This window comes from Prosopis cineraria, unplaced genomic scaffold (assembly GCF_029017545.1).
Source record: "Prosopis cineraria cultivar Desert tree isolate PC_DT_omini unplaced genomic scaffold, ASM2901754v1 PC12, whole genome shotgun sequence".
NCBI lineage: Eukaryota > Viridiplantae > Streptophyta > Magnoliopsida > Fabales > Fabaceae > Prosopis > Prosopis cineraria.
In genome coordinates, this window is record NW_026555343.1 from 1,133,973 (window position 1) to 1,190,069 (window position 56,097).

The 56,097-nt window shown below is 30.6% G+C and overlaps 5 protein-coding genes and 1 pseudogene across 9 annotated transcripts; 1 reads left to right on the forward strand and 5 right to left on the reverse strand.

The window, feature by feature from the left end:
- Positions 1-675, reverse strand: part of LOC129288251 (chlorophyll synthase, chloroplastic-like) — a 6,448-nt pseudogene extending 5,773 nt beyond the window's left edge.
- Positions 626-5,656, reverse strand: LOC129288172 (ERBB-3 BINDING PROTEIN 1-like). Of its 4 annotated transcripts, XR_008587942.1 has the most exons (11): positions 5,465-5,655; positions 5,228-5,348; positions 4,989-5,073; positions 4,703-4,852; positions 4,449-4,602; positions 2,127-2,342; positions 1,916-2,052; positions 1,738-1,829; positions 1,471-1,653; positions 801-929; positions 626-699 (listed from the first exon to the last, which is right to left on the reverse strand). XR_008587942.1 is itself a non-coding variant. In XM_054924597.1 (10 exons), the coding sequence occupies exons 2-10, from the start codon at positions 5,316-5,318 to the stop codon at positions 856-858; spliced, it is 1,182 nt and encodes a 393-aa protein (XP_054780572.1). In that variant the 5' UTR covers positions 5,319-5,348; positions 5,470-5,656; the 3' UTR covers positions 626-855. The 4 variants fall into 4 exon arrangements, 3 of the variants coding, with proteins under 3 accessions (XP_054780572.1, XP_054780571.1, XP_054780573.1); XM_054924597.1 differs by having other exon boundaries at positions 626-929; positions 5,470-5,656; XM_054924596.1 differs by having other exon boundaries at positions 626-929.
- Positions 5,657-13,125: 7,469 nt separating this feature from the next.
- LOC129288174 (uncharacterized) lies at positions 13,126-14,265 on the reverse strand. Its single transcript, XM_054924603.1, has 2 exons — positions 14,159-14,265; positions 13,126-13,744 (listed from the first exon to the last, which is right to left on the reverse strand). Exons 1-2 carry the CDS (start codon positions 14,161-14,163, stop codon positions 13,435-13,437), a joined length of 315 nt encoding a protein of 104 aa, XP_054780578.1. The 5' UTR covers positions 14,164-14,265; the 3' UTR covers positions 13,126-13,434.
- Positions 14,266-17,402: 3,137 nt separating this feature from the next.
- On the forward strand, positions 17,403-18,172 carry LOC129288175 (em-like protein GEA6). The gene is made up of 2 exons (XM_054924604.1): positions 17,403-17,581; positions 17,694-18,172. Exons 1-2 carry the CDS (start codon positions 17,467-17,469, stop codon positions 17,867-17,869), a joined length of 291 nt encoding a protein of 96 aa, XP_054780579.1. The 5' UTR covers positions 17,403-17,466; the 3' UTR covers positions 17,870-18,172.
- Positions 18,173-32,842: 14,670 nt separating this feature from the next.
- On the reverse strand, positions 32,843-33,762 carry LOC129287908 (uncharacterized). The gene is made up of 2 exons (XM_054924191.1): positions 33,119-33,762; positions 32,843-33,001 (listed from the first exon to the last, which is right to left on the reverse strand). The coding sequence occupies exons 1-2, from the start codon at positions 33,645-33,647 to the stop codon at positions 32,907-32,909; spliced, it is 624 nt and encodes a 207-aa protein (XP_054780166.1). The 5' UTR covers positions 33,648-33,762; the 3' UTR covers positions 32,843-32,906.
- A 3,097-nt stretch (positions 33,763-36,859) lies between these two features.
- Positions 36,860-45,210, reverse strand: LOC129289005 (chlorophyll synthase, chloroplastic-like). 2 transcript variants are annotated; one of them, XM_054925840.1, is made up of 15 exons: positions 45,003-45,210; positions 44,743-44,787; positions 44,559-44,650; positions 42,634-42,721; positions 41,023-41,108; positions 40,849-40,935; positions 40,696-40,761; positions 40,529-40,612; positions 40,312-40,373; positions 39,843-39,918; positions 39,676-39,738; positions 39,458-39,539; positions 38,833-38,909; positions 38,468-38,515; positions 36,860-37,311 (listed from the first exon to the last, which is right to left on the reverse strand). In XM_054925840.1, the coding sequence occupies exons 1-15, from the start codon at positions 45,112-45,114 to the stop codon at positions 37,249-37,251; spliced, it is 1,131 nt and encodes a 376-aa protein (XP_054781815.1). In that variant the 5' UTR covers positions 45,115-45,210; the 3' UTR covers positions 36,860-37,248. The 2 variants fall into 2 exon arrangements, with proteins under 2 accessions (XP_054781815.1, XP_054781816.1); XM_054925841.1 differs by having other exon boundaries at positions 44,559-44,647; positions 45,003-45,209.
- Positions 45,211-56,097: the final 10,887 nt, after the last annotated feature.

Sequence of the window (56,097 nt, forward strand, 5' to 3'; positions counted from 1 at the left end):
TCAATATTTTTTTACAAACGAAATATTAGATTAAGAGTATTTTTGAACATTATATTTGTTAAAAAAAATACAAAATTATGAAATATATTTAATAAACTTCATTGAAATACATAATTTTGTTTAAAAATATTTTATAATTTGAAACTATAATTTTGTTATCTATTATTAAAATTGCTAGTTCCTAATTAAGCATATGTATATAAAAAAAAAACTTATATAATTAACCTCACATACTTAACGCATTTGTTTTTTAATTGTTTTTAATTAAATAAGACATAAATATGTTATATAAATTATTATTCTATAATAAATTTTTGTCATTAATTTTATTTACAGGTTAACTTGTCATAATTTGATTGAATATAATCATATCAAGTGCATAAAACTTAAGTACATAAATCTTACCATAAACATATAATATATATATATATACATATATATTTGAGGCCGAAAGTAAATTCAGGACGACTTAAGTTACAAATACTAATAACCATCATGATTTTCTTTTGCTAAACAAACACTGAATACTATGTGAAGCTTTAGGTTAAAATCCTCCAAGTATAAGATCCCATCGATGAGCCCATCCTCAAGTGTCAGCGCATTCACATAGGAGAACTTTTTCAGCTTCAGAAACAAACTTTCAGAGTATTTTTCAATAAGCATGCTCAAGCTCATGGCATTTGGGTCAAGGAATGAAAACTGAATTGTGCAAATAGAAATTAACATCAGAATCGATGTCTGAACTCTGAACACTATCACTAAACTCGTATCCAAACAATACAATTTGGTGAGCAATGTACCAAAATTGAGAAATGGGAAAAGGGTCGTGTGGGAGAGGAAAGGAAAGGAAGAGACTCAATCTTGAGAATCTGCACCATTTGTTGCCTCCATGGACTCACTTGCTGGCTCATCTGGCTTGTCACCCTTTTTTACCTGTAAACAATTAACCATTAGTTTAACCCCCCAACAAAGCTTGTCCATAAGCACAGCAACTCATGAGTAAAACTAGGCAAAGATGTCTAGGCGAGCCTGATATGCTTAATGATGCCCTTTTATCTAGACTCCATTCATGAGTGATTAGATATAATCATTAAACATCTAAAATTTCTCCAAGATGAGACAGGCAAAAAATGCGCATGCAGCATGAGACAAAAATTGGGAACTAAGACGATCAACTGCACGCCACAGATGGATCTTGCCAAAAAAATTGTTTGAAATACTTAACAAATAGATTGAGCATGCCTTAAAAAAAGTTCTCAAACATAAGACACAGGCAAATGTAGCAGCATATACAAACACAAGTCAGTAGGCAAATAATGTAGCACGAATGCACAATTAAGTATAATGAATCCTCAACTAGGTTAATCTCTGCCTTCTTTGTTTATTTCATTTTCACGCTTTACGCTTGCCTGTATGATTCCCCAAAAAATAAATAAATAAATCTCAGCAGGAAGATTCAGGCTTCCAGCCTACCTTTCTTTTTCTTTCCACCACCTTTCTTCTTTGTTTTTGTGCCCAAGGCTAGCCATGCCTTGATTTCAGGATCATCTACCGTCTTTGCGGGTTGCAATTCCTGGAGAGGATGAGATGTGATACGGTCTGATCCGTTGGGCATTAGCAAGACTGTGAATTTGATGTGTGCAACAAAATCACCTGAAAATAGCGCAATATTGTTGAAACATTAGCAAGGAACACAGAATTCCAATCGGAATCTAGTCAGTCCACTGGCAATGTTACCAGGCTTTTCATGAAGAACGGGATATGGCTGCAAGAGCTCATGGTTCACACATTCCACCAATCCCAATCGAGCTCTTTTCTCTTCCAAAGCCCTGGTATATGAGAAATGATGTTGAGGAGTGAGAAGAAAATACATTTAAAATGCAACAATTTGAACATAGTATTGAAACATTATTACCTAGCGGTGAACGGCATAATTGGAAATTTTTGGCTTATTTCACTGAAAATGAACCTAGATGCTTTCATCTTCAAGTGATAATTCTTGTCAACAGCTCTTTTATAGATAGTTGTCTGCTTCTCATCCAACAGCTTAGGCTGCAAGTGATGTGAAGCTATTCATGAGCAGCTGCAGCATTATGCTGATAAATGAATTAGAAAAAATATCATACCTTGCCTTCTCCAGTGCTTGCTACTATATCGATAGCATAAACTTCGTTCTCTTCAAACTCTGCATCGTCAACCCTTGTTTCTGGATTAGATACACTCAGCACAACCTTATTCCCGTCTATCACGAACTGCTTCATTTGGTGGCTAAGAACACCTTCAACAATTTTACAATCATAAGCAGCAGCAACCTTCTGAATTGCCTCAGTCACCTCCTTGTTCTGTCAGGAAAGAGACATTGATCAACAATTCCATGACCAACTGCTATAGGGTTACACCAAGCATAATAATTGCTATTAGAAGTTTTTCACAAAAGAATATTGGTTATACAAGTACAGAAAGTGCCATAGTAATGGCATACTACAAGCACAAGTTATTTGGTCATTAGATTGAATATTCACATGGCACGTTGGCTACCACAGACAAATGCACTGACAATACATGTGTCAGCACAACCCTAACGTCTTTTAGCCAGTTTCAATACAGGCAACAGGGAAAGGAGGAAGCTAAAGTGGTATCACTTATCAGTCAATTTGCCATTATCAAAGCCAACACATTATATCTATGTTAAATTACATTCAACAATTACCCAATGTAATTCAAAGTTCAAACTCTTCCCTTCATACAGTTTAAAAGTATTAGTTTGATTGTTATAACATATTGGCTGCAATAAGCAAATGTACTGACAAAGTGACAATTGACAAATCAGCACAACCATAAATCTGATTTAATAGCCAATTTGATCTAGGCAACAGGGAAAGGAGGAAATCAATATTGAATTGAAAGCCTCGGCAAAGTTGCCATTTGAACTTTGCAATAAAATGCTACATCTATGTTGATTATACACCAGTGAAACGACACGAGCTGCAATTTAGTTCTAAATTAACACAAATCAAATTCCACAAGCAAATCTCTTAGTATTGATTGTATATTGTAAGGTGTTGGCTGTAATGAGCAATGATACTGATAATAGCCAAATCAGCAGAACCATGAAACAAAGTTTGTCCAGCCAATTATAATTTAGGCAACAGGGAAAGGAGGAAACCAATATGGTATTGATAACCTCGGCAAAGTTGCCATCACTAGAACATATTTATTCACATAAAAGTTCCCTATTTAAAACCACAAGAGTTGCTACTAATTCTAAAATTAAAACATCTCAAATAAATTTCCCAGTCATTTTATATAGAACTGTATATTATAAGATGTTGGCTGTAACAAGCAGTTACACTGATGAGACAAAGCAGCAGAACCATGAAGCTATTTTTTTTAGCCAATTGTAGTTTAGGCGGCTGGGAAAGGAGGAAACCAATCTAGTATCGATAGCCTTGGCAAAGTTGCCATCAATGAACATATTTTTACCCAATTAAAGGTACACCATTTTAAACTGCAAAAGCTGTAAACTTATTTTAGAATTAATGATATTGACAGACAAACAGATAAACGTAAATGATATCTCCAACAAATTCTTTCATTTTTGCATTAAGAAAAAGACACTGAATTTCTATTGTTTTAACAATCTAAGAAACATAAATATGGAGAAGCGCATTAATTAAAAAGCCAACAATTAAGCATCTTAACAAGGGATTGCATCTGGCATATCAGATACCCTACCAGATTAACTATGACATAAGCCTCACTTGGACAACGTCCATAGCTTTTAGGAGATGTTCATCATATAGGGTCAAAAAATCACATCTAGAAGCTTCTCGCTCTGGGCGCTGATATTCATAAACAACGAGCTTATCTCCATAGGCCATGAAACTTATAGATAAAGACAGGCAAGGAGCACAGAGAAACTAAAGGTGCAATAAAGTGCAATGGAAGAAGTATATCCCATGGCGAAACTTGTAAAGTTGAATTGCAAGGCAATTCAAAATACTATTGAACATAAAAACTGATGTTCTGGAGCACAGAGAACAATTGATAGATGAAAAAAAGAAAATCAAGAAATATCTAAAAATGGAATATATTAATTTCTCCCCACAGCCTGCTAAATGCAAGCAATATTAAAGTATATGATTCATGAATGTGAAGAATCCATTATAAAGGAATCCAAAGTGCAAGAGGAAAAACAAACATGACCTCTATCAGTGTAACTATGACAATGAAGCTTCATAGGAATTTATCCATAGCTCAAAGTAGTTTTTCATCATTTAGAGATCAAACAACATTAAAAAAAAATAAGAAGGGCAATTCTATCCATACAATACATATGGAATACAAAGTGCTAATATTTACAGACAGGTTAGATGGCAGAACGGAGAGGAAAGCATCATGATATTTACAGATACAGATGCGAGATAAAAGCTCGGATACATAATTACCTTTTTCCCTGGCCTTACAAGCCTCAAGGCCACTTCAGCAGCGGTGTTAGCCGCCGCGATGACGTCCGCTGCCCTTCCTGCAACTGGCCCTTCCTGAAGAACAAAAGTATGTCCCACAACAGCAATAAACCCATCTATATGGCAGCCCATATCACTGCATTCAAACAAAGAAACCATCAAAATAGATATAACCAAAGCTTCGCCCATTCCTTCAGCTATGATAATATAAATATAAATATGCATTGAAATCTTACATTTTCAACATATCACCTTCTTCCAACACTGTGTCATCGCTGGCGAGGGGTGAGAAATGACACACTGTGTTGTTCACAGATATGCAAGTTGGGAAGGCAACGCCTTTCTCAATCTTCCTCTTCACGTTCTTGTACATGTTACCAGTTTGCCTTTATAAAAAAAGGGGCACATCCCATAAGCTAAAAATCATAGAAAACAAATATAGAGATTATACATTCATAAACAAATCCAATATACATATACTGCAAATTGTAATATCCAATGGAACGAGCAATATAAGCTTACTCTCTAATGTACGCGTCCCCTTTCTCGCATAGGTCTACAATCTTGGCCTTCGGTTTACATTCGGAAACAACTAGTTGCAAAGCCTCTGCAAAGAATACCCGTTCATTTATCAGTATCCAATTTCCAGAAAACAAAATACACAGACACGACAAGGAAACTGCATTTTTGCTAAAACAGATAAACAACACTTAAACTAGCGACTGTAGATAGACAAATGGAAACAGAGAAGATGAACACACTGTTGACGATCTCAGCTGCGCTCTTGTATTTGGTGACGACTTCAGAAGAGGAGAGATCCAGCTCCTTCTCCTCCCTTTCATCGTCCGACATGGTATCTCAGATATTGAATCCCTGCGACTTCTGAAAACGCGGAAAAAGGCTAAAAAAATCTTTTATCTCCTTGGAATCGGAATCAAGCTGTACTAAAAACAAAGAACAATGGAAGAGGGTGAAATGGCGTCTGCAGCATGAGTCACCTTACAGAGTTAGATTGACGGCGATATTTAGCGTACTTAAACGGTGAGGAAGGAAGGCTCTAGGTCGAGTTGAAAAAGAGGCAAAGCCGAAAAACTGGGGTGGCTCGCTACAACTAGGGTTACAATACAAGTGATGACAACAACATAGCCAACACTGGCTTATATAGAATTCATCAAGAGCTATCTTAAATTCTTAAACTCCTTTTAAAAAAAAAATACTTTAATCAGAGTGAGAGCAAGCTCGAACCTCAGACCAGCACATAAAATGAAACACTTTAATTCTTCAAGGCTCCCACGCTACGCTCCGTAGTCCACAGAACACACAGCACAAGAATCAGGTCGAATGAGGAGACAGCTTGGACGCTTCTGCCCTTCGCCGTTTTGAGAAACTCTTGCTCCATAGTCCATACTGTGGCAGGATCTTTGGTGGTTGGTTTTGTTATAACCCCCGCTGTTATATTTATAAATTATTTATAACATGTTTTATCATAATCATCAAATTTTATTAATTTTATTTTAAAATTTAATAAATTTTTATCTTTTTCTTTAATAAAAATTTAATAATTTTTAAATATTTAATAAGGGCAAACAAGTAAATATAAACTTAAAAAATAATACCTTATAAATAAAATCAAAATTAATTTATCTTTCTCCTATAAATAAAAATGTAGGAGTATTTATAATTATGATTTATGATGCTATTGATTAATTCTTTTTATAGTAAGGGTCCTAAGTGGCTTGGAATTTCAGGATTTTCTATATATGTGTGTATTATATATATAGAAAGAAAAGATATGCAGAATACGGATCCTAAGTGGCATGGACTCTCTCTCTCTCTCTCTCTCTCTCTCTCTCTCTCTCTCTCTCTCTCTCTCTCTCTCTCTCTCTCTCTCTTCTCTCTCTCCTCTCTCTCTCTCTGTGTGTGTTCTGTCTGTGTCTGTGTCTGTGTGTGAGAGGGTTTTATGTTGTATGCTTATTTCGATGTTTGATAAAAATAAGAAAAATTATCACTCTTAAATATGTGGAATAGATAAGTACAAGATTTAAGAGAAGAGGGTTTTATGTTTTATGCTTATTTCGATGTTTGATAAAAATAAGAAAATTATCACTCTTAAATATGTGGAATAGATAAGTACAAGATTTAAGAGAAGTAGTTATAGTTATAGTTATCCTTCTTAAATGTGTCACAAATTGAAATTTTTTCTACAAGTATCCTGAATTTAATGTTTAAATTTTTTTTATGCTATGCTTGGCGTGAAAGAAAGGAGAGGAAAGTGAGAGAAAAAAAATGAGGGCAAAGTAGTGTTTCTTTTGCTATAGAGAGAAAATGAGAGAAAAATAATATATAAAACTAACATATTTTTACCTCTAATTTTTCTCTTCAAATATGAAAAGATTTTTTTAGAGAAAATTTCATTTTTTTAAATTTACCCATCAATTTTCGTATTTTGTCTTTGCAATTTAGTTACATTTTGATTATGGACTTTTATTGCTAAACAAGCAATATATTTAATTCTTAGATTAATTAGACAAATGCTAATTCTAAATTTTTAGTTAAGTTCCTCGTATCTGGTTGTAGTTTCAAAATTTTTACAATTATTATATATTTAATAATTTAATAAATAAAATTATAAATTGGATAAAATAATTTTTGGTGAGTATTGGATAAAATAATTTGTAATTATGTTTTATTCAATCAATAATATATGACAAAAATTATTATACATATATATATTTTCTCTGTTCAAAAATATAAGGTATTTGTTAAGGAGTTGGATGTTAAAAAATGTAAAGTATTTTTAATCTTTTGAGGTGTAATTATTGCCTTTTTTTTCAAAAGTGTTTCTATTGATAATGATTTTATATTTATTGTAGGCTGTTTAATAGAAGTAAATATAAAAAAATAGGGTTAATTAAAAAGTAAGTAACTACTTTATTGAGAAACAAGATTCAATTTTTGAATGGAGGGAGTATATGATATGTTAAAATATTAAATTTTATTATAGATAAATATTTTTTATAAATAATAAAGTTACTATTATCTATATAAAATCAACAACTTTTCTCGCATTATTTTCTCTTACTTGATCAAGTATAATGGGATAAAATTGCATCGCTCCACTTTTTGTCCTTCCATTTTCTGTCCTTCCTATTTTCCCTTGTGAGCTAAGCATAATATTAACTTATACTACTACTTTTAGCTTTATTTATTAATCACCTCTAATGTATTTTATTGGAACTAAAAAAATATAAAAATTTATTAATTTTATTTAAAATTTAATAATTTCTCAACTTTTTTTATATTAGATATGTATGCTTTAATAACATATCTTCTACCAAGTGAGTGTGACATATATGATAGTGGTCTAAGCCTTTTAAGTATCATTCTATAAGTCAATTCTTGAACATGTTATAGAAAAATATCTTTCGAGAGAAGACAACTTCTTAAATGATGCTCCTCAAGAAATTAGCCCCACAACTGTCAACTATGAATTTACCCTGGGTTAACATAAAAACATATTTTCTCTTATCAAGATTTAATGAAAGACAAGATGAAAAATTTATTATAAAAATTTAATAATGTGATTTATAAATAGATCCAAATAATTTTTTTCTATCTTATTAATAGAACCAGAAGGAGTATCAATGATTCTCAATTGTGTACTTTAAATTTAGTGAAGAATATAATTAGATTAATGTAATCAACTTATCAGATGTAAGTTCTTTATTTTTTATAATTTGGACCTAAAAGTGTCTCTCAAAAAATATTCAAAACTAGAGATAGTATATCTTTGGGCACTCATAAAAATATGTAATTAGAGACATAATACTAGTGATAAATAAGAATCCCAAAAATTAAAATTTAGATTTACACATCCAAAATAATTTATTATTGATTATTTTTAAAATGCTTAGTTATATCTTGAAAAAATATAATTTCATCTTTTCCATAATAACATGACGTTTTAAAGTAGTCATTACTACTTCAAAAAGTTCCTACAACATTTGAAATGAATTATATTATATAGGGAATAGAACAGCAAGTTTATGATGTACGTGTGATTTATGATACTGATTTTTATTGTTTTTTTAAAAAGAAAATTATATTTGAAGTCTCTAGTTATCATAAAGTAAATTATGAGCCACTCTTTTTTTTTTTTTTTGAAGAAACAGAACTACTCATCACAAGGTTCCTTCATGTAGAAAAAACTCATGCACACCGCAAACATAAAGAGGCATAGTCATCCAGTAGAACTTGCATTCTCCTTCTTTTAGAGGAGTGCATAATGCTACCACGGCACTATGCTTATGAGCCTGACTGTCACTGTTGAATCTATCTTTTTAGAAAAATTAAAGGGAATAAGCTAAGATAATCCCCCCCCCTATCCTACCCTAACCTTTCATCATAAGAAAGGGAGATGCACTTGTAACACTCATATGCCTGGCACACAACATGCAACACCTACATTTATCAATCCCCGCGCGCGCATACCAAATGCTTTTTTAAATCCCTCCTATTTGGGCCACTTAGGTATGGAACTCAGAACCCCTTGCCTCAAGGATCAGAGTTCATGCCAGATGGTTCTTGAAGTTTGGGTGCAGAGTACTTCACATGTGATTCTTAGAACATGTTTGATTCTTAAGAGACTTGAGACAATTATTTGCAGACTCAAATGTGCTTTAATACTTGTTTGGATGACTCTCGCCCTCCGTTTATAAAACTGAAACTTCCCCTCGAACCAACATTACCAAATGAAGCCTTGAGCAGCTTTTTCAAGAGAAGATTAATAGATGAAGAATAAGGATCTGGTATTGCTATAAATAGCTCTTTTATTTTCATTTTAGATGTGATATTTGTTACCTGCAATTCCAAAAGAGAGCTTATTCTAAAAACTATTTTATTGGAATAAGAGAGTTTCTTGAACCTATAAACATCAATTCTTTTTTTTTAATAAAGTTTTTTAATATGAAACTCATAATAATGTCATTTTGTTGGAAAGTAGATGTCCTTAGCTGAGGATGTTTTGCTTGTAACTGCCCCAGTGAGTCCATTTTCATCCTTATCATGCTGATATGAGTTTGTTTTAGCTTGGAAAAAAAAAGATGGGATTTTACATATGGGACATGGGATTTTATTTCGAATATATTATTATTTTTTGTTTTATTGTATTAATACTTAATGCTTTATGTGTTTAGTTAAAGTCAAAATATATACATTACTACAAAAAAAAAGGTATATATGACATTATTTTTACTAATAAATGATGGTTAACAACTTTTATTTATAGGTCTATCATTTAAATTCTTCCTCTCTATATGACGGTTATATCTCCATCATATATACTTGATTTTATAAGATGGTTAAATATTCCCATCATATAAGGATTATCTCATTATAATCATTTTGAACGAATAAAAAATATATGATGATTATTGTAAAAAACCATCATATATGGGCATAATATATGACGGTTATTTATTTTAAAAAAATTATAATTATTTAAATAACTGTCATTTTTTTACTTTTTTTTTGTATATAGGGGGCTGTTTTTATAGTAGCCCCTGTAACAGTCATGCAAAATCTATATTCAAACAACAATAATAATATTTTCAAACAATAACAATACTAATTGAACATAGATTGAAATCAATTCAAAATGAAACAAAAAATATAACTCGTTAAAATTAGGAAAAAGATTATAATAACTACTAAGAAGTTTCACGAAATGTAAAAATAAGTTTGAAATTAAATTTATTAAATTATTGCTTAGTTGTAAAGTACTCGTTCACATTCTATATGCAAAAAATCAAAGAAAACTAACTTAATTAAATAATAAATATCTTATTAATTACGAATAAATTCATCAGTTCTAATTATTCATCCAAGAAAATGATAATTGAACAGCACTTGTTGATATTTGGTAGCTTGGGAGATGAGAACACGAGATAAATCTTGAAGAAAAGAGGCAACCAAATTAAAGTTGCCTTCTTTTTTTTATGGTCCTTGACTCATAAAAATTGTGAAGATTATATAGCCAGTAAGTATTATTAAATCCTTGTACTTCACCTCCTGAATGTATGACAAGTTTCGTTTTAGATCTAAGCAAATGGATGACAAGCTTCATTCTAAATCTAAATGAACAGACAATGAAAATGACAGATTAGCCAGAGCTTCAAATGGAATGGGCAGATCTAGATAAACAACAACAAAATCATGCTAAAATATGGGCGAACAAACTAAGTAAGGTAATGGAAAAAAAGAGAGAAAACTATTGGAGCGGGTTGAAAAAGAAAAAGAAAGAAGAAATAGAGCATTAAAAAAATCATAAATAATAGGCTTTTAAATCCCTATCATATATAGTTATAAGGAAATAAATGATAGGTGTTTAAATGCTTATAATTTATTTTCAAATAAATGACAGGTGTTTTAAACACCCATCATTTATTGTGAAGACTTTAAACTACAATTGTTTGATATTTATTTTTTTAATTTTTTAAAAAACTAGATTTAAAATTTTATATGATGGGTTTTAAAACACCCATAATTTATTTTAAAATAATAAATGACGGATATTTCAAATATTTTTTATTTATTTTCTAATTATCACCCGGCTCATCTTTATATGATATTTTTTTAACCATCATTTATTTGGCATCTTATATCCAAATTTTTGTAGTAGTGATATATTTTTTTTATTTATACAGAAAATTAATCATTTAGTTATTATTGCTTTGACTCATTTATAATTTAATCTTTAAATTTTAACTCATTACAATTCAAATCTTATGCTTTTGATTTGATTGTAACTTAGTTTTTGAATTTTAATTCTGTACAACCCCAATCCTTGTAGTTTTAGTTATTTAAAAATTTGGACCCTATATTTTAGAAAATAAAATTATAAATATTTAAATTATTTTAAAATTTATAGATTATTAATATTTTAAATTATTAAAAATTTTAATCTTTCTCTTCTAAAATGCACGAACCAATATTTTTTATTATTAAAAGTATGGGAACTGAGTTACACTAATTGTGTTAAAGTTTAAAGATTAAGTTACAATTGAGTTAAAATTATAAAAATCAAATAATTAACAAAAATAGTTTTTTTTAAAAACAAAAAATAAAAAAATTGTTTAGATGAGCTTTTTGAATTTAATTGTTTTCAACAAAAACCAAATAATTAACAAAAATAGTTTTTGTTTTTTTAAAACAAAAAATATAAAATTTTGAAGCTGTTTTCATTTCATTTTTTTTTGTTTTTAAAACACAATATATATGATTATTGAAAGCTACAGTTATATTGACAAACAATTATCATAAGTTTCTGCCACCATTAACCACTAGTAACCATCATTATTGATTGATTTTTTAATTATAAAATTGTTTTTGAATTATTATAACCAAATATATTTTTTTGTTTTGTTTTGAAAAATAATTTTAAAAACTGTATTGCAAAATAATTTTTTAAAAACAAAAAATTTAAACAGAAACCAAAGAGGCAAAATTTTCCCTTGTTCATTTTATTTTCTTTTTACATAACCGCTGCCTACTTACTTAAGTTGCGTAATTCAATGATTTATTAATGTTATAGTACATATAGCTTAGGTGTCATTTTGTGGTTGTGGTGTACTTGATTTCAAGTCTTGACTAATTATTATGATTGTATTTTTTACTTTAAATTGTAGTTGTTTTAATTCAATAATTAAATTAATGTATGCATGTTATTTTTATTTTCAACTTAACAAATTATATAATTTAATAAATTTTGTTATCTAGATATGATTTTCATGTTTTGCTTGCTTTACCAAACATCTCAATCTAGTTCCATTCCACTTCTAATTAGTTGGGATAAAATATAAAATAAAAATTCAATTTTGTTCATTTTTTGGAATGGGACATAGCACAAACCTTAAGCCTTCTATAAATGGCTCTCTTTATGACATCAGTCTTTTAATAAAAAAAATGGTTAAAATGCAAAAATATTTAGAATCTTTTTTTGTGAGAGGCATCTGACATTTTAATTTTTTTTTTGGAGCAGAGTCATTCCAGAATTTTCAAAAAAGATACAAAAATGCCTTGCCATCAGTGTTAACCATTAGTTAATTGTTATTTTACCTTGCCATTAACCATTAGTTGATTGTTATTTTAACTTTCATTGCCAGCTCATTGCCACTTGGCAATTTTTTAAAGGATAAAAAAAAATCCACGTGGCCAGAATGGCAACTCTGGACTTATTTAAAGTGTTGCGATGTTTACTGATTACTAAACACGCACTTTGAGCATGCTTTTCATAACTCAAATTAAAACTGATAATTTAGCACCTCAAAAATTTTACAGTCAAATATAGGAGTTTAGAAAATTTTATTTATTCTGAACTTATTTAACCGCTTGAAAAAAATTCTGACCAAGCCTAAATTGAAATATATTTAGCCCGAAACCCAAAATTTTTATTAATAAAAAAATACACCAATTTCCAAAATTCACGCCCCTTTAAAAGCGAGTTAAAATCGGTAACCTGCTAAGCTGAACCTCATTACGGACTCTAGCATCTATCCAATCATGCCTCACAAATGGCCGGGCAAATCGATGTAACCGAAACTGGAGAAAGTTAACAATGTTGGGAAATAAAAATTCCACATTTAAAACTAAAAAGAGACATAAAATGTATATAAGCCAGTGATAATTCCCACCAATCAAGTAATACTAGTTCAGGGACAAGGAAAAGCTCAAGCAAACACGACGCAGAGTTAATGAACAACAACAACAACAATTATAATAACTTGGATGAGCCTGCTAGCCGAAGAACATGCTCCTCCGAGCTGACTCAACCCAATTCTCGACCTTTTCAATTAATGCAAAGTAAATCAAAGGAAACATCTCTTGGTGATAACAACTAACTTGACGCCATCAATGCGAATATCATCATAAAAAGCCACAAGCCCACGGTGATGAAGGAAATGGGGGGATTTTAAATGACAGCCAAACCTAAAACTGAAGCCGAACTTACGAGCAGAACTGCGATGGAGGTCAGGATGGGAAGAAGGCGAGTGCTGTGAGGAGGTGGCCGAACAAGAATTGTTCCGATCACCAGCATTAGATAGTAAAGAACAATGATCAAGACCAGACATATCTTGAGTTTATCGTGCTGGCTTTTGAACGAAGGGTTCGCTTTCGCTCCTGTGTCAGTTGTGTTCCAGGCCGCAAGTAAAGCCATTAACAGCGTTGAGAATTTGTCCAAGATCTCTCGCAATTCCTTGAAGAGTTTGACCACTTGCTGCCTGAGCATATTTGTTGAGAAGAAATTTTAGAAAGAAAGGATCTAACACTCCACGTTCGGTTCAACACAAGTAAAAATAGAGCAATTTCATTTTATGCCTATCGGTGAGAGAAGAGAGCATTAAAAGCAGAGCACGAAGAAATCAACCGGGGAAAATGTTGGGCATGATCACTTATCATTGCAAGCCAAGTTATTGTCATGAATAAAAACACAATTTTAGCCTCTTAGGTGCAATCTCCAAAAGGTTAACAGGAAGGAAGAACAGAGAAAAATTAGTGTGAAAAGAAGTGGTAAAAAGCAGAGGAACATGAAACAAGTATACACGAGGTTTATTCAATTCCCTTGTTCAAGACAAGAAAAACAACAAGATCAAACTTGTGCCATGGTTTTGTAAATGCAGAACAGAGAACACTACCTCATTGACAAGGTCTGGCTTTGTCTCTCCTAGGTGCTTCTTGAAGGGTACGTTGAAGAGCTCTGCTTCTTATAAAGGAGGAGGGGGAAGAGAGAGAAGAAGTCGAAGATTGGCATTGTTAAAAGTAAAATGAAATGAAGTGCTTTGCGTTTTGGTTAGGGCTTATTGCTAGAGAGAAGTTGGGACCTGGGAGACGTATTAAACGTTTTATACCCATCCCGGGATTCCCACAAGTTTATTACGCCAATATGAAACGCTCACGCCTTCCTTCATCCCACTCTTTAGAGCATCACGTGCTAGTAATTTACAGGAATAGCCATAGTATCCCACCTGCACGTGACACGTAAACTAGTTGGCCAGGAAATCAAAATTTAATTTATACTTTATAATTTATTTAAACTTATTCTGTTAATTTTTAGAAAATAAATTTGGTCTTTATAACATCATAACTCCGTGTCTTTTATAGCAACTCATAAATGAATTGTGTTATTCATGAATAAGCTAATTTATAAGAGTTTTTGTATAATACAATATATTATTTGTTATTAATTATAAAAAAATTTTAAATGATACACACACATATATATAACACATCTTCAAAAAGGCCCTTAAATTTTTTTTTTTTTGGCTTGAAAAAAGTCCTTAACTTTTTATAGTGGTTTTTCCATTCATTCTCCCTGATGAGATGTGGAAATCAAAAGGTCGACAAGTTAAAATTTGTAATTACTTGCCGTGCACGAGCATGTAAGAGGAATAGGTTCTCAAACATATGATGTGTCTGCCTTTTAAATCAAATAACGAATTCCCAAAATCTTTTATCACAATTTTTCTGAATGCAAGTGGTTGAAAATAGAAGAAATGAAGAAATAAAAAAGAAGAAAAATGAGAGAATTGCATAACAAGAGTAGACATGATATTAAAAATAATATAAAAGAAATATAAGACGAAAACTAAAAGGAAAGCACTGGAGTGATATGGCTACTATTCTCTTAGAAGCTAGTGCTCTATTAAATGCTAGAAATTTATTGCAATCTACTGGATATGTGTTGCTCTAAGAGGACAATGTTGAATTTGCTAAATGAGGAAGTGCTTGGTTTTGTCAAGTAATGAGGTTTCATAAGTATGACTTGCCTTTTCTTTCATACACAAAGTGATAGTTTTTTTCCCCCATGGATCCATGCTCCACATTTCTTTCATACCTTTAGTTTTTCCTAGATTTCTCCAGTTTCTCCTATTCCCAAAGACGTACATTCCTTGACCAAGTCCTTTTATGACCAGAGTTGATAATTTAAGTTGCGGGACTTATTCAAGTTAATATTAAAAATATTCAAACATATAAAAAATTTATATAACCAAGTTAGGTCCTAACACCTTAGCCCTTTGGGGCTTGTCCGAATACTTGAATTGTTAAAAATTATTTTATTTTATTTTTCAATTTTATGTCAAAAATTAATATTTTTAATTTTTATCCTATTTTAATTTTATTTTACTAATAATAAAAAAAATTGGGTTAAGCTCATTCAGGCTTGCTCACAGTAAAGAAACTTTTATAAATCCCTACATTTGATCTTAAAATTTTTTGAGCCTATTCATAAATTTTTAATATTATTTACAATCACTTCATTTCTAGAAGACTCAGGTGGTCTTGGACTAAAATTACTATTTTAGCCAAAATAATTGGGCTTGAGCTTGGGTCAAATTTAGATTTTAGTACATTTAATTAACTTAAACATATTTTTTAATTCACCCAAGAAAACTTAAACTAATTTTATTTTAAATTTTAAGAAACTAGTTTTGCCGAAGGCAATTGACAATTCACTGTGGGGTCGTATAGCAAAACATAATACCCTGCATCCTTATTAGGCTTTATTCCACCATTTGTCAGACATGCTTGTTTGAGGCATGCGTGTTGCAAAGTAATAGTCCCTCATCTACTTAGCTTTTTAGAGTTTTTAATATAAATAATTTGACAAGCCGCGTTACATTTTGGCCCAGTCTCATTAAAAAATTGGGCCAAATCTTGTCCGACTAGTCCTGCCCTTCACGCATCATGTAAATTTAAAAGTTTTGTGAAAAACAGACACCAAGTAACCAGGCAAAAAAAAAAAAAAACAAAGGATCGGAGTAAAAGGGGAATTCGTCAACTGTTTTATTTGACCAAAAGGGGAATTCAATAACTTAACAAATCAAAGTACGGAGGATCAATAAACTGTGCAAGCAAGCAGGAAAGATATTACATTGGCAATTTACAAGTAGAAAAGGTCCTAACAGTAAGATCAACTAAAGCTCTAGCTTGATTAAGGATGCGATCAGGGGTGGCCGTCTCGTTAGCAAAGATACGCAGATTTCTAGCTTCCCATAATTTCCAGCACAAAATGCACGAACCAATTTTTCAAGAAGTATCAATAAGGTGATTATTCATGATATCTGTTAACCAAGCATTAATACTTTTGTCATAGAACTCAGTACACATATCAAGCGACAATACTTTCTTCCAAACTACGGCAGCTAATTAGTTACAGCTCCTAAAAACATGGTCAATGGTTTCTTATGGCACGTTACAAAGTGAGCAAGTTTGGTCAGGTGTCATATTTCTTTTGTGTCGTTCAGCATTGGCAAGAAGCTTGCCCTTAAATAGTAGCCACATGAACGTCTTGACTCTTTGTGCAGCTGGTAGTTTCCGTCCATTCCTCCAGAGAACATCCACTCCATTCCAATTAAGGGATTGAGTTGCTGTGTACGTTGACTTGATGCTGAATTTTCCAATTGAACTAAATGCCACCGTGACCGATTCAAGTTACCACATTGGACTTATTAAAAAAAAAAAAAACCACATTGGACGTGTCCTTTTGAACGTCGCTGGAACCTGCGTGTCTCTATTCTGCTTTAGCCGCGTCCACATTAGACGTGTCATTGCATCGTCGCTTCTACTGTTTTCTAATAACCTGCTGTCACTCGCAGGCTAATCCTTCCTCTGTTTACCTCACACTCTGAAAGGCTTTATAATTAAACTAAATGGCGAAAGGTGAGTCCACATAACACAACAGGAATTAATATGTGCTTTGATGTCTTACGTGTCATTCTCTGCGGTTTCAAGCGACGAAAGCCATTTGCGTGGCGTTCCTCCACTGCCTCCGTGTGGTTTCCACCACGTGGCATCACATCATAAGCACTTGCGCATGCCACTATCATCTCCACTATAAATGCCGCACCCTTCCTTAAGGTGCGTCATCGTCTCAGAACATCGAATATCGTCAATTACATTAGTAGTCATTTCTCGCGTTCAAAACAGCAAGAAAAAGAAAGGAATGTCGTCACGGCAAGAGCGAGCTGAGCTTGACCAGAGGGCCAAGCAAGGAGAGACCGTCGTCCCGGGCGGCACCGGCGGCAAGAGCCTGGAGGCTCAGGAACACCTAGCTGAAGGCATATATATCTCTCCAATGTTTCTTTTTAACAGTAGTTTTACTTATAAATGAATATTATGTGTTATATATGCTGTAATATTAACTGAGTAGGGTTTGACATTGAATTGAAGGGAGGCACCGCGGAGGGCAGACGAGGAAGGAGCAGCTGGGGACAGAAGGGTTCCAGGAGATGGGACGCAAAGGAGGACTGAGCACCATGGACAGGTCGGGAGGAGAGCGAGCTGAAGAAGAAGGCATCTCCATTGACGAGTCCAAGTTCAGAACCAGAAACCAGCAAAACGAGTAGAGAGAGATCTGCATGTTTGTGACGTTCCTGCCTTAGTAATATAAGTAGTAACTCTAGGGTAGCTGCACGAAGTAATAAGTTTGTGTCTTGTTTTATCAGGACATGGTCATTGTGATGTTTTAGGGTTTCAAGTTTCTCTTTTGACCTTTAGTTTGCTGTGTGTCTCATGAGAATGGAGGCATCAACTAGCTATAGTGGATGCATGGACTTGATCCCCCGAATAAGCTTGGGGTCTTTATTTTCATGTAATGTATGTGTAACCTAACCTTGAATAATGGAGAAATTTGTGTTTGCTTTGGTTCCTGTAATATATGTGTAGTTCCTACGTTTCCAAAATTATCTAGATAATTTGTTTCACGTTAAAACAAATAGTTAACATGTAATCAGAATGAGTTCTTCTGTGCAAAAAAAGAGAAACAACACTTCGCCCTTTAGGATTAATATTCTGATCTGTCTAAAATTGGAATTAGATTAGGATCTGATGAAGTAAAAGTCAAACTAAAGGAATTAAATATGAATTTGGAAATGACTGACTATATATCGATAATTTTTTTTTTTTGGTAAATAAAGGCAAGCTAAAAGCTTGAGTTAAAGACCAGTACAAACTAGTGAAGTTCAGGTTCAGGTCACTAAATTCTTGTCCACCCAAAATCTGTCCAAGCATTGAGGAGTTACCGTAGGAACCAGGATAAGACCAGGCGAGCCATGAAAACTATTCTTTGCCATTAAATCAGCACACATTATATTCTCACGTCTAGTGTGAAAAACTTCAACCTCCCAATCCCCGAAGAGCACGTCACGGATATCAGCTAGTAGGGCTCCTAAAGGATGAGTACCCAGCATATCTCTTCTAATCAAGTTTATAGCATCCATTGAATCTGAAAAAAATCTAAATCTTGGTCAAATCGAGAAGCCTGGACACTATTAAACCAGATTTTATTGCATTGAGTTCAGCCTCAGTGACTGAGGAGTATCCCAAGTCTTGTTGAAAGCCTATAATCCAATCTCTTCAGTTGTTGCGAAGAACACCACCGCATGCTGCACGCTCTCTCTGAATAGATCCATCTACATCAACACAAACTACACCATAAGGGGGTGGAGTCCATGTTCTTTTCGACTGAGAAAAGCCTTGGAAGACCATGTGTCGTAGTTCCTTTTTACTAAACTTTCCATCAACAGATATTTTCCTTTGTGTATGGTCTCCATGACTAAAAAGTTGCTGCCTTCAAATATAGATTTACATCTAGATGTCTAGAGAATCCAACAAAAAGTGGCAAAAACTCTTGTCTAAGTCCATGAACTGAATTTCCAGAGTTCCAGTAGAGTCAGCCCTGCAAATTGTCATGGAAAAAACTAGAAAAAGAGTTAGGGTTTAAAACATAAGTTCACGCATCATTCGCTCTCTCACAATTTCTCAAAATATGAAGGACAGACTCCTCATGATTACACTCAAAGGGACATAAAGAAGTGTTTGATAAGCCTCTCTTGGTTCTGAGTAAGTTGGTAATTAATCTCTCATGAGAAACTTGCCACAGGAAGAATTTAATTCTTTCAAGAATTTGCCACTTCCAAATTTTGTTCCACGAGGCAGAACTACTCATGCCATTCCTTTGGGTAAGAAAGTTATATGCATTCTTGACTGAGAAGTTACCATCCCCTGTTGGTCTCCATTTTAGCTTATCCTCATAAATCATATTGGGGGGGGGGGTTTTATTTTACATGGACAAGACATAACTCAAGAAGGAAAGAGATCTTGCTATGCATACAAGTTCTAACCCCCACTAGGAAGTACATGATTAGCCACACGATCGCTTGGATTGATTTCAAGTGGTCTAGTGACATATTCAATAAGGGTTTGTCTAGAGGAGTCCACTCGTCCCACCAAAAGCTAATGTTCAACCTATTATTAACTCTCCTTCCAAGCCATCAGAGAACAAATCCCAAACCTCCATGATAGATTTCCATGTTAGAGAGATAGATTGGCATTTATTGATTTTTGGTATGATAGCCTTTTCACATCTGTACTGAGCTTTCAAACATCTAACCCAAAGAGCTTCCTGTTTAGTTACCAATCCCTAGCATAATTTCATAATGAAAGCCTCATTATGGCATCTCAAATTTTTAATCTCCATACCACCATCTTTCTTGGGCTTTGTAACTTGATTCCAGGCAATAGGATGCATCTTCCTGACTTCAGTGTCTTGGCACCATAAAAAATTGCGACTAAGTTTATCAATTGCATATGATAGCTAGGCAAGGCTAAAATGACTGCCTTGATGAGAATAGTTATGCTCGCAATATTAAGATACTTGCACTTCCATAGAGAAAGTCTTTTTTTGACTTTATGAATAATAGGGTCAAAGGTGGCTTTAGTAACTCTAGAATGGATTATTAGAACTCCTAAATATTTACCAAGATCAGTTGTGGTTCCAATCCTAAGGACTTGACTCAATTCCATTTTTCTATTGAAATGAACATTACGTGAACAGAACATTTTGGATTTGTCCAAATTGATGCAGTGGCTGGAAGCAACACAAAAACTTTGCATAATTCTCTTTACCTCTTCCATTTGGTTAACAAAAGCTTCCACGAAGAGAATGAGATCATCCACAAAAAAAAGGTAAGAGACACTAGGCCCTTTCACTCTAAAATTTAAGGGTCGCCATCTTTTTGCTTCACATTCAGATCTAATAAGTTGTCCCAATCGCTCCATGCACAGGATGAAAATGTATGGACTTAGGGGGTCCCCTTGTTTGATTCCCCTTGAAGGTTTAAATTCTGGACAATTTTCACCATTCCACAAAATACTCATGGAAGCAATTGTGATACAAGCCATGATTAGATTAATAAAATGATCATCTAAATCAATCTTCACTAACGTGTCATGAATAAAACCCCAATCAAATCTATCAAATGCTTTTTTCATGTCAACTTTAATTGCCACATAGCCTTTTTTTTTTTTCTTTGACTAACCCTTATCAAATGAATGGCTTCTTGAGCAATAATGATATTGTCGCAGCTAGATTGACCCGTAATAAAACTACACTGTTCCTAATCCGCTAACAAATTCATGACTTTTTTTAATCTATTAGTCAGGATTTTGGTGATAATTTTGAAGCAAACATTGCAGAGAGAGATGGATCTAAAATCCTTAAGGTAGGTAGGGCTATCCACTTTAGGAATGAGGAAAATATTGGTCTGATTAATATCTTTGATCATATCAGGATTAGAAAAGAATTTGCTTACAAAGTCACATACTTTGCTACCAACAGAGTCCCATTATGTTTAGAAGAAATGTGCTCGTAATCCACCTTGCTTGGAGCTTTGAAGGATTCTATAGAGAAAGCCCCATTCTTCACTTCTATATGATCTAGCATCCTTTGAATCAGATTTAAGTCCGACAAATTAATAGCAGGAAATGCTAAAAACCAAGTAGCATGATTATCAACGGAGGAATCTTTAGCATACAGCTGTTTGAAAAAATCGCTTGCTGATTGCGTTAGTATGTCAGGATCTGAAATCCAATCTCCCCTAGCATCTTTGATAGCATGAATAAATTGTTTCTTCCTTCTGAACATTGTGGAAGCATGCAAATGGCTCCAATTTGGCGATATATATATATATATATATATATTGATAATTTCATAATTTGACATTGCTGGCTTGGCCCAAAAAAAAAAAAAAGGAAAAAAATACTTTGACAGTGCTGGTAGTCCATGACTACTTATATAAGCGATAATAAAAGGGACATCAAATTAAAACTATAGTATTTTTAGATATAATTTATCTTTTCGTAATTTGAAGGGTTTTTTTTTTTGGCAGGGGGACGCAGTTTTCGGTGAATCTGATATTTTTACAATATTTAATTAATTGGAGATATTCGAAGAATATATTTCACGAAGTTGTTATTAACAAATATTAAGCCACTAAATTCACGACTCATTTATAAGAGGCTCATTGCAATTGATGATTTTTGGTTTAGGAAAAGACAAACAATCATGTTTTTGTTATCCTTATTAAAATAAAAAGAAAATTAATTATTTGATCTCATAGTTGTAGTCCATTTGTAACTCAATTATTATAATTTTAATTCAGTTGTAACTTGATCTATAAATTTTGCTTCTCATAATCTAGTCTCCATAGTTTCAACCACTTAAATATTAATCATTATATTTTTAAAAACAAAGTTATAAAGGTTAAAAATATTTTTGAACCTTTAATATTTATAATATTTAAAGATTAAAGGATAACAATTATAATATTTTGAAAATTTAATATTTATAATGTTAGTAGTAAAATCATAAAAATTAAAATTAAGTTAAAGTTTATTGCTAATTTTTTAAATTATCATACCCTTGTTCAAAATATTTTTAATCCTTATAATTTTATTTTTTAAAATATATGGATCAATATTTAAGTGGTTAAAACTAACGAGAATAAATTGTAAAAGGAACAGTTTAGAGACAGAGTTAAAACTAAACTAAAACTATAATACTTGAATTACAATGAGTTAAAATTTAAAAATTGAGTTACAACTAAATTAAAATTATAAAAATTAAATGATTAATTTTTCTTTAAATAAATAAGAACTAAGTTGTTATTTTCTGAAAATCAAGTTATTATAAAACACCAGAATTCATCACAACATATGCGTTTACATATATAAACAACAGTTTAGTTATTTTTATTTTAAATTATATGACACCTTTGAATGAGTTTTTTCATTTCAAAATATAAAACACTTTGGCTAGATTAAGGTTTCATTAAATACATTAATTTTAATATTATCTTTTCTCTCTCTATAATTAATTTCTATTTCTTCTCTTTTTAATATATTAAATAATGAATATTTTAAAATTTTATATTTTTATTTTAAAAATATAAAGTTACTAAGTGTATTTAATAATAAAATTTATTGATATGTGAGATTTTATTTAAAATTATTTTATAATTTGAAAGAGAGAAGCATCATTTATGTAATAATAATTTGGCTGTATATGAATAAAAACTAACCTGGGTCGATATCACCTACACGATCCATGTTGACTACTATCATTTTAACAAAAAAAAAATATTTTAATTGTTATTATTTTTCAAGATATATAGAAGTTATCATTTTACCCCAAACAAAAAAAAAAAAAAGATAGAAGTTATCAATTTCAAAAGATCACTTGTTAATGAGTTCAATCCCATGATCGAGGCTAGCATATGCAATTTTTTGCAATTTTTTATATATACATCTTTAACAATCAATATATGTAAACAATTGTTCACTTTTTTTTTCATTTTTTTTAAATTCACTAGTTTGTCACAATATAAGTTATTTGTTAATTAATTTATATTTATAAAAAAATTGGTTAAAATTTTTATTTTCTAAAATTTTTCACATCTTTTTAATCATATTTTTGGATGGAGTAAATATAAATTTGATTTATTCAAAACACTCCATTAATTACGTAAGTGAAACATAATAAAGTAACAATGGGTTGCACTCGGCGTTATCAATTTCAAAAGATTATATCAGCCAAATAATTTATAATTAATTCTTCAATAATTTACAATTATAGTTTTAATTTTTTATAATTGTTAAATGTGTGAAATTATAATTATAAAAAATTAAAATTAAAATTATAAATTACTCATGAATTAGTTTTAAACAATTAACGTTAAATTTTATTAGTAATGTATAATTGTTTAACTATTGAATATGTGAAATTATAGTTATAAAAAATTAAAATTAAAATTATAATTGCTAATGAAAAAGTTATAAATTACTTATTTGATTGATATAATATATATTTAATAGAGATATTAATATATTTATAGCCTAATTTTAAATTACACTTAGGTTTCAAGAGACGTAACTATAATTTTTAAATTTTGTAAGACTTATTAGAGAATAAGTTTGCTCCAAGGGACTTGTATGTAATTTTTTCTTCTTTTTTCAGATTTTAATTATTTTCAAAATTTTAAACAAATATAACAAAAATTTACATAAATGAGCCTTAATGACAATAAATGTCCTAAAATATTGAATTAATGACAATTAAGTCTCGATAAAATTTTTTGAAAATAAATTATAAATATGGATTTAGATATTTATGAGTAGAAATCCTTGATACAAACTAAAAGTTATAGTTACAATTAAAATGTTATATTTGTAATCAAAATTATTGAATGGATAATTATATGCCAATCAATATTTATAATTCATTTTCAAAAAAATTTATCAAAGATTTATTAACTCTCTTTAATTCCCTATTTTAGAACAGAACTATCATTTTCCCTTTATTTAATAAATGGAAATATATTTTTAATTTTTTTCTTTTAAAATGGTATATATTTGTTTTTTAATTAAGTTATAAAAGAGTTTTAGAATTATAGCTATATGAATTTAATTTTCTTAATATCTCTCCTTTACATTCTTATAAAGTTTCTATATTGATAGCAAGATTTAAATTGATAACCTTATAAGTTATGAGTCAAATTATCATTAATTGCCTTTTGTTTTAAGAATTGGATTGAATGAAAAAAAAAAAAGACAAGTTAGGCAAAAGAAGTCCCTTCTAAAACAAAATATTTTTTTTGTCACAAAACCAAGGAGTCAGCTCCCATAACATCAAACCAATAAAAATCATATTTAGGCTGATCCAACTTTGCTTGCTATAGGCCATTGACACAAAACTCATGTCGTTGCATGGGCTAACCTACTTCTACATATCAACCTAACCCTGACTTGGCTCAATATGGTATTAGTAGGGTAGAGTAATCTAGAATGTATCGATACTGTATCGGTATCATGTCGGATATTAATACTTGCCGATACTTTTTCAATACATATCATTAGAGTATCAAAATATTATTTTATAATTTAAAAAAATTAATTTTGATATGTATATGATGCTTTTAAATTGCAAGTTAATACTTTAAAGCCGATACTTCAAAGCTATTTTTAAGAAATTAAATTTTGTTACAATTGTGATATTTTAATTTTTTTATTCCTAATATATTTTTATGATTTGCTTTTAAAGCAAAGATTTGATTTTCCTTAAAAAGGTTTTATATATAATAAAAAATAAAAATTATAATTTTTTAATTATAAAAATGTAAAAGTATAATCTTTTGGCAACTAAACCCTAAGTAGCAAACTATTAATAGAGAGTGGGTGGAAGGCAATCAGATGTAAATAGAGTAGGGAATAAAAGTCGGGCTTAGAGGTCTGATTAAATAAGGATTTGGGCTTGAAAAATTAAGATTTTTCAAGGTAATTAGACTTTCGGGCCCAACCCTAATAAGTCCTAAAAAAATGGGCTTGGGGCCGAGCGGCCCTTCAAGCCTAGTTCTTTATTTTTTTCCTTTCAGACCCAAAAATGCAGCATTTGGAATATCTCAAAAAAAATCTTAAGCTAAGTCTCTCACCTCTCCTCTCTTAACTGACAACATTACCTCTCGCCTCTCCTGTATGGACTCTACCTCTTTTCTCTCTTATGATCTACTCTCCTCTCCATTCTTCCCCTCTCAATTCTCTAATTCTTGCTAGGGGTGATTCTCGTCATGGATACTTTCATTGTAAGTGCTTTCATCGTCATGATTTGCTCTCCTTCTCACCTCTCTTCTCTGGACTAATTATAATCTCTAATCCTTACTGTGGGTGCTCGCCACTGCTAAGTTTGATTCTTGTCATGGTTGCTTGTCTCACTATGGGTGCTCATTAGCCCCTACTCAATAGGGCTAAGCAATGGGTAGGTTGGGCTAGCTTGTCTTAATAGGACAAGGTAGGCTAGCTCGTCCCCATGCTTGACATATTTAAGCTCATTCCAAAATGGGCTGAGCTGGTCTAACCTTTTTTATGAATGTCCATTAAAAAAAATGGAAGTTGGAAATTAGGAATATAGTGAAAGAATTTAACAAGGCTGCAAGCTATTTTACTCATATTCTATATAAGCATCAGACTTAGATTTGAAAAAAAAATGTTGTTTACAAGCATAGTGTGGAAGTTTCTTTGTCCAGGATCAACGATAATATTAAATTCAAAACTTTTTTACAACACTAGAAATCATTATAAATGAAAACGAGTCAAAAATCAAAATGATCTAAACTGAGACAAAGCTTTAAATAAATGGGAGATGATCATAAATTTGAGTAGGAAAGGGCAAACCAAACAAGAAACAAGATGAAAGAACCTAGAATTGAGAAGAAGGATGGCAACTACAAATTTAGATTTAAAAGACTCTAACAAAGGCAAATAAAAAAAATTATCATGATCATTTTCAAGTTCATATCGGGCTCTTACCACCATTAAATATCAGGACTTTAGACTGAAATGAGATGCGAAGCAACAAGACTAAGATGCGAAGAACATGTGAGCATATTTAAAGTTTGAGAGATGAGGGAAGCTATTATTGAGGAGGGAAGAGACACGACTACTTAGATCGAGAAGTTGAGAGTATGTGGCAATGAGAAAAGAAACAACATCAATGATGAAATTGTCTTTAGGACTATAAATATGATGTCGTTACTCTTAGGCTATTAGCCACCAAGGGATGATGACGTTGAGGGTTAAAGGAGATGCGGAGATAGTGGTTGGAAAAGGTTTTCAATTTAAAGAGAAGAAGTAAGAGCACTAATGCGATGATTGGAGTGTCAAAGACTCAGAGAGATAAGGGACAACAATGATGACTAGTGGGATGAGACAATGAAACAAGAGTATACAGTGATAAGTCAAAGTCAAACAAGAGTGAGAGTGAGAGTCATTAGAATAAAGGTTTTAGCTTTCATTTTCAGGAGAGGGAGATAGAACGCACTGTTTTAGAGTTTTGTAAATATTTACATACTTACCCATAAATAGGATAGATAGGCTATTGGAAGGGTAACCCGTAATGCAATATCTGATAGCAAGTTGTAAACTCTCCTTACTTAATCACAATTATCTACAAAACCTAAGGTAATCCTTTTGGCTAAGACAATTACATTACTAAGTTTTTAATTTATAGAAATGGGATCCCAAGTTTTCATAAATCAAATTTACTTAAACATCATTTAATAAACCTCAAATCAAAGTATAATAATGTGTCAGATGTATGGGGTTACCTTATGGGAGTAAAAAGACTCAAAATCAGTTGAGAAATATCAAGGAATAAAAAATAAGGTAATGCATTACAGCATGTGCATATGCGTTGTGGCTGTCCCTCTCTACACCACGAGCCATCGTGTGTTGGATGCATCAGACAGTAGTTTTGCTATCATTTAACAGCAACTTGGTCCAACTTTTGACGTTCCCCATTTCTTCGTCCAATGTCTAAATGAGATTATTTAGGTGTCTACAAAAAGTTCTTTTTATAAACTAGTTAATAGCACATGTTTTACTTTCAAATTCTATCACACAAGGAAAATAGATACCTAAACACATTTTATAACTTTTCACAATTTAAGAGTGTCCCAAACCCTATACAATTGCCAAAAGCTTTTCCTAACACCCAGATTATACTCAATGAACTTAAGACTATTTGTACAATACACCACACACATATATATATTGAACAATATCAACTTTTCACTCTTCAACCCCTTACCAAAAATAGAAGGGAAAGATTTTAGCATTGCATTTTTCAATCAATTCTCATAATCATCATTAAATTAACATTTCTATACTTGTACTAGTATTTCGAACATGTTAATACTTTAACAACTCACAGATAACATCCTAGGGCCTAAAATACATCTCGAAATCATAACAATAATATAGTGTAAGTGTAAACTAAATGCATCCTAATTAGCAATATTTTAATTATTACACAAAAATAAATGAAGACAAGAGGCTTTACAGTAGGAATCTAAAATTCCTAAGCCTTTAGAACTTTTTCCCTTTCAACACTGGAGCAAAAGCCTATAAAATATTGAAAGAAAGAGGTGAATTCAACCATTTAATAACCAAGGTATACATACCCTATAAAATTGTATATTAATTGATTAAAACACACAACAAGAAGTTGAATACTCAAAATTATATAAGTATACAAAACATAACACAAGTTAAACTTTCACTATTAAGCTTATTTTCATATTTTGTAGTTCAAATCACGAGGTACATCACCACAATACTTATAAACCTATGACAATGACCCAATTCACAACTCGATACACATTACCACAATACAGACAACCATGTAATAATGGCATATTTACTATCATGATTTGCCACAATCTTAACAACTGTGTAACACATTAGATATGCATATATGCATGATCAGTTCCTCCTTATAACCTCCTTATTTTCTTTGACTGAAACCGTTGGCTATAATATCAATCAGGGCTCTATTCGCATGACTGGACTATTTAAGCTCACTAATTCTGAGGTGTGACTTGGTCAAAAATCACAGCTCTCACTCTAAAACTATAGCTTCTCCCACTCTCAAATTTTTAGGGTGCCGTATATTTTAAGCTAATTCCTTCAATAAACAGGTGGAGATAGCTAGATTCTAGTTCCTTAACAAACTATGGAACAATCTCTTCACAAATAATGGGACAAGGCTAACCTTCATGCACCGGAAGGTGACCACAAATACCATATAAATTTTTCACTCTTCTCCCTAGGCAAACTCCTGCCAAATGATCATGCAATGTTCATGCTCACTCATTTCACAATTTAATTTACTTAACATCAACACATTTGGCTTACAATGTTACGCCACCTAAGTGAGCATCAATATCTTTTTCATAAACATTATCCACTTAAATTAATCCTTATATTCACACTACTAAAATCATCACATTACTTCTAATACACATTTCCTATGTCAAAATAATCATATAAACTTAGTAATACCTCAATTCAATACAATTCATAGAATAAAAATACTTAAAGTTCAATTTGCAATTTTAAAAATTTTAGAATTGATAAAACTCATATGATTCATAACATATTCTCAATCGTAAATTCAATCACACATGCAAATAAATCCATTTTCACATTACAAGTCAATTAATAAACAACTATCCAAGATAGAATTTTTCTTAAACTTTTAAGAGGTTGAAGGTTACTCTTCAATATGTACTTTCAAGCTTGCTTTCTAAGTCAAATATGGTGTCTAGATGATTAATCTATAATTAATTAAGTCCAAACTCAATTAACACTGCCACAACATATTTTTCAACTCTCGTTTTCCATTTTTAAAATATTCAATACTCTTATTTCTCACATTTAGGCTTACTCATTGGGTATATTAATTTTTTTTAGCTCTAATAGTTTTATTAAACTCTCATATTGTCATTAATGGCCTTCCAACCAAATCTAACAACCACAATAAATGACATTTTTGGCCATTGATATACCTATACCCACAAAAAATGTGTAAACTCTTAATTTCTAAGTTTTAAATATTTAAACAATTCTCATTAACTCCATTTGAGTCAATGGATTCAGGCTCATAACCTATATGGACCAAAAATCACTTATATCACAAACCCTAACTCTCCATACTTAAGAAAATGGTTGAGAAGGAAGGAGAAGAAGTTATGAGACTTACTCTTAGGATTTAAAAGCTTCAAAATGTCTCTAATCTTCTCAAAATAGAAGCCCTAGCAGAGCTCAAGCATCTCCTCTTCATTTCTATTTCTTTTCATATGTTTTTCAAGTCTAATTTGTGACTTAGTTCTGTAGGAAGCGTACTGTGCACTATGATACCTGCACATGTATCACGACATGTGATACAAAAAGGTCTCTCTCTCTTTATGGTGGCTCGTGCACTGTAACATGTCATGCACATGTCGTAGCATGTGGTATAAAGTTATTTCTCTTTCTTTTTCTTACTTTTTGATGTTCGAGTGCCCGACCTTACTCCAGACTCAATCTTAGGGCTAAAAATACAACCCTAAAATATCTATTAGCTCTCTATAACTATGCATCACCTTAATCCTTAATCCTCTTTAACCACCTACTAACTTCATTTAACAAATTAGACCTAATTATCTTTCTAATTAATTAATGATTAAAATTTAAGATGTTACACGCAGTCTATCCCGCCCATTTAGACTAAACATAAGCTAGTTCACAAAAGTAGCCTGCCTATTTTTTTAACTAAACAGGTGAGTAAAAACCCTCACGCTTCATCTAAGTATGGAAGGGTTTAACAGGCTATGGATTGTTTATTCACCTTTACTGCTTAGTTTGATTCTCGCTGTGGGTGGCTGGGTGCTTATCTCGTGATCTTTAATTCTTGTTATGGGTGCTTCGTCTTGTTATAGGAGCTTATCTCAACCTGAGTGCTTTGGTATTTGATTATTGGCTTTCACCAGGTTTGATCTTGTCTATTTTTATCCCTTTCCTTCTTGATTCTTGATAACTCTCCCTCTTTGATCTCAAATTCTCAGACTCAGTCTCCTTTTCGATTTGATGATCTCAATGAGTATCGGCTTCAGGTACATTTTCTTTTCTATATAATGTTCATGTCCTTTAAATGTCTTAATTTCCAGTCTGTGATTTTTTTTATGCTCTATTGTTAGTGTGGTTCAAAAATTATATGGGTTTCAAGTGTGCTAACAATCACGATGTAGATTAATATGCTTTGTTAAACAAAGATTGGGATGTGAATGTTCATCATTTTAGGATCAAAATTTGTTTATTAAGAGAGCATTGGATGCAACACCTGCCTTCATATTTTTCCTCCAGAAGCTATTCTTGAAGGATCTCAAAGACCTCTTTAGATGGGTTTATTGCTTTTAGTTCTGTTTGTCTTATTTTCTTATTTTATTAAAAAAAAGATGATGAGAGTCACTTGTCTAATTTATTTTGAAGTTCATTTTTTTAATTAATTTGCAAGTTGTAATTTTATTTTAGATGTTTTTTTTCTAAAACAAGCTTATAGGCACAATTTAAACTCTTTGAATAAGGGCCAAACTTCAAGAATAAAGTGCTTTTAGAAAAACTAAGCTTTAGGGCCTAGGCCTATATGGGCTAGGCCTTCCCATTCCTACCTCTAGTTATAACTAAAATAAAAGTATAATTACTTATTATGTTTTGCTTAATATTACTATAAAGGACTATACACACACATGCTAGTTTGGATATTTTTTAAATTATAATTATATTTTAAATTTTTTTGTGATTTTTTTATAAATATATATGCATGCATAAAAAATGTATCATATCCTATGTTTTATTTTGAATCGAATACGATACACGTATCAATACCTGTGCATCGTAGGTAGGGTTAAATCCCGTTTATTCTTTCATTCATGTTTATACCCAATCATATTTTATCTCCTAATTCCTACATTTTTAACATTTTTGTAAATTAAATTTCTTATTCATTAGGCAAGGTACATATACCTTTATTTATTATGGGTCCCACATTCACATTTTCACCATATATATCTTTTAACGAAAATTAATTATTTAATTCATTTAATTTTAGTTTTGTTACAATTCAGCCAATGAATTTTGATTAAGCACAACTCACTTTTGACTCGATTGAAACTTAGTCAATGAGCTTTAATTCTATATAACTTGTTTATTATAATTATAGTTATTTATGTATTGAGTTATTGATTGACATTGATGATATATTCCCAACTATTTTTAAGATTAACCTCATCTGATTAACACGCACGCACATAGTACAGATTTCTGAACATTTCGTAAATTACAACTAAATTAAAATATTAAAACCAATTGAAAGAATTCAAAGAAAACAAATTAAATTAAAATATATTCAAATGCTCGTGCCCAGTCCTATTTTTCTTCCCAAATCTTTAGAAGGAATCTTCCCGAGAAGTAAAAAAAAAATCCATGAAACAATTCAAAAGATGAAAATAATATGTAAGAGAAATTTTTTAAATAAAATAGAAATACCTACAAAATATAATATCACTATTCAATCATGGTGTGATGACCATTAAAACTGAACAGATTGGCGGAAAAGACCCCCAAAATTCTAGAAGAAAGAAAGGAGATCGTAAAATAAAAGTAAAAAAGGAATTTAAATTTAAAACAAAAAAAAAAGCAACTTGATTATAGTGTGAGTTACCACAAATATTACTGGACATGTAATATGAAACATATAGTAATTCAAATAAAAAAATCAACTCCTGAAACTTAATCAAAATATGAAATCTGAATCAAGGTAAATTTGATCCACGACCTAATTAAATCTTGAGTGATCATCAAGATCTCATATATCCCATATATAATCTCTAAAGAGTTCACATTATTAATACAATGGTAATTCACATATAAATATACATGCGTGCATTGATGCAATCCAGTTTCTGCTTCCTTAAACCTCAAACTTGTGTTTTCCATTCCCTAATCAATATCAACAATTTGCTCTTGAAAGCTCTATGAATCATATCAATAGAGTTAATTAGAAGAAATGCTTCTGAAGTCACTAAAACATATACACACACAAATTAACACCTTGCCTTCATTTAAAATTTGAAGAACTTTCTTCAAGCTTATCAGTTTAAATTTTTTTATTATATAAATCATAGTCATAATTCAATCTCACAAATCATATTAATATTAATTTAAACCTTGTATTCAATGTATTTAAAATTTAATTCAATATTAAATATATTTTTTTTAAAAAAATAAACTTAGAAATCAACAATCTCAAATAAGAATAATTAAATTTAAGATTTTTTTGCCATGAATTGAAATAATAAAGGAAACCATTAAAACTTTGTATAATTGCAATTACGCCCACCTACACATGCATGTTACTCTTGCTAGTCCTATTGATGAAATAAAAAAAATTAAAAAAAATTAGTTTCATTTATAAGTCATATTATTAAATTTTAATCGTAATTTTTTCTTTTATCTCATTAAATGTTAATGAGAGAAGATATGTTATTAAGATTATATGTATTTAATGGGGATAAAATTAAAAATTTATTTAATTTTTAGACAAAGTTAATGATCCATTTTAAAATATCAAATATTGATTCCAGTGAGACATATTACAAGTGAGTCAGTAACTTATAAATAGTATTGAAAGAGAAAGTAGCTTGTAATAACTATGAAAGTTAGAGAGTAAAATAACTATGAAGAACTTTCAAAATCTATATCTTTGATCCCCAAGCTACTCTGGTAGTCGAAGCCCTGCCGATTAGTTCTCCAAACCTCGTTAACAATGCCTATCAAGCAAATTAAAGCCAACAGAAACAAAGAAAAACAATATCCATGATAAGCAAAAGTAAATAACATGAAGAGTACTAGAGTATGAACATAGTTGGATGAATTAATTAGTGTACCAAGTTTCTCATGCAAGCATTTTATCGTCTGGTTGAGGTCTCTTAGCCAACACTTTGTAATATATGTCACATAAACTTGCTTCAATTGCGGGGTCATGAGAGGCCGCTTCACAAATGTGGTCATGCTTGGAACGTCTTCCACTCTAACCATCTTTAACTTGGGGAATTCACCAAAATCAACTTCTTCTTCGCAGAAACTTGTGAGTCTTGGAAGCTGTTTCAGTACGAGGCTCTCCAACTTCTGCAGCACTAATGCTTTTTCACTGTTTCCAGCTCCTACATCATCACCTTGAAGAACATGAACCATTTTTTCACAATCACATAGTTTTAGCAGTTTCAGACAGGAGAGGTGCCCAGCCACTGAAACTGTGAACAATTTTGGCATGCTGCTGCAACGCACGATTATAAGTGATGTCAGATTTTCAAACACTGGCGGCTTCCTCAGTTGCGTGTTGGCAAGATCACTCAACACCAGTTCCTTCGATTGAGGAGCTATTTTCAGTTTACCATCAGATGAAGAACCCTCCATTAATTATGTCAAAATAACACCATTTCAAAATTCTGCAGTAGATAATAGAAATAATAATCTCAAAGTTAATCAATAATAGAACAAGTCGCAGGAAAATAAAAAATGATCACACTTACCTTAGCGATTGTCGGAAATGTTACTGGGAAGTGATGGAAATTCAAATGACTCTAGGAAGAAGCTTGAAAGCGGTGTGGTAGATTTCAAAGAACCATGATTAGATTCCAAAACAGAGAAAATTAATTATCTCGCTTGTCCGGTTTTTTTTTCCCTTTTTACATTGATTATTTCCCCTGGAATTGAGCCAATCACCCTTTTTTTTTTTTACATGGAAACTGTGTCACAAATTTCACATGAATTTTCTTTTAAGATGTTACATATTTGTTTTTTTGGAGTTAGAAAAGATTGACACTTGACAGCTTACATAATTTAATTTCTGACAAATAAGTTATATATTATTATCATCACAAATACCTTTTAAATAACTGTTGTTTAAAACTACTTTTAACTTAATTTAAACTTAAAAATTCAATTTATTCTGATTAGATAAAAAAATTAGATTAAAAAAAAGGGAGTGGCGGAATGTGTAGAACAAGAATTGAATAGCTTTTTTGTATCAAAAAGAACGAAATAGCTTTTTCCTGAGATGCTTAGCTTAGCGTGTGGACATTTCAAAGAACAGATCCCTAAAGTTGGCTTTGCAATAAAATTTATGAAGAAGTGAGAAAATAGTATATGTTAGTGATCATTGGTATTTCAAAAAAAGAAAATAAAAAACAAAGCATGTAAGACGCTTTACTCAACTTTGGGGGTAAGATATATAATATAGGCGATATTTTACGAAGACAGGGCAACAAAATAACCCAATTCTTTTTTAAAAAAAATGATCTTTTTTCTCTAACAATAGAAACAAATTCAATCAAATGCGACCTTAATATTTATTTTTAAAATTAATATACATCATTTATCTCTATATCTAATGTAAAATTTCTTAATTTTGTTAAAACTAGTGTGCGCCATACACGTGACTTTTCCAATACTTATGTTAAAAAGACAGCTTTGATATTTAGAAAATAGCATAGGATTGCGATTGCGATTGCGATGAATAATAAATTAACATTTGAATGGATTAATAAATATCATATTATTATAAACAATCAAAATACATCTAAAATTTTTGTATTATCAACTTATATGACAATTAAATGAGAATTAAAGGCATAATTTACTCCTAAACTTTTGTTAAGAGTGTTGGGTGCCTGTAGTGAAGGGTAGAACAATATTCTGCATAAATAATTTTTTTAAAAAATAATATTGCTCCTTCGTCAAGCATTCATTAATTTTACTGTTAATTAATCCAAAAAATTACAGAAATATGTCTTACTCATATAAAAGACACAATATTATTTTAACTAGTCATTTTGAGCGATGACTACTCGATGATTATCAAATCATCTTTGCAAGCAACACAGATAAATAATTAAAAATATTAATTTTTAAATAATATCTTACTAAAATATTAATACTTTAATATTTGATAATTTAAGTAGTATTATTATTTATAAATATTCACACACAATTTACAAGTTAACTTTTTAGATATACAAATTTGAAGAAGGTTATATTAATTTTGGAAGAAGGCTTACAATTTTATCATATTATTTTAATTTATAAATCACCTATAATTTTTAAAAAAATTAGTTGAGGTGTTAATATTGAAAAGAGAAGTTATAAATTTTGAATGAATATTTATAAATAATAATATTTAAATTACTAAATATTTAAATATTTTAGCAAAATTTTATTAAAATGAATATATTATTTTTTAATTACTTATTGATATTTCCAATATTAATGACTTGGTAATCACCGGTATTCGGTCAAAATGGTTGGTTGAAATATTTTTATATTTTATATGAATAAGAAATAATGGTCATTTTATAATTAACATAAAGAAAAAATTAATCATTTAATCCCTGTAGTTTTGACCCAATTATAACTCAATTCCTAAACTTTAACTCGCTATAATTCAATCCTAAAAGTTGACTCAATTGTAAATCAGTCCCTGAATTTTGTCTCTTGCAATTTAGTCCCTAAAATTTCAACTTCTTAAATATTAATTTTTATATTTTAAAAAATATAATTATAAAGATTAAAAATATTTTAAAATTTATTACTAATATCTTAAATTACTAAAACCTTTTAATATTTATAAATATTAATAGTTTAAAATATTTTTAGTGTTTATAATTTTATTTTTTAAAATATAGAGACCAATATTTAAGAGGTTGAAACTTTAGGGACTAAATTGCAAGAAGTAAAGTTTAGGAACTGATTTACAATCAAGTCAAAACTTTAAAAACTGAGTTATAATGAGTCAAAATTTAAAAATTGAGTTACAATTAAGTCAAAATTATAAGGACTAAATGATTAATTTTTCCTAACATAAATTTTAAAGACTGTATAAGTATACATTTGAAAAAAAAAAACAAATATGATTCAAAACAGAATTTAAAGAAAACCTTATATCAATACGAAAAAAAAACAAGGTTTTCTTTCATAGTAATAAGATGATGGATTTAATTTTTTGTGAATTAATTATAAAAAAACCATTATATTAAGATATATCTTTTTGCTTACAGTCCTTTTGAAATGCAATTTTGTAATTAGCTGGCTATGTATAAATCAATATATTCTTAATATTTAAAAAATTACCTCGAATAAAGTATGAGCCTGAGACTTGAAATTCCTTACACAAGATGGTGAATTCGAGACTTGGTAACCTCTATGTTTAGATTGAAAGTGTTTATCTTTCCTCTGAAAACTCTAAACAAGGAATCCTTTGTATACCAATGCAATCCAAGTCTAAACTCTAAGCTTTTGACAAGTTTTGATTTGTTTGTTTTAATTCTTTAAGATTTTAAAAATATTTAAAATCTAAAAAAATCAAATAAGTGATTATTTGAAGAAGCTATCATGATTTAAAATTTATAATTGATTTTAACATGTAATAAGAAATGTTGAATTTAATTAAAAAAATTATAATCTTGAGTTCGTAGTTAATTTTGACATATAATATGAGAATTTGGATTTTTAATCACTATCCAACATACTCTACCAATCCTAAGACTTGAAATTTCGTTGGACAATAAGTTGGCAGTTATTGCCAAGCACGGTGTGGCCGCCTGTGCCCCAAAAAATACACACGCATGGACTGATAGACATGAGTTACAAATCACATTATGGAAAGATCCATACATACGTTACCAGTGGCAACAGACAGCATTGGTATACAAAGGATTTCTTGTTTAGAGTTTTCAGAGAAAGGGCAAACATTCTCGATCTAAATCCCTAGGAACCAAAATTTCCGAGAGTAGGGTGGACTTGGAAGGAAATGCAAGTAAAAGCACCAGGAAAGAGCCGGGACCCTCTATGCATGAGAGAGCAAGCCTTGATCTCACTTAATTCTGGCTGTATTATGGTATTATATTTTGCCAAATTCTTTATTACCAGTGCGTTGGCTTTGTTTCACTTCGCCTTCATATTTATTTTCTCCATTCGTGCTTTTCAGGATATCTTTCTTGCACATTCAAGTCAATGAAGACTAGTGGCTAGTTGCTAGAGCAGTAACAAGGAGACCGAGGACAAGGAATGGCTGTGCGCTGGCCTGAAAGTGAAATAGAAACTACTCCAATTATGCGTGCTAAAAATACAGAGCAAGGGAAAATGGAAGAAATGAACATGAAACCAGGGTATAAAATGAATTACACATAATACTTACTTTTCATATAAAAAAATGTCAGCAGGGAAGTATTATATACAATATACACGAATATATATGTATGCACACACATTGTCCCAAAAAAGAGGAAAGTTGAAAAGGAAGAATGAAGGTCAATAAAACCAAAATTAAGATTTCATGATTTCTCATTTGCCGTTATTCAACCAAAAAATGAAGGGTTGGTCAATTTGAAGATGACTAACAATGACTTAATTTTTCACAATTCATTTCACCTCCAATAAATCTAGTCCGTCACGTCCAACCAGTGTCGATTTGCAAATGCCACTGTCGTCTAGGGACAGGCCTACGATCAAGCGTTAGATCAAGACCGAGCCACCACCATTGATCAAGACCACATAGTCCACTTTGACAAGGATCAAACCACCAATGTCAATCAGGATCGAACTACCACTGCCAATCGGGATTAAACCATTGACATTGTCTAGGTTTAGATAGCTAGCATTGACTGAAACCAAGCCACTACCTTAGATTGGGACTGGACCACCGACTTTGACCTAGACTAGACCATCAACGTCGTCCAAGTTGCCTTTAAATTCAGACATAGAATTTGAAATATGGAATTTTACTTAAGATTTAAACAAAGAATTTTAATATTATAATTTGAATTTTTTTATATCATCCAAACAAAGAATTTAAAATTTATAAATTTTAAATGTGAGATTTTAAATCCAAATTCTCAACCCAAATCCATCCATTCAAACACAACCTTGAGGTGATTTGGACATGCATAAAGAAGGTTGTTAGAGGCACCAATGAAGAAAGTTGATCAGATGGTCTCAAGTCCAGTCAGAAGAGATAGAAGAAGATCAAGATGATCACTTACGGAAGTTATTGAGCATGACTTTTTAATAAACAGTTTATCTAAAGAGTTGATTGTTGATAGAGCATAATGACATAATGCAATCCATAAAACCAACCTTACTTAATGAGATAAGACTTGTTATTGTTTATTAAAACAACACTAGATATCATCCCGGGAACTACAAACTTAGTTCTTAGAAGTTCAATAGTGGAAATGTACCTGGTATTTAACATCATACTTCACCGGGTCTTTAAGGAAGTACTGAAACTGCAAGGCATAAGAACCAGTAAGATGCCAACATAAAGTTAGCTGGACAACACAACTTGAGCGCGCAATATTCAGCAATTTTACATTATCACAAAATTTTCTTTTCTCAATCTATAATAGATATTTAACAATAGTAATGAAGCAAGAAAAATTCCCTTAAAAAAACCCTTTTAAGGGAATTTTTCATATATTTCATTGCAAATATCTTATAAACAAGCAAGTTACCGAGAAGGCAAGTGCATAGCAAACTGAATTCACATAAGCCAAACACCACACCTATTGGGAGTAAAAGAATATTCACTTTGGTTGTGCTTTACCTGAAAAATGACTTGCGGAACTATCAGGGCGAGTAAAGCCAATGCATAGTATGGTTTACCTGCTCCAAGAAGATATCCTGCAAACATAAATTCCAATAAACTCCTTGCATGAAAATCAAATCATATTTTATATTCTGGTTCAATGGTCTTGATCAACTTAAAAATGACTGCTTTACCAGAACCTAAAGCAGTATATCATATTTGCCAAGAGAGGAAAAAAAGGGGGGGGAGAAAATCAGTACATTATCTCAAAAGCAAATTTTTCCATAAAAATGTTAGCTCCATACTCAAGCCAAGACAACAGCAGCAGGGGTGCATTTAGGTGTCCTCTTGTCACCATTTTAAGAAAACGCTCCAATATTGTGATCAAATTGTAGCAGAGTACGAACCATTTGAGTCCAAGTTAGACATTATATAGTATGAAAATTCCCAAGGCCAAGGGAAGGGGGGGAATCTAAACCTAGAAGGATAGTTATGATGGGTAATACAATAACAACCTTAATGAATCAAGCTTCAAATTTCATCTTACACTAACTAGTGCATGGCATAAATGAATAGTATAGTCATTTTGAAGAAAATATTAGAGAACAAACCATAAAAGTATATGTCGTGGATTAAAAAGTACCAGCAACAGATAACTGTGTAATGTCAATGGCACCAACACAGATCCATTTAGCAGTTTCAGTACCAAATGCAACTGGAAGTGACTGCCAGGTGAAAAAAAAAAAACGTCACATTAAAAACAGGCAGCAGCAGTTACTTCAGTTAATATGCAAGATCAGAAATTTTAGAACCATGACAAGTAGAAATTACAAAAATCAAAGGATGGGACAATAGGACAACCTGAAGTCCTAGAGCTCTATCCCCTTCAACGCTTTTGAAGTCATTGACAATGGCAATCCCCAACTGACATGCATAAGGTAACAATGTTACATACCTTTTCCAGGGAAAAACTTGACATGAGATACATACCAAACATAACAAGATACTGAATTTTGCATACTACATACTCCCGCTATGCTGTATAGGAGTGTGAGAACAATGATATCAGGTGTAAGAGTTCCAAACAAAGCCTGACCAGCCCACCTAAACCAGGAAATTGGTTGCAAAACTTAAGATAAATGGCACAAGTCCAGAAAATAAACTTTAGAAGTAAATCAAACAAAAAGATCAGATTCCTAATTATTTTGGGTCAATAAAGTGTCCCAGTTTTACCTAGCTCATTTCTTACAATAAATACAAGCAAGAATAATAACTTTTTTATTTTTCTAAGAAAAATATTTAAATATTGATATATGAACCCCCTCTATAGTCTTGTATGCACCTTATGAATAGTAGTCAACTATCTCATATAAGAAGCAATTCTTTTTACTCAGAAAATGGATGAAAATCAAAGGGATGAGACGTAAGTCAATCTAGAAATGCATGTTGAAAACCGGGAGAAAGCTTAAAATATATTACTGCTAAAGAATATAGTACCATGGTAAACTGATATAACTTGCTCCAAGAGCAAAGTTTCCAATCCATCCATTTTGCTTAAGCTGCAGAGAAAACAAAAATTCAGTCAAATGTCAGAAAAAGGAATTTCCTGCAGCAGTGGGAAGCAGGATGGTTTACATCAAGAAACAAATAAACTTAGAAAGCAAATATATTTTTAAAAAATAATGAAAAATTTTGAAATATAAAAATGGTGTACCTTCAAAGGAGGAGCAGAATATATATATGATAGCAATGATCCACCAAGAGCAAGGTAAAAAACTACAGGGAAATCATGCCCTGCCTATAAGAACAAGCATCAGAAAATCAAACTTCGGCCTAATTTATACTTTACAGGAAAATGAAGCTAGAGTTTAGAGCACAAACCCATATGTCCAACAAGCCAGCCAAGCTAAGGCCTCCTAGCAACAGCACCCATATTTGTGTGATAACCTGAAGAATTTTAGGCAATGAAAAATTGAAAAACTGAAAACTGCAATAGGAAAGCATGCATGAATCCCAGTCAGAGAAACAACATACCTCATTCTCAGATATTGCCCCTGAAGGAATTGGTCGATAAGGTTCATTAATTGCATCAATTTCTCGGTCATACCAATCATTCAGAGTCTAACAAATTAGAAAAGCAGAAAAATAAACTCATTTCAGTCTGGCACTCATCCAACATGCATCAGCAAAACTTGTCCAGAATAGCACCTGTGTATATCCAGTAAGGAATGGTCCAGACATCATCATGCACACAATTGATTTCACAACATCCTCAAAATTCCAGTGGAAATTTCCTGTCACGTGAAAAGATTGCTTTAGAATACTGACTTCTTGAAGAAGTTATGTAGATGCACAATGCATCTATGAAGTTAGAGATGATACTATTATTTAAATATATACAATGCGTTAATAATCCAAAAAAATTAAACACAGTTGAAATAATAAAATAAACAATATTTTGTCCTCATTATTCTGCATTAAAAAGCCTATGATCTTAAAGGGATTGTCCGTGTTAGGGACAACTATTCCTTCAGATAGGTCTAAAAGCTTATGCTTTTTGAAGAAATAATTCTTAAAGATTGTATAAAAGCCTCTTTGACCATGCAATCAAAGATTTGATCATTACCATCTCCACTATTCTAATCAAATTCAACATTTCAGTACAAGGTTTGAGCAGGCAGCATTGTACTTTGTCCATGTTTCAAGCACTTCCTTAACTACATGTTTAGCATACGGAAAAGTATTTCTTAGAAAGGAAATGATAAAAATATCTAGAAAAAATATGGGATAGCTGCATTTACTTTTTCCTTTCTAGAAAATACGTTTCTACCTACCAAGCATTGCATAAGCCTCCACAAACCTAACTGGAACATTTCCATGACATAGTTTATCTATCATGCATAGAAAAAATTGTTGAATATACTAGTTATGCTAAAGTTACACTTTTGCAGAAGGGAGATTGGCAATCAAATGTTACTTAAGAAAACCGGTGTTCCTCCAAGTAAGCATGTGATATGATAATAATAAAAGAATTAAAGAAGTGATTTGGGTTTTAGTTGGTTAGAGGTGTTAGATGGTTACCGTTATCTCCTCAGTCTAGATAAGAAGGGAGTTTTGTGAGTCAGTTTATGGATGGTTAATGACAGAATCGTTTTCTGTTGCTCTACTCCTCTAATTTCTCTTCTCTTCTCTCTCAGTCCTTCTGTGTTCTATCATTCTCTCACGTCTCTCTCCAATTTTTCTCTTCTATTCGTTATAACAGCATGGCACATAAATTAACACTTGGGCCATAACTAACTGATGTAAGACCTTTTTTATTTAATAAAAATGTAAGACCCATTATTCATGACTTCCAACTCGGACAATTCATTTCCTGTAGCTAATTCAAAATACAAAGATGCTGAATATCAATTAACTCTTTTGTTCTGGCCGAAAAAAGTATTGTTTTGTTGCTTTCACATGATATACTAGTAAAAAAATTCCTTTCCTTGAGAAGATTACTTTTATAGAAAAGGCAAATTTATTCTAGAGAGAACAACAAAAGGAATGAGGATAAGATGCCCTCTTAAATAAAAAGAACAAAAATAAGCTAAAGAAAACAAAACCAAGAGGACAAGCATGAAGCTAAGCTGCCCTCTGCATATTTGACAGAGACACAGAGTTCCCTTGGATGTATTGTGATGCCTAAGGTTGATGAAGTCAATTAAAGAAAAACCAAAAGAAGGTGACCATTGGAACAACTGATAAAAATTTTCTACAAGACAACTCAAGATTTATTTCAATGTTTTGAGTGACATTATGTTATGCTAAAAGAAATACCAGAAGCAGCAGCACCACAAACTACGCCCCAAACCAATGGAGGCCAAGTAACAGGCTTTGTGAGTTGAAGACGAATCTTCCATTTATTCTGCAAAAAGTATTACATAAAGAACAATAAGTACATATGTTCAGGATGGTGCAAAATCATCTGTTTTATGTCATTATTTACTATGTAACAAACCAAAAGACCAGAGATGTCAAGACATGGCAGAGAACTGAGTAACTAGAAGCCAGGATCATACTTAATTAGTTTGTCTCAGAATGTTAAATTGCATTGATACCAAAACTATTTAAAACAACCTTGCCAATAATGTTCTGCAATCCAAAATAAAGACAACTATCAACTGACAATTTATGTCAGCCACAAAATATAGGCAGAGTATTAAGCCTTATGAACTAGCAGGTGTCCCATAAACCATCCAGATCAATCTGTCTGCAAGGTGACATGCAGTTTGCCGTATTCGAACCAATTAATAGCAATGCAGCAATTTTTCAGTCAGTCTCATTTGTCCTCATAATCTAACTTGGTGTGTAAAACGCAAAGGTAAATGGCAATAGGAGATGGATATAATGTCAACATAAAGTAGCAAACCTTTTATCTCAAAAGGGAGATGCATCTATCCAAAAAGAGCAGTGTAGCAGCTTTTTCTAATTGAATAATAAGATCAAGGATCAGCAACAGTGTTAGTTTTGCCAAATACTTGGACTAGATGTCAAGGAGAAGGATTTTAGGCGCTTTGTAAGTTGGCATGTCATCTAATGAAGAGAAAATTGTAGACAATCATTTAAGGTGGCTAGGAGACATACAAAGAAGGCTGTTGGAGGCATCATTAAGGAGGGTGGAGAAACAAAAGTAGAGGAAGACCAAAAGGAATACTCAATAAAGTTATTGAACAGGACTTTTTGATAAATAATATATCCAAAGATTTGATTGTCGATAGAACACAATGGTGTCGTGCAACACATGTAGCCAATCCCACCAAATAAGGTAAGGCGTGTTGTTATTGTTGTCAAGGATTTGAGTATTAAAACTTTCTTCAGTTCTTCCCAAGTACTCAGTCTCTTCCTGCCTAAATTTTACATCAGAGCTTTGAAGTTTATGGCAGAACTTAATACAACAATTCTCCTGTATTCTAACTTCAAGCAAGATGAGGTGCTATTGTAGACTTATGATGCGATAGTAATGCCCTACTATCATCAATCCAAATTGAAGTTGGGCAATAGAGTAATCCCTCCCATTGTGTTTAAAATTTAATACTTGAACTTCATTAAACTGATTTACCCTTTCTCATGTATTAAGTTGACTTTTGGAATTCAGTGGTTTCAGAATAACATTTAACTTTTCTTCAAGAACAATATGATACGGGGAAGAAATGGGGAGAATGAAACTGAAGGAGTAGAATGGGGGGAAAAGTAATTTCTCCTTAGTCACATGAATGATGGAAATAAAATCGAAAAGAAAATTCTAAAATTACATATTTCTTCATATCCGATTTTATTGAAATGATTTTGTTTAATGGGATGGTAGTACGGCAGTAAACTATAAAATGTTACAAATTCATTTCTCTTAACCTCCACATTTTCATTTCTCCCTTATTTCCGTTGTGATTTTCAAATAAGTAACATAAATCACAATCACCTTTAATTTTCCTTTCTTCCAAACAAAGTGCAGAAGAAATTCCTATTGACGAATCAACAGGTAATGAAGCATATCACAAGGTAGCAAAGTAGCATAATTAAACCAAGTTACATTCAAGGTTAAATAATTTTTCCCCACATAAAACTATTCCCGCTGCCAACGACGATAACATGAATCTGATTATAATCATTAAGTCTAGTCGTAGTGAACTCCGCGTCAAAAGAAGATAATAAACTCTGATATTATCGAACTTGAGACATGGAAGAGGATTAAAAAATGGACTCACTGTTTCTTGGGAAGCTCCTTTAATACCAAGAAGCTGATTGAAGCTCGAACCATTTTTAGCCGGCGCCTTATCTGGGGCTTGAGGTTTAACTGCTGACACCAACCAAAAGATTGAAGTTACTCTGAATTCCGAAACTACTACAATTTAAAAAAAATAAATATTGGCGCAAGAGAGCTTAATTCACCTTCGTTTGCCTCCGTTTCTGCTGCTTTAATCTGTAATCTCCTCGCTGCAAAAGAAATCAATTATCAAAACCAATGAAACAACACACAGCAAAAGCTCAGAGGCAGAAACTCTTGGTGGCGTTGGATTGCTGAGAAAGTGAACAAAACTACAGTTAACACATTAGATATCAGGATACAAAAACGGGGCGCGGGGGGTTCTTTCTTGCATCCAATAGTTAACTCTCTCAGCAACCAAACGAGCTCCATTGAGTCAACCTACAAGTGAGTGAGAAGGAACTTGGGGCGTAAAATGGTCGGGCTTGGACTCTAGGGGTTCTGGTGCTTGATAACGTTCTGGGTGGTACCGAAACCATACTGAGTAAGGACGCCATTGAAGATATGATGCGCCAATGGAGCTCAGTGACCGAGTAAGAGAAAGAAAGAAAGACACACGGGTCGGCTTCGTGGGCGGAGAGACAAATGGCATTGGTTATTTTGGCGTAGTGATAAACTTTTTGAGTAAAAAAATATTTCCCGTCACGTTGTGGAGGAGATTTTATAATATATATTGTAGTGTACGCAATTTAATATGTTTAACATGTTTATGTCCATGTGGAGCCGTGTGATTGCTCTGGCTTTATTTGAACAACGATGATTATTTTTGGAGCCGTTCAATCTTACTTCGGATCCAGGTGGAACTTGGACATCTGGCAGGGATTGTAGTGTAGAATAATGCTAGTGAGAAAAATTGGTGTTGGTAATAGAGAGGAAATAAATTTGATATCTATAGACTATAATCTCATGACGAACTAGTATTAATACCACTTTTTGTTTTTTATATTAAAAATTTCAGATGAATTAGACTTGAGGATTTAACAAGTTAAAACATGTTTTCAAACTCTAACAGTACTTAAAAAATAATGAAGAGAGAAAAATTAAATATCTAGCAATGAAGAGATAATAAGTCTGCTTTATATAACTTATATATAATTTTCTCTAAATTTGATTCATTAAAACTATGTATTTATAGACTACGGCCAATCCTTTCATGACATAAAAGTATTAATGCTACCTTTTGTTTTTTTTTTATATTAACAAGTTTAGACAAATTAGATTTGAGAGCTTACTAAATCAGAGTATACTTTCAAGCTCAAATAAAATTTTTAAAAAAATACATATAAATAACTTATTAACAAGGTCTTTGTTGACGAAAGGTTGTGCATTCGATCACACTTATTAGTACTCATTTCAAGCTTTATGCTTAAAGATTGTCATTTTTTAACTTCAAATGCAAGAAAAATATAAAAAGGGTTACAGAAATTCAATTTATATTCTATAACGTTTGATTAAAGAGTGGTACAATCAAAGAAAGTAATAACCGGCGTGCATTGAGTATCAAAATTACACTTGATGCTAGCCAAAAGGCTAGGAAAGGTGTTTAACTGAGACACTCGTTTTCTTGCCTCTCTTTCTTTTTTGATAGAAGGAAAAATTTAAAGTAAAAGGAATAATTTTCAACTGACCGGAAGACACGCATTTGGGGGTCAAACTCTAAAGCAGGAGTTCATTATAATAAATAAAATAATGATAATAGAAATGAAGGCCCAAACTTATGGAGTCTTACGGGCCATGAATATGTTGTGCTTGATCTCGGCCCAGATATGGAGGAAATGGATGGATGTACGGCTTGACGCTTGATCCACCAATTTATTAATTTAAGTTAAACAGCCAACTGAAATAAGCTTTGTGATTATGAGACTTTTGGTTTGGTTTCCCGGTAAGCTTTCGCTGTTTTAAGAAATAATGTACAAAATGTTATGCACGGCACATCACATGTTTATACAACTTATCTTAATATTTAAATTTAAATTCAATATTTATCTTTTAGCTGATAATTTAAATTCACGATGTTTATGAAAAACGTTGAAAATATATTCCCTCCATTTAAAAATATAAAATATTTTTTAAGAGATTAAATGTTAAAAAATATAAAATATTTTAAGTCTTTTAAGGTGTAATCATTACTCTTTTTTTAAGTGTCCCTATTGAATAGATTACTTTATATTTTTTTTAAGATAAATATTTTATTAATTAGGGGTAAATATAAAAATATAAAATTAATTTAAAATAAATAACTACGAATAAGATTTAATTAAAATTATTTATATTTTAAGTGAGGAAATAGATATTATATATAAAGTTGATATCAAACGAGTAGATCTGGTTCTGGTGACGTTGCCGAGAGGTAAAAATCTCTTTTGTAATTTGCAATGATCAATCCACAGCCGCACTTTCCCCATTTTATTGTTTTGCATTGCCTGTTCGTATCTAGATTCCAATGAAGCAATAACTTGCGATTAATATGATAATCTTATAAATGAAATTGTTTTCGAATACGTAATTCCTTCTTAATTAAACCGAGTGTTTGAAATTGAAACTGGGTCTCCCCAAGAAGGACGCTCCCATTCTATTAGTTAATATTAACCTCCTGAACTTTGAATGAATCGAATTAGAAAAAGACTTTGGTTCATGATTTATGATTTGACCATTAGACTTGGTTTGGAGGAAGAAAAATATGGAAGAGAAAAGATTGGGAGGAAAGAATTCCAAAAATAATATTTTTTACTATTTTTATGAGTTTTCTCTATTAATTTCTTTTATTCTTATTTTTCTTCCGCAACGTTGAAACAGATTATTTAAGATCTCATGTTCTAAAATTCTTCAATGTCCTTTTCAGTTGGTCTCTAAATTAAATCATTGCATAGTATAAATCTCTGATCCAACGTCTTCAAACGATGTGATCATGCTGAGCATTTTAGCATGAGATTATTATTATTATTATTGGTCAGACGTTTTACCCGGAGATTTGAAAACGAGTTATTTATTACATAAATACCGCCTTAATTGGCACATCAGGCTCTACAGTATATACTATTATATAAAATTTATTATAATTATTAGATCAAGGTTTAATTCATAGTATTTTTTAATCGTCTTATATATATATATATATATATATATGTATATGTAGATTATCGGCCAGAAAACATTACACATGTAGATGCAGAGGATAAAACTCGGACAAAAATGAATTTAAATTTTAAAATTTATAAATTTATGTGAAGTTTGTCTTTTTAAAAAAAAGAAGAATAAGAAGAAAAAGATTTTGTATTTTATAAAAAAAAATAAAAAGAAGAAAAGCTCGAAAAAAATTCAGATAAATTTGTGAATGTCAACTTTTAGAAGATTCAAATATGAAAAAAATAACTAAATAATTAATTTGGACACAAAGAGTTGGGGGCAAGTATGTCAGGGCCTGTTTGTTTTCTATTTTTAAAAATTATTTTTTATTTTTAAAATAAAAAATTTAAAAATTTGTTTTGATAATTATTTTTTATTTAATTATTTTTAAAACTATTTTTATTTTTTATTTTTAAAAACAAGAAAATAGAAACAACTTTAAGTTGTTTTCATTTTTTTTAAAATATAATACATTTAATTATTAAAAATTATAGTTAGCTTGATCAAATTTTATTATTAATCACAACCATGAAATGCCCGTAACTGTCATTATCAATTCGTTTTTTAATTTTAAAACTGTTTTTTAGTTGGCACAACCAATTAAAGTTTTATTTTATTGTTTTAAAAATAATTTTAAAACTGTATCATAAAATAGTTTTTAAAAATAAAAAATGAGAACAGAAATCAAACAGGACCTTACTTGCCAAACTTATCCTAAATATTTGTCATTGGTGAAAAAATTCCTACAATCTTATCATAAATCAGAAATTTTTAATTAATGGACCGTATGGCAGTAGTGTAATTAAAAAGTCAAGCGTAGCCATGAACCGCCAACCCAATAATGGAAATCTAACGTATAAATAATTATATGAAAATATATACATACTTCATTCAGACCACAATATACTCTCTTCGGTCTCATTTATAAAAAATAAAGAAAGAATTTTTTTATCTCATTTATAAGTCACTTTATTAAATTTTTATTATAAATTTCCTCATTTGACATTTATTAAATATTGGGAAGAGAAAATATTTATATTTAATAAAGATAGAATTGAGAAATTATTAAATTTATAGATAGAGTTAATGAATTTTAAAGTTTTTTTAGATCCAGTGAAACATATTAAAAGTATTTTATAGATAAAATTAGAGAAGTAAGTTATGGTTAATTAATTCACAGTTTATTAAAAATGTTAATATTAATTGAAACCTTAAATTTTTAAAAATATTAACATCTTTCTATTTATACCCTCAATTAAATACTTTATATAAGAGTCTTGATAATAATAATTAAAATTTTAATACATATTTAAAAAATAATAAATGAAGTAAGTGTATAATTAAAAAATAAATTTAAAAACTATTTAATGTTCTATATTTTAAATTAAATAAAATTTTAAAAAATGTCTTATATTATAATTAGGAGTGAGAGTGTGTGTATCTAATATTCAGAAAGAGAACATTGACTTTTTCTTCTCCACAAAATATGAATTTGTATAGTACGTAGCAGAGGAGAATGTGATTCCTATATCCCCACCCCACCACCTTATGAACCCAACTTTCTCTTTTTGAGTATCTTTTCATGTCATTGTGCTATTCAGAATCCATATCACTCCCACAAACCACTTCATTCCATTAATTGGCATCTTAATTATATTATTACCTTCCTCAACTTCGTCGTAAACTTAGGTTCTTCCTTTTTTGTTAGTCGTACATATGAACTTCCATTAAAAGCAATCATTTTCGAATGCATATAATTAAACAGTAAATATGGACATTGACAAAAATATAAAAAGTGAACGATTATAAGTGATGAACTTGTCTCTGTTTTTTAATGAGTAAGATACAAGGACAAGAATTGAGAAGAGAGATAAGAGTAACAAAAATATTAATAATAAAAATATGAAGAAAATAAATATGAAGAAAATAAGAAGGTCAAAAAAGAAGCATGAAATTTCAAATAATTAGAGTTTAAAATAAATTTAAAATTACCAAAAAATTATACTAAAATATGAGTTTGAATAAATCCAAGTTTTTAGACTTTTATGTATCTAAATGAAGAATTTGATTTAAATTCAAATCCAAATTATCATCCATCCAAGTGCATCATACATTATTTTGAAAAAGTCCGTAATAACCACCTCTTGATCATATTTGTATGCATGTATGTTTGTACTTTGTGCACATTTCTTTATTTTTATCTAAAAAGAAAATCATGCATTCGATTACAAGAGAAACACATTATTGAGGCGTTCAAAGTTTAATATCGAAACCAACATTTTATATGTAGATCACGTTGCACATTTGGCCCTCTCCCAACCCATTTATTTTATAGTTTTGTCCCTTACAACAAATTGTTCAAAAGAGCCTTTGCAGTAAAATTGTGAACAAAAGGGAGAGCATATTTAAGCTTTTTGTCACATACAATCTCACTTGCGCCACTAAATAATGAGGACTCCACTTGAAATTAAAGATGCAAAAATCAATCACACAATAAATAAAGAGAATAATTTGTGATACTCAAAATCTGCCTTTGTACCTGCTATATTATTATATATTCTTATCCACTCCACGCACATCAAGTAATATATGTATATATATTATAATGACATGTCACTTTTTGATGTGTATAGTTGATCGCATGATATAAAAACGGGGAAATCCTCTCAAGATTTGGCCAAATAATATGCCACAGGCAGCGTATGCATTAAACATTAGCAACAAAGGTGTCGCCTTAATTGGAGGGTTTTTTTTTTTTAAATAGTATTTGGATTGATAGATTTAGGTTTGAGTTTTAGATTTAAAATCTTGCATTTTAAATCTCACATTTAAAATTTATATATTTAAAATTTTTCATTTGAATAGTTTAAAAAATTTCAAATAAAAGAGAGAAAGAGAGAGAGATGAATTGAAATTCAAAACAAAAATAAAAAATAAAAAATGAGAGTTTATTTTTATTTTTTGATCAACAAGAGATAAAAAAAATACAATACAAGGGTTATAAAAATATCAATAGTAAAATGTGAAGAAAGCAAAATGTTTGAAGTGATTAAAATTTTAAATACAGGGTGTAAAGAGAATTTAAAATTATAAAAAAATTATAATTTGAAATAAATTTGGATTTAAACCAAATTTAAATTTATAAATTTTTATTTATCTAAATGAGAGATTTGGTCCAAATCTTCATTAATATATTTATTAGTTAATTAATTCCACCGCATTTCACCATAGACAAGGGAAATCTTGAAATTTATTAATTTTGTCAAATCTAATTCCACCTATATTAAATATACATATTTTTTTTATTAAATGAATTTACATATTTTAACAACGAATTTTATCCTGCCAATATTTAATAGGAGTAAGAGGGAGAACTTGCCATAAAAAGTAAAAAACATGCCCTATAATTCATAAAAAACATTCTCCTTTTGCCTTATTTATAAGACAGAGGAGAAGTATTTCATTAGTTCCCCATATCAAGCGATGATAAATTTTATTGCAACTTCCCAGCTTTGGCAAGGATTACAAACTAATAAATATCAATATCATATCATATCAATTATCAGTATTGATATAATTTTAAATGTCAATATAAAACAAATAAAATTTATAGAGCACAAATTGTATACATAAAATAATATAAAAGAATGAACAATCCCTTGACTTCTTCTTGTTGCTTTAATACGTGTAACTGTGGTTCGACTTGCCTGTTATTCTTTTGAAGCATATAGTGAATTAATTAATATGACCCGCACTAACTTGAAAATAGCACATTGATAGATAATAAAGCCAAGCTTCTATAGCTTAGTGGTTCATCTATACATCAATTATTTAGCTTGGCGTGGAACCACATGTACTTTGTCCCTCCCTCCTGAATTGTGATAGCAGACACTAATTAATTTAATGAAAATTATAATATTTAATATTGAGATGACATATTTGTATAAAAAAAATATTGAATTTAAAAATTAATATTAAAGTAAATTTGCACAGAAGATCAATGCATGGTGCTATAGTTTAAATTTGGATCTCATTTTCTGCTACAAATGCTTTAATTTAATGTTAAATTCATGATATATTCATATTTGCCCAGCACAAAAAGTACAAAATCATAGCTTGCTTTGTCTGGTTAGTTGTAGTGGGCAGATAAAATGATGAGTCACATACACGTGGTTGCCAAGAGTCATGGCCAAAATAGACAAATCCAAGTTTTCATCAATTGGAGTTGGTAGAGTAAGTTTATAAAATTCGAAGCTAAGTAGGTTAAGAATATGAAATGAATTATATTATTTATAATTTATAAATAATCATTTTTTTTGGGAGTTTAAATTTCCATCAATTGATGGTATTGATATAAATATACGTGTACTACGTTGCAATTTAAATTTGTTGCACTTTGCAACAAGAGTTGAATATATTCTTTGTATTAGCTTGAACTTGAACTAAGAATTGCATTGTATTCATCCTTTAAGAAGGCTCCAATTTACGAATAGCAGGTGCGCATAACAACTGTATCTCCCACGAAATGGTATTCTTTTCTATATGCGCATATTCCCTAACCTTGCCCATAAAAAAGGTGAGTATTGCTGATGGCTCCTTGTGAATGCAATAAATAATAAATATTTGAGAAAACACGATATTTTATTGGGTTTTATTTTTAATTTTTATAATTTTTTTTATATTTTTAATCTTTATAATTTTAGAAAAGATTAGGCGATCTTTGTTTTCCATGCCCCTATAATTTTTCTTTTTCAGTGGTTTTAATCCCTACAACAACTGAAAATACTAAAAAAAATTATAAGGACTAAAAGTAAAACCGGATAAAACTGTAAAAATTAAATATTATGTTTTTTTAAAATATTTTTAGGGGAGTCTGCTGCCTGTGAGTGCTAAAAAAATATTTTTGAAAGATTTATTTTTAACTGAATCTGCCAATATTTTGAACATGATTCAATTTGATAACTATAAAAAAAATGGTACATATTTTTCAACAAATTTTTTTAATAAAGTTGCATGCTTTTTTTTATTATACACATATATTCTCTTATTGGAGGACAGAAATAATTCTATTTAAAATATAATTGAATATTAAATAAAGGCACTTTCATAATAGGAATTCAGACATTATTTTTCTACATTATGAGGAATGGACCAACCCCTCCGGTCATATCTAGTCCCTACTGGTCGTATGCTTTTTCTATTTTATTGAAATGCAACAGCTGTTTTCAATTTCTTGGACATATTTGTTAAAACCATGCAGATTTTTATTTTCAAAACTGAAAATAAATATTTAACCTGGTTAAATTATATATTATTTTATAAAAGAAATAAAAACACAGATAATTTTTTTTGTTAACATATGAATGATAATTTTACGAAAAACTTTGACTCGCTAACATTCATTAACATTATTATTATTATTATTATTATCTAAATTGCATAGTCAAGTACTTCGATCATCCAACATATAAATTTCCCTCGGCAAGTCTTCTTTTAGCAGAGATGAAGGTTAAGTTATTTTTACTATTAAATAAATAAGGCTCACATCTATTAATTACAAAGAGTATATTAGAAATATATAAAATTTAAGATATGTCTACTCACTTAAATTATTTTCATGAAATAGACAAACCTTTAATCCTTTAACTTTATACAATATTTTATTTTAAATTTTTAATTTTATAAAATATATTTTTTAAATATTTAATCCTAACACTGTTAGTTTTATTACAAAAAAAATCACAATAAACTTTTAAATATTAATAAAATATTCTTAAATATTGATATATTAATTTTTAAAAAAAATCATAATGATTGGTACAAAAAATAAACATAAAAACTAATGGTGTTATGGGTAAAGAACTTAAAAATATTTTATAGAATTAAGATATTAAATTAAAATATTATATAAGATTGGAGCATTAAAAGTATGTTTTAGTAGGTAGACAATTCTTAAATATATTTAATATAAAAACTTGATATCGTATTAACAGCTATTCAATTTAGGACAAGGAAAAAAAGATTGAAAACAAAAAAGGCAATAAAAGAAGAATAAAACATGACAAAGAAAAGCAAGAAACACACACACACACACACACACACCACACAGAGAGAGAGAGAGAGAGAGAGAGAGAGAGAGAGAGAGAGAGAGAGAGAGAGAGAGTGAAGAGAATATGAAGAAAATATGGTACAGGAAATTTTGAAGAGATGCCAACTCTCTCACCTAGGAATTGGAAACTAAATTAAGAATGTATAAAGTTAAATAAGTCTATTTAAGTGGCTTAAGCTAATTTTGATACAATTAATAATTTTTAAGCATACGAAATATAAAAACTTGACATTTACATGCGAAAATTGATAACTTGTTCTCATATTGTCACCGCAACCTAGTGTATAACAAGTTAAAGTTGTTGAGAGATCTCCATAAAAGTTTATTGGGTTTAAGCGTATTTTACCTCTCAACCATCCATTTAAGAGCATTTATTATTTTAAATTATCACATGAAATAATTTTTCTTTTAACATTTAAAAATAATGTATTGAATACCTTATCATTAAAAAAAATTAATTTTGACCGTTAGTTGATTTAGAAATTATTAGAAAGACTATAAAAATTACAAAAAAAATTCATATTGAAATTATATTAAAAATGATATTATAGAGGAAATAAATATCGTTGTTAAAAATTGAAATTAACAATTAATATTGGTATCAAAATTAACTATTGAAATTATACAAATGAGCCTTAGTAGTTGATTTTAAACTTCAAATTAAAGAAACAATATAATTGATATTGTCCCACCTGAAATTTTCCTTTTCACTTTAACCCTGCATATAATGTTAGCATGTGCATTTGGAAGCATGTTTTCAGGTGTCAAAACTCAAAATAGCAGTGGTACAGAACAGAACACAGTTTTGGAAAGACATCAACGTATTGCTAAAAAAAAAAGAAAAGAAAAGAAAAAAGACATCGACGTAATGCATAACGTAGTGGAATTTTAGTTTTTATAAAACACGGACCCATGTTATAGTGTCTTTGCTTTGAGATATAAGGATTAACACTCAGCAAGTTGCGTGCCTCATGTCATTGTCCTTTGATTTGGCAAGCGAGACTTTCCACTCTACTTGCTCTGTCCCAATGCATGGCTTCATCGTTTTTTTGGTAACAAGGTATGCGATAACGATCTCCTTTCGTCTTGTCAAGCAAACTGCATTTAATTTGGACAACGTAATGTAGGTGACAAAACCCCAAAATTATAAATAAGCGCCGTTTAGTACTCCTTATCATGCTAAATGCAGCAACTAAATAACTAACTTATAGGGATTTAGATTTGATGAGTGATGTAAATCCACTTATTCAATGAGTGTATCGATCACTGCTATTAAATTTTCATTAATACTTGACAATTATTAAGATATATTTTTTCTTCAAAAATTCAAAACGATTCTCACAATAAAAACAGTAATCACATATGTTGTTTCCTTCGAAAATATAAAATTTGTTTTTTTAATATCATATGAAAAAATCTATTGCAATTGTTTAATTAAATTGAATTATTGTTATCGTGTCACGTCAGGAATTCATTCAATGCATAAATTTATGTCACTTCTTAGATTCAATCTAATTTATAGAAATTTAAAAAAATTAATTAATTAACCTAGTTATTTGTATTGGTTATCTTAAAATACCTCATTTGTATTCAAAAACAAAGATAATTGATGAAAGCCCCTTTATATTATATGTAATCAGTGGGGACAATGTTTTTTTAAATACAATTTTATGAGATAAAGTAGATTGAGATCTTACATTTGGAGTCAAAATAAACATCTCAAACTATATCTTTATTCTTTAGAACACGAGTGAGTAGGTTAGGCAAGTTGATCATTCCGTGACTCGATTGACCCAATCTATCGATTAGTACAAATTCTAAATCAAATCAAAATTCTTTAATTGTTATTTTTAATTTTGTTACATTTTATTATTAATATAAAATTAGAATTAGTATTTCATAGAACATATATAAAATTCTATAAATGAATATTTCATATACTTGAGAATTAATACTTTTTTTATTTTAAGTATTACTTTTTTTTCGCCATTTATGAATTTTTTTGTATATTTTAATTATGAGTGGGTTGAATTCTTTGGACCAGTGACCACTAACATTTGAAAATAGTTTAATTGGTTCAATGGTCAGTTTCGATACATTAATTAGGAATAAGCAAATATCATATGATTAGAGAGATGTCATTTAATGTTGATATTTAACTAGTGTAGTTAATTAATTTCAGGGACATGTACGGTGAATCACATGTAAAACTATTGCTTGAATATAATAATAAGGTAGTGGAAAA

Coding starts and splice junctions, on each gene's coding strand:
- LOC129288172 (XM_054924597.1), bottom strand. CDS start 5,318: ATGTCGGACGATGAAAGGGAGGAGAAGGAGCTGGATCTCTCCTCTTCT. Junction 1,654..1,737: donor CGTTCTTCATGAAAAGCCTG/GTAACATTGCCA, acceptor CGCTATTTTCAG/GTGATTTTGTTGCACACATC. Junction 930..1,470: donor TGGAAAGAAAAAGAAAGGTA/GGCTGGAAGCCT, acceptor GTTTACAGGTAA/AAAAGGGTGACAAGCCAGAT.
- LOC129288175 (XM_054924604.1), top strand. CDS start 17,467: ATGTCGTCACGGCAAGAGCGAGCTGAGCTTGACCAGAGGGCCAAGCAA. Junction 17,582..17,693: donor TCAGGAACACCTAGCTGAAG/GCATATATATCT, acceptor ATTGAATTGAAG/GGAGGCACCGCGGAGGGCAG.
- LOC129287908 (XM_054924191.1), bottom strand. CDS start 33,647: ATGGAGGGTTCTTCATCTGATGGTAAACTGAAAATAGCTCCTCAATCG. Junction 33,002..33,118: donor ATGCTTGCATGAGAAACTTG/GTACACTAATTA, acceptor TTTGCTTGATAG/GCATTGTTAACGAGGTTTGG.
- LOC129289005 (XM_054925840.1), bottom strand. CDS start 45,114: ATGGCGTCCTTACTCAGTATGGTTTCGGTACCACCCAGAACGTTATCA. Junction 40,613..40,695: donor CTGGCTTGTTGGACATATGG/GTTTGTGCTCTA, acceptor TTGTTCTTATAG/GCAGGGCATGATTTCCCTGT. Junction 39,919..40,311: donor AGTTATATCAGTTTACCATG/GTACTATATTCT, acceptor TTCCTGGTTTAG/GTGGGCTGGTCAGGCTTTGT.